The sequence below is a fragment of the Zingiber officinale genome, chromosome 4A (assembly GCF_018446385.1).
Source record: "Zingiber officinale cultivar Zhangliang chromosome 4A, Zo_v1.1, whole genome shotgun sequence".
NCBI lineage: Eukaryota > Viridiplantae > Streptophyta > Magnoliopsida > Zingiberales > Zingiberaceae > Zingiber > Zingiber officinale.
In genome coordinates this window covers 1,075,853-1,147,941 of record NC_055992.1, presented here as the reverse complement: position 1 = coordinate 1,147,941, position 72,089 = coordinate 1,075,853, and the positions used below count along the sequence as shown (strand labels likewise).

At 39.7% G+C, this 72,089-nt stretch overlaps 4 protein-coding genes across 6 annotated transcripts; 3 read left to right on the top strand and 1 right to left on the bottom strand.

Annotated features, from left to right (window-relative positions):
• The first annotated feature begins 8,550 nt into the window (after positions 1-8,550).
• On the top strand, positions 8,551-10,183 carry LOC121969184 (transcription factor TCP15-like). Its single transcript, XM_042519140.1, has one exon. It carries the CDS (start codon positions 8,876-8,878, stop codon positions 9,968-9,970), a length of 1,095 nt encoding a protein of 364 aa, XP_042375074.1. The 5' UTR covers positions 8,551-8,875; the 3' UTR covers positions 9,971-10,183.
• A 4,882-nt stretch (positions 10,184-15,065) lies between these two features.
• Positions 15,066-27,010, top strand: LOC121969183 (PH, RCC1 and FYVE domains-containing protein 1-like). Its single transcript, XM_042519139.1, has 9 exons — positions 15,066-15,974; positions 20,739-20,825; positions 20,924-21,013; positions 21,664-21,744; positions 22,283-22,471; positions 22,553-24,622; positions 24,922-25,068; positions 25,911-26,194; positions 26,538-27,010. The coding sequence occupies exons 1-9, from the start codon at positions 15,927-15,929 to the stop codon at positions 26,668-26,670; spliced, it is 3,129 nt and encodes a 1,042-aa protein (XP_042375073.1). The 5' UTR covers positions 15,066-15,926; the 3' UTR covers positions 26,671-27,010.
• A 1,287-nt stretch (positions 27,011-28,297) lies between these two features.
• LOC121969182 (homeobox-leucine zipper protein ATHB-13-like) lies at positions 28,298-29,900 on the top strand. Its single transcript, XM_042519138.1, has 2 exons — positions 28,298-29,035; positions 29,172-29,900. Exons 1-2 carry the CDS (start codon positions 28,556-28,558, stop codon positions 29,496-29,498), a joined length of 807 nt encoding a protein of 268 aa, XP_042375072.1. The 5' UTR covers positions 28,298-28,555; the 3' UTR covers positions 29,499-29,900.
• Positions 29,901-45,695: 15,795 nt separating this feature from the next.
• LOC121969181 (very-long-chain aldehyde decarbonylase GL1-9-like) lies at positions 45,696-52,774 on the bottom strand. 3 transcript variants are annotated; one of them, XM_042519137.1, is made up of 3 exons: positions 52,157-52,774; positions 46,498-47,067; positions 45,696-46,319 (listed from the first exon to the last, which is right to left on the bottom strand). In XM_042519137.1, the coding sequence occupies exons 1-2, from the start codon at positions 52,385-52,387 to the stop codon at positions 46,522-46,524; spliced, it is 777 nt and encodes a 258-aa protein (XP_042375071.1). In that variant the 5' UTR covers positions 52,388-52,774; the 3' UTR covers positions 45,696-46,319; positions 46,498-46,521. The 3 variants fall into 3 exon arrangements, with proteins under 3 accessions (XP_042375071.1, XP_042375070.1, XP_042375069.1); XM_042519136.1 differs by having other exon boundaries at positions 45,696-47,067; positions 52,157-52,480; positions 52,594-52,774; XM_042519135.1 differs by having other exon boundaries at positions 45,696-47,067.
• Positions 52,775-72,089: the final 19,315 nt, after the last annotated feature.

Below are 72,089 nucleotides of genomic sequence, written 5' to 3'. Positions count from 1 at the left end.
GTCTTCACTTCTATTTGAGATGACATATTATCATCTCAATTGAGTGTATCTAGTTTTTTCACAGGATAAGACATAACATTTGAGACAAAAAAATAACTATTGATACGACATATAAGTAAGGGCCCCGCATAGACATGGCAGTCAGAAGTCAACAGAACATGATAGTCAGAAGTCAAAGGACGTGATAGCCAGCAGTTAAAAGGGGAAAGAATGAGTTAGACCGCCTGACGTCATCAGCCGCATAATTTCTGGTCGGGTACAGATAAATTAGGATCCCAGATCTGAGACATAAGGTGTAGCCTGGGATAATGTCTGACCTGCCCTGACTGGTCGGGTTTTCTCAACTCGGTCATGTTAGAATGTATACTAAAAGTCTCGCTTTTTGTATGAACATTTATTTTGAAATGAGAATCACATTGATCAAATGTCTGCATTTAGTAAAATGCTGTTGCCCATTTAATTTATATTATAGATAACATGGTGTGCGGTGTCATACAGAAGATCATGTTAGCAGTTCCTTATAAATTATAAATAGTAGCTCACTACCAAGATGGATTGGGACAAACCATTGAAATGGTTGTAGTGTAGTTTGGTACTAGTTTATCTTGACTATACACTAGTACACTATGTGTGTATTGAGCAAGACCATTTGATGTTGTTTCTTTTTATATTAACTGTATAAAAGAACAGAACCTCTATTATTATGGATGTGCGTGCTCTTAATCCCGATATAATAACAAGCACATATACTTAGTATTTATTTCTTTAATTTATCAATAGGTGAGATTTATTCGTTAAATCAATAGGTTCGATAAGTTGGGAAATAATATTATTTATATGGTGTGTTGTTGATTATAGAAGGAAACCGTGTCCTAGTTATCTAGGTTGATGATGTCCCCTTGAGGAGCTCATAAGAATTATCATGTAAACCCTGTAGGTGGACTTAGTCCGGCATGATAATGAAGTTGAGTGGTACTACTCTTAAAGCTAGATATTAATTAAGTGGATTGTCAGTAACTCATTTAATTAATGAACATTCGATATCTTAAACACAGAGAGACTAATGCACTCATGATAAGAAGGAGCCCATAATGTAATATGAGATTGGTATGGTAGTTCAATAATGACTCTTTAGTGGTATGAATTATTATTGATGAACTTGAGTTGGGTATTCGGGTTGAACACAGGAAGCTTAAGTCCATCAGGAGACTAAAACTAATTCCTCCTCTAGGTCCCTATTATTGTAGCCTCTTATTAAAAGCCTTTTTATCCACCGAAAGCCCAACTTCTTACCCAAGCTAGGAGCCTGCCACATCCTTACTTGGTGCCCAAGCAAGGGGCTGGCCAAGCTCATCTTGGTGTCTAAGATGTGGTCGGCCAAGCCTTGCTTGGTGACCAAGCAAGGGGCTGACCACTAAAGAAATAAAAAGAGAGATTTTAATTTTTTAAAAATCTTTCCTTTTATAGCAATCTACAAATGATTAAAAGAGATATTTTAATTTTTAAATCTTTCTTTTTTTGAAGTCATCCACATAGTTTAAAAAGAGAATTTTAAATTTTAAAATTTTTTCTTTTTTGTTGTCATCTATAATGGTTTAAAAAGAGATATTTTAATTTTGATAAAACTTTCCTTTTTTGTAACCATGATTTAGAAGAAAACTTTAATTTTAAAATCTTTCCTTTTTGTAGATATCTACGATGTTTAAAAGAAAAATATTTTAATTTTTCAAACTTTCCTTTTGTAGCCATCACAATAGGAATTTTAAAAAAGAGATTTTAATTATTATTAAAATTTCCTTTTATGCCATGACCAAGGATTATAAAAGAGAGGTAGAGAGTGTCTTATGGGAATAACATATCTCTATATTTCTCTTGTTACCTTAGGACCGAAACCTAAGCTTTCCCTCTTCTCTTTTCCTTGGTGGCCAACCCTTCTCTCTTTCTCTTCTCCCTTTGTTTTCTTCTCTTAAGGTCGGCGGCACATCATGCTCCATCTTCTTGTGGTCGGTTTGCTTGGAAGGGAAGAAGAAGAGAAGGAAGTTTCTAATTTTTGCATTACTTGGGTGGCCGAAACTTGTAGGCAAAGAAGAAGGTTTGGGTGGATTTCATCTTGGTAGATTGTTACCCACACGACGCCCAAGAGGAGGAGAGGAATACAACAGAAGATCAAGCGACCTTTGTTTAAAGAGAAAAGTATAACTAATTTTTAATTCCGCAGCGAAACTAGTTTTTCTTTGTATGAATCCTGAAATACCAACACAAGAGGCTAGCGATTTCGTGTTTTATTTTTTGTGTTTCGATTTAGTATTTTGATCTTGTGCTTTTATTGAGGTCTCTGTAGTTAAACCTAGGGTTGTTGTAAGAAGTTTAAATATCTAATTTTTTTGAAAGACTTTGTCTAGGAAGTGGTGGATTATCTCATATCCAAGAAGGCCGAGTGTCTCGCCATGTTTAACCTGGAAGTCAATCCTTGAAATAGATATTTAATCAACTTCTGTAACATGGGATGAACTTGGATTAATAATGTTAAGTATCGTTTGCAATCCAAGTTTTAACTACTGAAGAACACATGAGTTGAACTTGAAGTAAAAATGTTAAGTTCTGATTCCAATTCAAGTTTAACTCATGAGAAACACATAGGTTGTTAGGAAAGTTCTTTACTTGTACAAATTTTTATACAAGGGAAGCAGAACGGAATTCCGAGTAGCACCCAACAGGTCCACATAGTCAAGTTTGGTACTTTCAATAAGACAACTCCCGATTGGCCCTTTAGGGATCCAAACGGGAAAGATGGGGTCCTCACCACAGCTCATCCTTCTCATCAAGGCTCGAGCCAGGTGACACACTCGAACGACCATCCCGAGCTGCACGTAGTCAAACATGGGCGAGACAGAAAACACTAGGTGACAATGATGTCAGAGAATCATAACCTCCTGTCAGGGAATAACTGTCATACGTCAGGGAATATTCTAATAGTCTGTTATCATCTGCGAATAAAACCTTCTTTCAACCAATGAGAGGGCACCACGTGTCCTCCATCACCCGACAGGTTTTGACACCCTACATTCTATGACAGTGATTAGGCTCCAGAGCTACACATTGTCATATAAAAAAGGGAGGTCCTCTCTCTTAGCAGGTACGCGCACATTCACACTCCTCTTCTATATTTCTTTTTCCTTCGTACACTATTCTTCTAGGGAAAAAGGACCTGACTTGAGCGTCGAAGGGTCTGCGCCGGGGATTTTTTTTTGTTTCTGATTTCTGGTCTCTAACGTTCCGTGTGCTTGTTTGAGTGTGCGCAGAGCCTAAGTACCCCCGATTTCATCACCGCTGTCCTTCAGTCCCACGTGGGGTCCACTTTCCTGGGCACATACGCCAGGTGTGTCCCCGTCGCCTCTCCATCAGCACCAACGATATCTCAATCGATTTTCGTCTAATTCAAATTCTGGACAAGATCAATATCTTAAATACTTTTGAGACAACTGAATAACCATCTTATCACCGTCTTAAATAACATTTGAAACAGTACAATTATCTCAATATTTTTTTGAGACGCTCGTATTAGGGATGGTAGCATTACCATCTCATCACGCCTCAACAATATTTTGAGACAATTTATAATTTAAGATATTATTTTTTTGTCTCAAAAAGTATTTTTTCTAATAGTGTATTATTATTATTATTATTAGCTAAAATAGAAATATAACACTCGGTTAAGCAAACTGTCCAAATCAGATGCTTGAGGTTAATTCTGAAAATTTCATTCACATTGATTATCAATCTCGTTAGTCATTATGCCCACATCATTGACAAGAACTTACAAAGTCGATACCACCTTAACTACTTAGCATCTTTGGAGGCGATCCAATTATATGGCAAGCTAGCTAGCGACGGTATTATTTAGCTAGGGAGATGATGATAAATGCTTGCAATGAATAATGTGCAGACACAAATGTGCAGGATGTGCCAGCACAATCAAGAGAGGAATCAGGCAGCTGCTGCAGCCAGCAGGAGAACATGTGAGGTTTGCACTGTAGAGCGAAGCCAAGTCCCACACTCCACTGCTGTGCATGCATGCCTCCATGCATCAGTGGCTGCCTCTCTTCCTCATACCTTTGCCTTTGGATGCCAAGCAACAATTTTTAACAGAAAAATGAACAGTGACTCTTTTGTGCCAATAAAGACAGTTTGGATCTTTCGTTTTCCCCTCTCTCTCTACCTCTCTACCTCTTTTGAAGCAAACAATTACTAAGACCAGACGAAGATTATTAGACAACTTAATTTGGAGAGAAGCTTAACAGCCATGTTGTTAAGTTTTTACCGCAGCACAATGACCAGTAAAAGGGAAGAGAAAACATGTGAGGGGGGAAGCAGGACAATCCTCTGTCAGGTCCTGCATTATCTTGCTTGTCCTTTGATCTTAAGCATTTCTGCTGCTGGAAGTGAAACTTCAACTATTAGTAGCAAACAGTACGAATTCGCTGATTCAAAAATACCAAACAATGAAATATCAGTAACACTGTTCGTGGTACTACTGTTCCCTCAGCGTATTCAAAATGTCTGTAACGCAGCTAGACTAGCTAGGTTCCCTAGCTATGCCTTCGTCAATATATAGTGAAGATGCAGATTTGTTTGATCGAGATGTGTTTTGGGGTCCCATCACCATTTTATCATAGAATTGTAGTTGGCGCAGTGTTATGCCAATGTGTGAGTACCTTTATGTTGAGGTCCATGTTATAGTGTCTCTATATATATAGTTTATTTGAATAGGGTTTGCTGTGTAGGAATCAAAAGTTCATCTCGTCAAAGAGTGAGTGATCGCTCAGTGCAATCATGCTACAAAAGTAAACTTACAGGGTGCCTTTTGCCAAGTCCAAGGTACCCTAAACTTTTGTTGGCACTACAACTGTCAAAACTGATGTTTAGATAAGAGTTTTTTAGATAAGAGACTGGTGATCAGAGAAACCACTCAATATATTATTGCTTAGCCATTTATCTGTAAAGGTAGATACTGCAAACATTCTGATTACATCTAACAACTCTTGCTGTCTTTATTGGGATTGAGGTGATTCCTCACCTACACTTCACTTCAACATCATCAACTTCAACTCAACAACACAGTTTATAAAGGTCATTATGATCAATGAACACTTCAGCTTGGATTAATCATTGTTTCTTAATTAGTTTGCTGATCATGTTCAGGAAACATTTTTATCATCTTTGCTTAAATGTTGGACAGAATCCTTGAGAGATTTCAAATCATGTCATCTTTTATATATAATTAGACAGAATTAGGTGAAAGTTCACTTTATTTCAAACTAGTGAAAATCCTTAAATATTTGTTAGTAGAAGGTGAAAATTATATATCTAAATAAAGATATAAAATAGCAAGTTGAATTAAATAATGATGTCCACTAGTACTAGAAGAGGCATGGTAAATAATGGCATCTAATTAAAGTTTTTTTAAAAAGGACATCTATTAAAACTAAAACTAAATGATGATACGTATAGAAAAAATGACACTTACACTAAAGTACTTTAAAATAGGTGCAACCCTAACATGTCTTTTGTAATTCAATTCATACTCAGCCTTGTGCATTAGTTTTAGAGTAGATTTTTGGGGCATATTTTCTTGCTTTGCTTTCATGTCCATGTTCATGTCACAGTTTGTGCCATGCATTTCTCAAATCTGAAAGAGGACTAATTGCAGTGATTTTATGATCTTTTATTTATTTTTAATTTGCCTCTGTTCTTCAAATTATATACCTTGGTAATGATAGCAACTCAAACCTTTAATGACCAGCTGTGACATGCATGCGCTTTAATAAAAAGAAGAAAAAAAAAGAAGGAAAAAAAAAAAGGAGATCCAACAGGGGGAACATACTGAGTACTAGGGCCATTAATTGTTTCTGAAAGATCACATTGTTACTTGCACCAAATGCCTCATTTCTCCATTTTTGCACCTCTGAGTAGCACTTCAGGCGCACCAGGCCCCTTGCCGCTGTGCATCGTCTTCTCTTTCGAGCTCGACCGGACCAGTTGGCCGGTAGTGGCTAGCTCGGATGCCGGTCGGACGGACCCACAGACCTGAAGGGCAAGAGCTTTACAGCCAAAAGAGGCTAGGGTGACTGACATAGGCTTTAATTGTTGTTCATGTAGCAACATTGGATGGTTGGCAGGTAGCCATACATGCTGCTGAGGAAGCCATCTAGCTAGCTGGTTCATGTCCATCCATTTGGAGTGGCCAGCAATTATGTCGCTGTAACATGCGCTTGTCTCCTCCATTTTGGTGCAGCAAATGGCTAAGATGCAAGCAACAGCACGAGGCCATGATCATTTCTTTGCATTTGCCAGCCAACTGATCACAGAGACACACAAGACATGGTGGTAATAACTACTTCTTAAGAACAAATAAATATACGTGAATTTGCTTCCATTACAGATTAACTGACTTCATTATCCAGTTTAGTAGCCAAATTAATTCCACTCCATTCCATGATTATCATTGCTCGGAATATACTATTGTCTGTGCTATTTAATTAACAATCTTGTACTCACATTCTTGCAATCCAGCAATATTCTTAATGTCAAATAGAAGTAAAGTTGCTTGTCCTGTAAAATTATAATGCTACGTGGTTTAATTAACAATGAAGGAACTGTAATGCTCCTTTAGTTTGCAACAAAAGGCGAGATGAAACAGGAAACAATATTACTGATAACTGCACAAAGGTTTGGCCACTGGTTAAAAGTCAACAAGCCACTGCACTTTGCAGGGCGCGGGTAACCTATTCGTACAAATACATCTGTGCGTTGACTCAGTCTCCGAGCTATCCGATGCTGAAAGCGTTCTGTATTTAGTAATTAGCAGTCGAACAAGGACCACATTTCAGGAAACGTGGCCCGTAGTTATTGGCGCTGCACGAGGTGCATGCAACGGGAGGATTGAATTGTAGGATCCCGAGCAAAGTTTGGCAATTGCGAGGGTAGGGGGCAAGGAAAAAAGAAGGAATGTCCACTGGAGTGATCGGGACCCACATTATACCCTTTATCTTTGTGGTTTTTTTTTAAAATTTTAAAATTGAATATTTTAAATTTATGGTTATAATTATTTTTAAATACGAATGATTAGGTTCACGAGCTGGACCGGCGCATGTGGCACTGGAGTCGAGCGAGTATCGTCTAAATTGTTCTTTCGAAGGAATAGTTGATTGACTCAGCTAGAGAGAGGGAGGATGGAGGCACAATTAGAGTAAAAATTCAAGATAGACGTGTAGGGCCGATTGAGTTGAGCAAACAAAGATTCCATGGGGCAATCCGAAAATTGAAATTTGAAATCAAGCTGAAGGCCACAGCACAAAAGTCTATCGAAAGTTAAATCTCAGAATTCAAAACCAGCTGCTGGAAGATGAAACCCAAAAAGACATCATGTTATATGTTTTGAATTCACACTCATCCTGTTCGAAGATGACAAGCTATGAATTTGGCTTGAAAGTTACCAAGAGGAAGACTCCACATGATCCTACAATATGAAAGATGTTAATGTCGTGTCGGGAAAGGATTTCTAACGTTGGTCCTCCGACGCTCAAGTCACTGATCCCACAAACGTAGAAGAAGAACAGTAAGCATTCGGTAGCAAAAGCGTGTTCAATAGTGAAACATTACGTACCTCCGCTTGTGGATGAGAATCTCTTTTATAATATCACTGTAACATTTGTGCACACATCTCAAAACGTACGTACATTTTCCAAAGCGCCTTAGAAAAAAGATAAGTTAAAAAATGTCCTTGACACCTTTCCTTAAACAAGCATGTAAATTTCTAATGTGATAGGTTGAAAGCTTCTAAAATACGATTTATCTGCTGAGCATGTTCTGTTGTAAGTGGCACAAACTCTAAAAGGGTACGACGAGACATGTAGAGGGCCCCGCTATAGGCCGCTCGACCCTGATGCCCAGTCGGCCAGGTCAGTGGCTCGGGGATTTTGTTGTTGCATTTATCATTCCGTCGTTGGCTTTCATAGATTGGCCGTTTGGACAGTTTCCTCCGTTCGAAGCTATGCTCATCCGCTTGGATTAGGCATACCGTTCATCTATTCTTGCTGCCAGTGGCGGATCCAAACAAAAAAAGAAGAAGGTGCTCAAAGAAAGGAGTTGGAGCTTGTCTTCCTTCTCACTATCCCTTGAACTACAGTATAATGATGAAATTTTCTGGAAATAAAAGGATGCTCAAATACACTACCGCTCCCCCTAAATCCGTCACTACTTGCTGCCCCATTCAACCGACATCACCTAATCTATAGATTTTTTATTTTTTTTTATTTTGACCTGCACCTCAACCATTTTTCGCCCTTTCACACACCTTCACTAAATCTTTTTTATAAATCCTTAAAATCTTGTGCATTATTTCCGAAGTTTGTTAAGTTTGAATTTGCTATATTAATTTTAAAAAAATGGCCATCTCGACCTTGAAGAATTTGTAGGCCCTACCAACCAAATGCATAAAATTAGATGCGGCACTCAGATCTCTCTCTCTCTCTCTCTCTCTCACTCACATTCCCCATGACCTAAAATCCCTATCTATCTCCTTATATGCTCCGAGCTTTCAGTTTCGAGAAGCCCTACCGATTGCAACAGTTCCCTACCAAAAACTAGTTAGCTCCTTCCTCTTAAATCTTCTCTTCATGCATGATCATTTGTGTTTTGTTCCAGATTCTTCTTGACTTGATACCGGCCGGAGTTGGTTGGCTAACTACCAGCTAGTTATACATCGAGTCTCAAGTTTTTTGCTGCTCGATCGCATCAATTCATGTGCTATATCTGTGCATGATCTTGTCTTCGTTAATTAAGTATAGTTGCTGATCGATCGAGCTAGAGCTTGATGGAAGGCGAGGCTGGAGGCGGATCGTCGCGGCGCCCCAATTTTCCTCTCCAGTTGCTGGAGAAGAAGGAAGAAGACTCCTGCTCCACATCCGCCTACCCATCTCTGGCCATCTCCTCCTCCGCCACGTCCACCGCGGCGGAGCAGCAGCTGGCGGAGGCGGGGGCGCGGAAGCCACCGCCCAGGCGGAGCTCCAACAAGGACCGGCACACCAAGGTGGAGGGCCGCGGGCGCCGGATCCGCATGCCGGCCCTCTGCGCCGCTCGCGTCTTCCAGCTCACCCGCGAGCTCGGCCACAAGACCGACGGGGAGACCATCGAGTGGCTGCTCCAGCAGGCGGAGCCGGCCGTAATCGCCGCCACCGGCACCGGCACCATCCCTGCCAACTTCACCTCGCTCAACATCTCCCTCCGCAGCTCCGGAACGTCGCTCTCGGCCCCCTACCACCTCCGCGCAGCCAACTACTTCAACTCCATGGCCGCCGCCTCCCTCCCTGGCCCCTCCCTCCGTATCCATAACGACTGGCCGGAACACGGCGGCGGCTCCTCCTTCCCCTCCGAACGACCCTCCTCTTCCTCCTCCGTGCTACTAAACTTCAACTCATGCAGCATCGGCCTCGTCGACGCCTCGCCGGAGTCAGACACCGGAAGCCTGAGGAAACGCCGGTGGGAGCCCGATCAGATCCAGTTCCAGCAGCAGCAGCAACAGCAACAGCAAATAGCAGGCTACGGCCAGCAATTCTCAAGCCATAGCCAAATCCCACCTGGAACACTTTGGATGGTCACAAACCCTAACACTCAACAAGATCACATCAACCAGCCGCCGCCGCCGCCGCAGTCGCAGCAGCAGCAGTCCATTTGGGCATTCCCTCAAATGGGCAGCAGCAGCTCCATGTTCAGAGGATCCACCGGCCTCCACTTCCTCAACTTCCCGCCCGCCGCCACTTCCATGTCTCTTTTCCCGAACCAACAACTCGGCGTCGGATCCGCCGTCTACCGCTCGCCTTCGACGGCCTCCGAGGCGATGGCCCCGTCCTCCACGTCCGGCCACTACCGGGAAAGCGACGACCGCCACGACGCCATGAGCGATTCCTGATTAATGAATGCGCAGGCGCCATCGATCGTATCATCATATGCACGCATTGATTATCTGAATTCCCCTTCTCTTTCGGATTATTTTCTCTTTCTAATTCTTCAATTAATTTGGTTCTTTTCTTTCGTGTAATCAAAGAAACGAGAGTTCCATCTGCCTAGATATAATTAATCTCCTCGTTCCCTGCTTGTTAATTAATTCGGATCATTTTCCATTTGATGCTTAGCTTCTTCATTTTAGTCGATCTACCGAATGAGATGCGATTTGAGACGAGGGCAATAAAGAAAGAGAGAGAGGAGGACAGAGGAGACCCTGCGTCGAACAGTAGAAAGACAGCATGTGAAAATTCAGAGATGAGGTTGCTGTTCGTTGGAGGATATGGAGCATAAGATCATGGACGTAGCTCATGAGCTCAACAGCATGTCAACTGCAACATCCAACTCAGAGACTGACTCCCTCAATGATTGCAGGAATTAATTACCAATGCCACTGTTACACTTAGCGTGGATATATATATATATATATATATATATATATATATATAGTTACTAATCTTCACAATTGTCTCAGTGTGTGTCAATGCTGCATGACAAGGCTCCAAATGACATAATTCCACGAAATGATCATGCTGTCAAATTTGAAGCTGATGCTGAGTGAGTCTTAATTATCTACTACGTCGAGTTACAGTCGATCGCCATTGCCATCCTTTTCAAAGACAGTGATGACAAGATTTAGTGGAGGGAATGAAACATTGGGAAAATACAGCCGGGAAGTAAGGTCTACAGACTACAGCACACACAAATGATGATATGAGATGTGAGGGCTGAAGGTTGGGGTCGTTTCCTTTTATGAGCTCTTTATATGTGCTAAATTATGATGTCTGACACAGTTGTAGCTGCTTTAGGTTGAAGGTGATGTCCTTAATTGCTACCGCATGCTTGAAAAATTATATTCCTTAGTCACTATCTTTTTTATTGGGAAAAGCCCCGTTCCAGGCTTTCATCATCTGACGCTTTATATTCTCTCCTATATATCATCGCTGCATGCTTACCGCATGTATTAATTATTTTCTTTTGATAGCATTATCATCACCGTGTCCAATCCCATGTATATAAGGGTTTTTTGTTTTGGTGTGTTTAGAACTCAAAATATTAAATAGGTCATTTTCTCAAAGGGTTTCAGAATTTTACAAGGGCATACTGCAATTTTATAATTTTCATGGTGTTCTTGTCAAATATTGTAGATGCGGTTAAATCAGAGATGGAACTCAACAGGTCACTTTGATGCTTGAATTAGGATTTACTTGAGGTGGTATGTTAAGGACGATGATGGAGAAACCAAATAAAATTTGGTGGAGTTGGGAAGAAATCAGACCCTTTGTCACTACTTTTGTAAGTGCTTACATGGATGTCAGCATATCCACATTAGTAGAAATATTATCATTGTAGAGGTCAATGAGGGGACAAGATTAGATGGTTATTAGTTGTCTCTCCATTTATCCCACGCCACATATTAGTGGAGGGGCGTCTAGGGAACTGGACTTGTCTAACCTCATAATTGAGTTTGTTTGATTTAAGTTATCACGTATAATTTTGGTTATATGATGACCTAATAATTATATAATCAGGGTTCAATTTAATTAGATATATAACCTAGCTAGTGTGATATTTTAAGGTATTATCATTAGTTTATTATTATTATTATTATTATTAGTGATATATATACTTAAATAAAATTGGATAACTTTTTTAAAATTATTTTAGAATTTATTAGATAATTTTATTGGACTTTAGATTATATCTATTTAATTTATTCCAACTATAGATAGGAGTTGATTGATTTAATTAATTAAAGTTTTAATCAAATATCTAAGTTCAAAAAAAAAATACCGTCGTCATCTTCCTCCTCCTCCGAGTGTCGCCGCTTGCCGCCCGTCGGCCACCGCAGCCTTGGAGCGGGCTATTGCCTGCCTGTGCTGCCTACAACCATCCATTGTAGCTGCTACCACCTCTGTCGCCCACTGCGTTGTTGCCACCTTTGCCCCCCACGAAACTTCGCAGCGATCTACATTCGCGAAGGAATGCAACGGCACTGCTTGTCGTCACCTCCGCACAACCCAATTGCCGATCCAACACCGCCCGCCACCCACTGTCGCCACCCACTGCTGTCACCCGCCACTGCCATCTCCGGCCACCGCTCCACCACATGCCACATGAAGCTTCGCACCACCCTGTTGTGCTCTGATTCTTTCGAGAGTAATTTAGGAAAAAATTACTTAACATCTGGAATTGAGAAAACCTTGGGTGACCGATGGTTTTCTAATTTTGGGGTCGATGCCGAGATTGATAACATTTGCTAACGTTTCGGAATCGAGAAAAACTTCAAAATCTAAAAAAATCTCAAACCAAACACGATTATTCGGGATTACTGTAGGTGGATAACCTTGGTTATTTGTGTTATCCCTAAACGAAACACACCCGTAGTATTTTCAACGAGCCCATGTAAGACGTAGGCCAGTCTTGAGGATGAAAAAAGATAACATTGATGAAGAGTGGCCCTGGGAATTGACTAACCTCGGATCTAAGATCGAGACTGAGAGATGTAGTTGAGACCTAGGGCTGAGACTGAGAGATAAGACCAAGACTTGAAGTTGAGGTAGGGATGGTATTGGGAGCTGAGATTGAGAGATGTCCTTGAGACTTGGGGTTGAGCTAGGGATGATGTTAAGAGCCAATACTGAGAGATGTCATTGAGACCTAGAATTGAGCTAGAGAGATAATACTAAGACCTGGAGCTGAGCCAAGGATGGTGTCAGGAGCATAGATTGAGAGATGTAACTAAGACTTGAGGTTGAGCCAGAGAGATAATACCAAGATCTATATTTGAGCTAGGGATATAATGCCGAGACTCGGAGCTGAGCTAGGGATGGTATCGATATTCGAGTTGGTATGGTCAAACCTGGATCTCATCGAAACTATATTTGATCATGTTAGATCCTTAGACAAGTTTTTTTTTTGGGGTTGAATGAGATCGCTGCATCACATCGGATTCATATGCACTTGTTTCCTAAAATATTTTTTTATTAAAAATATTATAAAATAAATCTCATGTGACCCATCAGAAGGCACACTATCGAACCACTTGATCACTCGACTTGGCTGCTCGATCAAACAACCAAGGGGCTTGGTTGCTCGACCAAGTCGCCAGGAGGCCGTGCGTGAGACCAGGCCCTATGACCACTAGACCAGGCCCTGCGATTAGGGTTGTAAACAAGCTAAGCCGAGCTGAGCTTCGGGATGTTTAACCTTGTTTGGTAAGGTAATCGAATCAAACTGAGTAGAGCTTAAAATGAACCAAGCTTTTGAAATGATTATTTAAGTTTGACTTGGTTTATTTTTTATGAGCTTGAACTTGTTTGAAGCTTAACTTGAGTTTGGTTCGTTTAGATGTTATCGAGCTCTTAATTCAAGCTTGGCTTGAGCTTAGTTTGAGCTTAGTTTGTTTAGATATTAACGGGCTCTAAATTCAAACTTGCTTTATTGTTTAAAATTTTTAATTGTTTGTTTGGTTATTGAGTTTGATAATTTAAATTTTTTTATTTATTTTATTATTTATTTAGTATATTAAAAATAGTTTTATTAATAAATATGGTTGGTGAACATTGTTCATGAACGTTATTCACGAACATTGTTCATGAACGTTGTTCACAAACGTTAACGAGCTAAACACATATGTGTTCAATCTTGCTTGTTTAAATTAACGAGCTGTTCAAGCTTGTTTATTTAATTAATTTTGTGTATATTGAATGAACATAAACAAACTCTTACCAAACTGAACACCAAGCTTACTTACAAATGCTTGGTTCATTTACAGTCCTACTTGCGATCGTGAGGCCAAGTAGCCACAAGGTAGGCCCCCGCGATTGCGAGGCTAGGCGGCTAGGTCAAGGGGCCAAGGGAAGTTGTGCGACCAAGGTGATTGCGTGGCTAGCTAGGCCGCAAGGCCAGACACCCCAGCCTGAGTAGTCGTGGTAGTGCGCGGGCCACCAAGCAACCGTGTTGCTAGGTCAAGCGGTCACACATCCAGATGGCCAAGCTAAGTGATCACGATCGAGCGAACGATGGAAATAATTTTTTTTTACATTTTATTTTTTTTCAAGGAAAAAATATTTTTTAAAAAATATAAAGTATGGTAAACATTTTAAAAATTTTGCTCTTTTTGGAAAAATACCATACTAAATATTTCAAGTGTTATGAGATGTGGTCTCTGAATCATCAATCTAATTAAAACCCTTTAATAGAAAAGCAAATTGTTATTGTGTTGGTGATAGAAAATAATTAACTCTTATTTATTTTTATTTGATTTTGTTTTTAAAAAATATTTTATATAGTAAATAGGTATTTATAAATTTAATTTATAGAAAACTAAACTAGAAATACCCCCAGAAAACGATTTTGAGCATCTTCTATTTTGAAAGATTAAAATTCTTTTAATAGTATTATTATATAAATTTAAGTATTCATAATCAATAATAAGTTATATGAATTACTTAGAACAACAATAATGATAGAATTAAACAACATACATTTTTTTTCAAGAATAATATATAAATTTAAACATTCATATGGTCATATAAATTTTCAGAAATATCATTACGCTAAGATAATTATTAATTTTAAAAAAATTAATTTTGCATTAAAGTTGTCAAAAGATATTGAATAATGTGTATTTTTCCTCTTATTTTTCAACTTTCACACTCCATTTTCCAAAAATGAAAAGGGGATAATTTTTCACAGTGTATACCCGAAATGTTACCTAGTTTTCGTTCCTTAATTTAATCTTACTATTTTATACACTCGCGCAGCGTTTATTCCATCTTTAATAATGAAATGGCAGGTGTGGCCCACCACAAATGAGTAAGAACAACTGCTTCGTCTCACATCCCCAAACTTTTCTCCTCGTACCGATTCGGTCACTGTACAAGCGCACGGGGTGGACCCCTTTGGGAATCAAAGAGGAGACAAATTCGGGTAACGGAATTCGGTGCGCGTACATCGACTGTTATATAATGCGCATTGATGTCAGCTCTAACGGGGTTTAGCTGCCAGACGTGTTTTTAATTTCCGGAAAGAGGGGAAGAGATTTGCAGAGGCGCACGTTAGCAAATCGCAGGTGAAGCCCCTGCATTTGAATTCTTCGTCGCGTTTCTCTCTCTCGCTCGCTTCCATTCTTTCCTCGTCGGGCGGCGGAGCTCTCGATCCAAGCTTCTTCCTTCCCGTGCGGGCGTAGATCCTGGAGTATATCGCGGTTCGTCCCCGCGGACGTCCCCTGTAAGCGGCGCCGATCAATTGCTCTCGTTTCTCCCTGCCTGGTGACCCAGTTTCGAGCACTGTCGTCGTACGTTAGGGCATTCCCGACTGCTCCTCCCATTGTCTTGGAATCGAGGCCTTGTTCATCTCGCGCTGCCTTTGGGAATTTGGGATTTCATTTTGGGAAATACCAACTTTCTAGGGTTTCCGTCAAGATCTCTGAGTTATTTCTGTTGTGGTTTGTTCCACTAAGATCGCTTGGCTTCTGGGAACTAGGAATTCCTCTCAGGATTGTTCGGCACTTTGCTTTCATTTGCATCGTGGGACGGAAGAGTGCGGCATTGCAATACATTGAAGTTGGAAGACCTTAGCTCGAGCTGACACAAAAGTTCGTGCTGCTACTGATTTGGTCTGCAGCAGAGTGTGTGTTTGGTTTGGATCAATGGACGTGCCATGTTTCTCTGTCATTACTCACGGCCAAATATTGTGAATTATAATGTGTGTGTTTTTTCTCCATAAACGAAAGATCTTGTGAGTTCGTTTATGGGGCCGTGGAAGGTTCTATGCAGATGCAAAATATCTTCTTGCCGCTATGCAGACAAGGCTTGTTCTTTGTGCATATGTTGTTTACCGCTGGTAGTGGTAGGTGAATGGCAGATCCTTTAAGAAATGGTCCCATTGAGAGGGATGTAGAACAGGTAGCATTCTAGTAGTTAATTTTTTTTATTTTTTAAATTCCTGTATTTCTTTGCCTGAACTGTGATTAATTTATTTGTATTGGCTTCTTAGAAAAACAATGCATTGTAATCTATTTTGCTAGAATACCCAATTAAAATTTACATGGAAAGAGTTGATTTCAATGTTGGATTTAAGTAATGTGGATTTCATTGTTAAGAATCCAAGAGATGTAATCAGCATTAGTTTATGATTTGAGGAACTTGAGATCTTTTAGCCTAGGATCTATCTTGATTCTACAAGCTACTAAGGTTTTGAATGGATCTGTGGATCAATGTCCTTGAATATTTGAACTGCAGGATTTCTTTAATGAACTTATCTTGGTGAACATGGTTAATTAGCAGAGACTGGATTTACCTTGTAAGACTTTAACTAATGCTAAGCAAGATAAAGTTTCAAGAAGACGCTTCAATATAAGCAGCAGAAGGGTGATTTTGAATGTCTTAAAAGATTTTTTCTAGTTAGAATAGGAGTAGTATGCCATCATGGATATGCTTTATATATTTCAGTTGCTCTTTTAGTTTGCCTTTAAGGTTATTCAAATATTCTTGAGGTCTCATGGCATGTCCAGAATATCTTGCAAGCTATTTTACTAGTGTTGTAGATCATAAAATGCTTAAAAAACATATTTCTGGTAATACATCATTTCTTCAAAACCTTTGTTAACTATGTTATTGTAGGAATCTCTTTTTTCTCTCTTATTTTTATCCAGATGACTGTCTCCTTGAATGCCAAAAGGACCCTCAATATTATACCTCCCAATTGCCATAACACCATCATCCCGACATATGTAACGAACTTCTGTTTCATTTGAAGAAAATTTCTATGATCTACAATTTTCACATCATCTTCAGTATAGATGGCCGCACTTTGACCAGACAATTTCCATTTCATCTCCAATATTGATGACTATTGCACTCCAACCCTGTAATAGATCTTACTTGGTTTAGAAGTTGTCTTGGACATTGATTGATCTGAGAGTTCTTGTTGGGATCTCCAATTTTAGCAACTTCAACATTAGTTAGTGTTGATGTTCTAGCAGTTTTATATTTGCAAGTAATAATTAAATGGAAAATCATATTTAGGGTTGTGACATTTTCACATTTGATAAATAATTAGCGCATAATTTGTCTCAATTATAGTCTAGTGTATTTCTTGATTTAGATTATTTATTTCTTCATTTGCCTTTCAGAGTACTTGTAATTGTCTTCTAGCAATCAATAATAATTTTTACTTTCCAATATTGGTGCTTGAGTTTTCCTCATAGTGAGGTAATTATCTTCTTTGCCTCATCAATCTGGTCCAAGCTCATGTACGGTTTGACGCTTCAATTTTGATGTTGTGTCAATTGGCTTCAAAGTTGAAGCCTCTTGGTTGGAGCTCAGTGTTAGTTATTCCTCAAACCTCAAGCTACCTTACCATTCTCACCCATGACTTTTCCCATGACAATTCTCCTTTGATCATATTCTAATTGAGCTCCCGTGTCCTCTCCTTGTCTTTGTGCGCCCCCGACCTCCTTGCTATCCAACAAAGTGATTTAAATCACACATGTAGTCATCAATGGTTGTCTGATTGACACCACAAACCATTCTCATCTATGTGTTTAGATCGCAAAAGTTCCCCATGACATTGGCTATTATTCCCCATGACCTCTTTTATTTTAGCATAAATTTCATCTTACGTTTAGTGTACACCAAGTTGAACTATGGTAATATTTTAGTAGTGGTAGACTTATTTTAGAAAATGACACATTTTATTATATGCAAGAAGACCAACGATGTATCTTAGATAGCTAAGTTATTTTTTAAGGGAATTATTCAATTGCAAGACCCCTTTGATTTGAATTATTTATTTTCTTATTTGCTTTAAAGTCGTGTTTATGAAAAATGTCTAAAGTCCGTGTAATCATTGTTGTTTTGCAATCAATAATAATTATGATTTTTTAATCTTTGTGTGAGAGTGTTTCTCGGTGTTAGATAATTGTCTTCTTCCCTCCATCGATTTTGTCTTCATCAATTTCATCCAAGTTTTTGGTGTTCAATGGGTTGATTTTGGTGTTGCTTCACTCTTCCACCCATTTGAGTGGAATGAAATGGAGAGCAAAAATGACACTATGCTCTAGTCCTGTTTTCCACTCAATGTAAATAACCTATTTATGCTTTACCTCCCCTAGCTAAGATCTTATCTGACTAATACAAGAACAACAACAAAGTCTTATCCTACTAGGTGGAGTCGGCTATATGGATCCTTCTATGTCATTGTATTCTATCCCTTATTATATCATCATTTATATTTAATTTTTTTTAATATATTTAATTGTTGCTAACCTAAGTCTTCTTAGGTCTTCCTTGTTTAATCTGTGTATTTATTATAGTTTCACATAGCCTAATTGGAGTATTTATTGGTCATCCAAGTAGATGTTAGTACCTCTTAAACGTGTCTTTCGAAGTTTTCCCTTAATAGACGCAATCTGTACTTTCTCTTCAATGTATACATTTCATATTTGTCTATCTTCATATGTCTGTACATCTACCTTAACATCCTCATCTTTACGTCTTTCATCATTTGCTCGTGTGCCCGAGTCATCGCTCAACATTCAGCTCCGTATAACATAATAGGTCTAACCGCCGTTTTGTTGAACTTCCCTTTAAGGTTTAAATGTATTTTATAATTACAAAGAACATCCCTCATTCTTCTCCATTTCAACCAACCTGCTTGTATCCTATCTGGCTAATATTTAGAGAAAAAATATTTTTTAATTGAATAATCATGACCTAGATCTATGCAAGTAACCCAACTTTTGAAATATTAAAACATGTGAATACTGTTTATCCATATATGTCATATATGCATGCTAGATATACAACATATTAGTAAAAAGACTAGGTGTATGGTAGGTTGAAAGGGAAGAGAAAAATAATTAAATACACACAGAGATACTATCTATTAGAAATTCATTTTTGTAACTAATTGATCAAATGAGGATATGGATAACTAGTTTGTGAGTAGACCGCCGTAAATCAGTTTGTCGGGTGAATGAGAAATTAATATCCAAAACTGTTTGAGTTATGGAGAAAATCGTGATATTATTTGGCTTGATTAGAGGAACACATAAGCTCATACACAAACATGGTCCATGTACGTGGACACATGAATACTAATTTGAGTATGTGTGAACATTAGTTTGTGTGAGATTAAAATCAAGGGAATCCTAAGATGTGCATTAATTGTGCATGAAAGAATGACCGTACCAATTGACACTCACTTGCGAGCCAAATGACATGTGGGATCGAATGAGTACCCTTGGTTGAGAAGAGAGAATAGAAGAGAGATTTATCTTCTTTCCCATTAATGGAAATATTCCATTCATATTGCTCTTCACACTTGTTGACACTACCTCTCCATCACTATATAAAGGTCACAAGACTCCACTCTCAAATTGCCGAATACTCAAGTTGTGAGTTCTCCTATTGAATTCTTCTCCCTCTCCTCTCTAAAGAGTTTCAAGGCTTTGAAAGTTTGCCAAGACTCGAAATTTGGGGTGCTCTTACTTTGAGTCATAGATTGTTGTATCTTGAGATGCGATTGCCGATCAACCATTAGTACTAAGCAGGGCAATGTCGTCTTAAGGAGAGAAGGCTTGCCTTCGCCTTGATGTTAAAACTCTTATCCAAAAGCATAAGCTTACTTGAAGGGCGTGTCGACATCCAAAGAGGCGATTCGATGACGGATGATATAAGGTCAACGATCAACAAAACTAAGTCAGTGATGATGTTACCACGAAAGGTATGCCTATCACCCAAAGGGGTATCTCAATATCAAAAGGGTGTGTCGAGAACCTTCTGGGGCTAGATCCTTGTTTCCATACTAATGCCTCAGTGGTTTGTGCCATCAATTGCTCAACGAGGTGACTGACCAGCCCCTATGTCGTTGTATCAAGATCAACAACTATCCAACAACATCATCAATCCTAAAGAAATTACATATTTCCTATATTAACTCCTCACCTAATTGATTTCTGGATAAAGAACTAACAAATAGATGATCAATATTTTTTTTGACTTTCAATAATATTAAGCAGTGAAATTTGGAGTATTTTTTCTTGCTATAGTCTTAGTTGAAGACATTTTGATCATTAGCATATTCCGTTCATGGTGATATCTGTTTGAATCTTATAAAAATCTACTACTATTTTTAATTGTAGGGATAGTAAGAGAAAAAAATGTCTATTTGAATCATATAAGAATTTAATATTATTTTTAATTGTAGGGATAGTAAGAGAAAAAAAAATAGAATAAGAAACATCAATTATGAACAACAGTGACAACTTGAAATCATGTCAATCACAGCTAGGTAAATTGTTGGTACTCATACAATTCTAATTGTTACAACTTGGGACCTTCTACAGAAAATATTGATGCTTATAAAAATACATGTTTAATTTAGTTCAATTAGTAATCTGTGCCACATAATTCTCAATTTTGCTGTGCAGATCCATATTGATGACATCATGTAAGAAAGCACAATTTAATCTGATTTTTCGCAAATTAAATTTCTTGGTGCAAATTGTTAAACATTGATCTTTTGCTCAATTTATTGTCATTGTAAACCCAGTTTCTTTCATTTCATTTTACGTGCAAAGCACAAGTGCAATTTCATATAATAGGACCCACCCCTTTCTGATTGCTATTATTATATTATTGATGCTAATTCTTCACACTGCCCAGGCAATCACAGCCTTGAAGAAAGGAGCATATCTATTGAAGTATGGTCGAAGAGGGAAGCCAAAATTCTGTCCTTTTCATCTTTCTAATGTAAGTTGTTTCAGTATGATTCATGGGTTGAACAAGTAATTATAGGATACTCTGGTGTAATTCACTTATCTGATTATTTTGTCTTGTTCATTTTTCAGGATGAAGCAACACTTATTTGGTATTCTGGAAGCGATGAGAAGCAAATTAGACTTAGCCAAGTTTCAAAAATTATACCTGGGCAACGTACTGTGAGTTTATTTCATATAGCTTTATGCAATTTGTATGACTATCATGTTTTTCCTATATCATCGATCAAGAGACTGCATCGTACATTATTCGTACTGTTAGTTTTTATATGATAGATAAATATACATCAGCTTCCCTTTTTCTTGTTTCTTCCTCCCATGGAATTGTAGACACATAATTGTAGTCACCAGTCATACTTGACGATTCATTGACTGTTGAGCAACAAAAGACAGCACATGAAAAGTTATAGTGAAGTTATGCGTATGTTTTTTCATTCAGGAGTAAGTTGTACTCTTGATAGACAATAATATGTGAGAACAAAAGCTAAGAAGATATAAATATGGTCATAGATGACTGGCATTTCGTGTTTAGACAAGTTGAATAAGTTAAGAGTTAAATGTATGAGAATAGGGTAATAATAGACTGAAGAATATTAGCATAAATAAAAGCGACTTAAAACACTTGGATATTACTTATTTTGAAACGATTGCAGCAGAAAATCCATTTAGTCAGTTCCAAATAGTTGGACATGACATGTTAGGTTTTTGAGCAATGAATGACTTTATAAGGTTCTTTTTTATTTGATTAAACAACGACGCTATTGAATTTCTGTGATATCATGAGAACAATTGTAGATTTCAACTTTTTTCAGGCAATATTTCAGCGGTATCCACAACCTGATAAAGAATACCAGTCATTTTCACTCATATACAATGACAGATCACTTGATTTGGTATGCATTTCTTTATTATTTCTCACTTTTACCTCCTGGTTGGACTAATTTGTTGTTATTATATTCTAGAAGTAACAGTCTGTACTTTCCCCTCTGGCAGCTAGTATGTATTTAAACCTGTGTTTGTTTTGAAAAAGAAATACCACTTTTTTCCCATTCCCATTCTTGTTGAAGAGAAAAACCATTTATGAAATATGCTTCATAGCAATTTTACTACAAAATAGGTATGACTAAAAGAAAAGCTGTATCGTTTATTAAGTTCTACAGGAGATCAATTGTCCTATGCATAAAAATATTTCATTTCAATTATACTTATTCTTGTCGAAGTGCTATTGTGCTTATTTTTTCTTTTCTTTGGAAAGGAAAATGAAAATTGAAAAATAATTTCCAAAATATAAGCACACCTTAAGATACCTAAAGAAACTACAAGTACATGCTTTGAGCACACAACAATATGCTGCGCAACATGTAATTAAGATTATGCACTTTCTGAAGTGTGTTCTCATAATAAACTCTCCACATTTATTTGCGCTTTCAGATCTGCAAAGATAAGGATGAAGCAGAAGTCTGGTTTGTTGGTTTGAGGGCTTTGATCTCAAATGGAAATTACCGAAAGTTGAGATTTGAATCAAAAGGTGATAGGAGTTCCTCTGATAGTCCTCATGCTTATATTTGGAAATTTTCTCCATTTATATCACCCATCAGTGATACCAATATTTTCCATAAGGTTTGACAAGTTTATTCTTGGTAAACTTTTGGAATTTCATAAATTTGCTGCTTACTGAATATCTCTTTTTTACTTTCTGAGGATTCCATTGATGACCAACAAGTTAATATTCAATATGAGAGCCAGCCAACCAATGGTTTAGGAAAGGTGTTGTCCAATGTGATATTATGTACTGCACCAGCTGAGGATTTGTTTCATTCAGATTCTCTAAGTAAACCTACTTACTCATGCTCATCAGGGGCTACTGATGTTTCATATGGCCACGGTTCTGCGACTGATACTGTTCGAGTGAGTTTATCTAGCGCTGTTAGCTCTTCTAGCCATGGAAGTTTTGATGCATTAGGTGATGTTTTCATTTGGGGTGAAGGCATTGGTGATGGGTTGCTTGGGGGTGGATTGCAGAAGATTGGAAGTTCATCTACCACTAATATGGATGCACTTTTGCCTAGAGCCTTGGAATCAAATGTAGTTCTCAATGTCCATAATATAGCCTGTGGAAGGGGCCATGCAGTTTTAATAACCAGACAAGGAGAGGTTTTTAGTTGGGGAGAGGAATCTGGAGGAAGGCTTGGGCATGGAAACAATGCTGATGTTTCCCAGCCAAAGCTTATTGATGCTTTAGGTGGACTGAATGTTGAACTTGTGGCTTGCGGAGAATATCATACATGTGCTGTGACTTTGTCTGGGGATTTATACTCGTGGGGTGATGGTACTCACAGTTCAGGATTCCTGGGGCATGGGAGTGATGCAAGTCACTGGATTCCCAAAAGAGTGGGTGGTGCAGTGGAATGTCTGCATGTGTCATCAGTGTCCTGTGGGGCATGGCATACAGCTATTGTGACATCTTCTGGCCAGCTATTTACATTTGGTGATGGAATGTTTGGCGCTCTAGGTCATGGAGATCGTAGTAGCACAAACATACCAAGAGAAGTTGAAGCTTTGAGAGGAATGCGAACTGTTTGTACAGCATGTGGTGTTTGGCACACAGCTGCAATTGTTGAAATTTTAGACGCATCATCTGATTCTGGTTGCTCTTCAGTAGGGAAATTATTCACTTGGGGAGATGGTGATAAAGGCCGACTCGGACATGGTGATAGAGAACCTCAATTTGTTCCAGCATGTGTACTTTCTCTTTCTGATAGCTTGTGTAAGGTGGCTTGTGGGAACGACATAACTATTGCTTTAACAACTTCTGGATGTGTTTATGCAATGGGAAGTAATGTCTATGGGCAACTTGGTAATCCTGAATCAGATGGTAAACTTCCTTGCCGTGTTGGGGGTAAGATTTCCAATAGTTTTGTCGATGAGATATCATGTGGCTCTTATCATGTTGCCGTATTAACTTCGAAAACTGAGGTTTACACCTGGGGAAAGGGAGCAAATGGTCGTTTAGGCCATGGCGACAATATTGACTGCAGTACTCCAACTCTTGTTGAAGCTTTGAAGGATAAACAAGTGAAGAGTGTTGTGTGTGGTGTAAGTTTTACTGCTGTCATATGTCTTCATAAGTGGGTATGCAGTGTGGATCAGTCCACTTGTGCCGGTTGTCATCTCCCTTTTGGTTTCAGAAGAAAGCGTCATAATTGTTATAATTGTGGGCTGGTTTTTTGCAAAGCATGTAGCAGTAGAAAATCTACCAGAGCTTCTTTGGCACCAAATATTAACAAGCCGTACCGAGTATGTGATGAATGCTATGCAAAGCATAAGAAAATGATAGGGGATGGCGTGATACCAAGAGGACCAAGATATCAAATTGGAAACCTGATTCCTGATGAACTGGTTGACAAAGATTCAAATGGTTCTAAAGTGCAAGGGCAGTCTAGGTTCTCCTCAGTTGAATCTTTTAAAGGTGAAAGTGGAGATTTCAAAGAATCAACTAATGTCCGCCGTCCAATCCTGCATCAATTGGGAAATCTATACTCATCAACCTCTTCAAAATTCCTTCAACCATCTTCAAGGAAGATATTTTCTGCTTCTGTTCCTGGTTCGAGAGTTTCTTCTCGTTCATCATCTCCTACATCATGCAAGCCTAGTCCGCCCCACTTGGTACATAAAATGACTGCAACTGATCATAAATGCTTGGAGATATTTGCTGACCCGAAGCCAATGACTGAGGATCTAGAACGAGAAGTAGCTAAGTTGCAGGCACAGGTATTTACATATTATAAGCTCAAATTATGTATGCATCAAGTTGGATCACCAAAATAGCCTGCAGATTATCTTTTGAAACATTGAAATATGGATGCCAGTGTTACTTGCCTCATTAACAATTAATTTCTTCTAGTATTTGCATTTCTTCTTCTTGATTATGAAAGGATCAATTGCAAACATTTTCCATCCTTGATTATATTTATATTTATGAAGATTTTCTATTTGAAGTCTATATCATTGTGCAATGTATGGATGATTGATGTGTTATATACCACCAACTGTTGCTTTTTCTTCTGTAGGTAGATGAGCTAATGTCTAAATCACAAATTCTAGAAGTAGAACTGCAGAAAGCAACAAAAGAGTTGATAGATGCAAAGGTAATAGCAAATGAAGAAACTGCAAAATGCAAAGCTGCAAAGGAAGTTATCAAGTCTCTTACCTCACAGGTACAGCTTGCTTTTCATAATACTCTTCTTATTTGGACCTCAGGGCTCCCAATGGTGAAGAGCAGCTAGTGTTATTCATTTAATAAATTATTGCAGACTAAAAATTCCTTGTATGCTTCAGGGCTTCTTGGTTTGATATGCTTGCTTAATCCCCACCTTGATCTCATCCATATTGGTTATCATTTCCAATCATATTCCTATATAAGAAAAAGAAATGGTTGAAGCATCTAATTCATGGACCACTTTCACGAGAAGCCATGCACTATATTTCTCAAAAGAACTCCTTTCTTACATCTAGAAGACACGACTGCCAGTAGAATTAGCATGGTGATATCAAATCAGTATATATTTCTGCTCTTGTCATTTTCTCTCCTATTCATCCACCCAAATAAGTTAGATGGACTTTATTATAGGACAAAGTTCTTGTTATTGGGAGAAAATTTACAAGGTGATCAACCTATGGAACTGACGGCATGTGTTGTTACTAACTAGTAGCTGATGGATCTTTTTTTGTGTTTATCAAGGATGTTTTTTGAACTTAATAGATTTATTCTTCTCATATATGCATTGTGCGCCTTGATGATGATTTTCATACCCTTAAAGTAAGACAATAAGAAGTGGCATCTGTATAGTCATCATTGATCACTGATAATACACAGTTCCAATAAGTCATGCATGTTAAGTTCCCAACACAACTCATTTACCAGCTTTTAGGTTCTTTAGGTACTGCTATTTTGCTCATTGTCTCATGAACTCTGATGGCAAATTCAGCAAAGGCCTGTTTTAGCTGCATTATTCAACAGACTGGATTTTGGACTAAAATTTGTTTTGGTCCTTGGCAGCTGAAAGCCATTGCTGAGAGAGCATCGGAGGGATTTCTGGTATCCAATGATGAATATGCCTGTCCAGATTCATCTAAACTTTCTTCCCGTGACAACATGTCAACTAACTTGCTTGCTGCCCATGTGTTCGAGTCAAATGGTTGCACTAGTAATCCAGTGTTGTACAATGGTAATGACAAAATGCCTGAGGCTGCAGAATGGGTTGAACAAGCTGAACCAGGCATTTACTTAACCATAACTTCTCTGGATGGAGGCCGTAAATCACTCAAGCGTGTGCGCTTTAGGTATGCAAAATGTTCCAACCATTTCATATTTCATACGACTTCTGTTGTCATTTTGAGAATGCACATATTTGGTTTGTTCTCTCCCCTATCTCCTTGCACTTTATATTCTTCATAGGTATACTCTGTTTCATTTACCTGCATCTCCTGGATCTCCTGGATGTTTTTTTTATATTAGTTGGACTGAACCAGTTTTGCTTCTGGTTCCTGAACTGTTCGGTCTGGTTAGATTTTCAAATTCACTTGGTCCAGCTGCATGTGCTCTTTCCCGTACCCTTCAGATTGCAATGTTTGAAATATTTTCTTATGCATTGTAAACAAAACTCAGCCCATTTTTCATATGCAGCCGGACAAAATTCAGTGAACAACAAGCAGAGAAGTGGTGGGCAGAAAATCAGTCTAGGCTTCAGGAGACGTACACTATTCTTGCAGGTGAAAATTATGCCTCCGCTTCAGCATCTAGAGAAAGAACAGGTTGACTGACATAGAACCGATATCCATGGATTCTCCCTCACCCTTTCCCCCCGGTAAATGTAAATAACCCTACAGCCGGTGGGTGTTGCACATAACTCGTTGGTGGTTGCTTCAGAATACTACAGCCTGAACAAGAACAATCACATGCTAATCATCTCTACGGCCTCGAATAAGCTTGTGCAGTTGGTTTTTCTATTTTGCTTCTCTTTTGTTTACTCCATCGACAAAATAACATGCCAACTTTTTCCTCTTTCTCTGAGTCTGGCATGCGTGTTTATCTTCCATCCACTCGCTCGAAGACAACAACATTTTTTTTTTCTAATTTAAGGTTTTATCTTTTTCTCATTTTTTTTTATTGTTACTGGATTGCCGGTAGATGAACTATGGAACATTTAGAAGGTAAGTTGTCTCCACAGGCAACCATGTTTCATCATTCTCGTCGATACTGAATATTTTAGGCAACACGTGGTCAACATTTAAAACAATGGAATGTTATTTGCCTATTTCTCTATAATCATTTCACGTTTGACTGTGCCCAGATTGTAATTTGTATCGCAGGTTAAAAAAACCCTGTCATTTTTACCCTACAAAATTTCGTTATGCTAGTTGAGTTTGAGGTGCCATAACTGGTTCTAAAACTACTACCATGCCCATCATAGAGGGGCAAGAGATGAGTTGTGGGTTGATTGTTGCCTTCGGTCCGTGAGAGCCTTTCCTTTCTCTTGATTGTGAGTCCTATTTAAAAAATTAATTTATATATTATAAATATATTACGTTATAAATATATTACGTTATAAATATAAATATAAATATATCGTAATTAGGAATCGTAATTAGGAATCAAACTGTCTAGATGATAACCGGACATTTTACTACTTCACTGTGTCCAAGGGACAAAGAGGTACTTATACAAAGGGACATGGAGGAGCAAAAGTGTCATCAAAATGGCCCTTGTTATCTAGGACATCGTAACGACTTATTAGTTTATGCTTACATTTAGTATTGCTACATGCTCTGTATATCGGTGGGCCAGGCCAGCGTTATAATGAAAAATGCCAATCACTAAATAAATTCAAATTTTGACGTGAGACGCAAACTTTCAAGATGACCATTATTTCGGGGCATATAACGATTTGTTTGCTTGTGATTCACACTAGTATTGCCGCTTTTTGTGTAGAGGTGGTCCAAGAAGTCGAAATAAAAGGAAAGATATTTTTTTTTAGTAATTCATATATTTAATTGATTTAATCTATTAATTCTAGAGATAATTGAACAGTCTCAAGTCATTATGTGGCATTCAAAATTTTGATTCATTCTTCCTTTTTTTTTTTTTTTTTTTCTCTTCTTCTAAAATCCGATATGGCATTGTTGCCTGGAATAATGGGCTGTGTTGCTATTATAAGCCATATTAATGGATCGGTAACCCAGAGGACACATCGCCAATACCAAAAAACGAAGAATACTGAAAAGCTCAGTGTCTTTTTCTTCACAAGTAAACACAAGTACAAGCCCAATCCAAGTGGAGGCTCAACTGCAGTGCACCCAAACAGTCCTTGCCGAATCCCCACTGTTCTCCCATGATACACAGCCATGCTTATATGACTGCGAGATCCGAGCGAGACGACCATGACAGACAGGACTTCAACTCCATGAAGATGGCTAGCTGATGACGACGTCGCCCCGTACTACAAATACACCAATCCGTTGCACTCTGCATCGCCTTAGCTGTAACTTAGACTCCACATCTTGTCCTTTTTAGCAGCTAGCTAGCACTGCACACATTGTTATCTCCCACCACTTCCTCCACAAATCCATGCGAGTGTTTCTCCTTCAATCGAGCCTAATCGATCGATCAGTGACCACCGACCACCCCAATTGGCCGGCTTCTCGATGACTTACAATGGAATTCCTGCGACGTTCTTCCCCGCAAACCTGCTGCTGCAGAATGTTCCTGACGAGGAGAGGCGGCAGCACTCCGTCATCGGCTCGCAGCACATCGGACTGAGGCTCTTGCCCAATGACTGCGCGGGCGCGCGAGCCGAGAAGAGAAGCTGCAGAAACATGGAGGAGGAAGAGGTCTCGGACGGCGACGGCTCGAGGGAGAAGAAGCGGAGGCTGAGCCTGGAGCAGGTGAGGACGCTGGAGAGGAGCTTCGAGTTGGGGAAGAAGCTGGAGCCGGAGAGGAAGATGGAGCTGGCGGCTGCTCTGGGGCTGCAGCCCAGGCAGGTGGCCATCTGGTTCCAGAACAGGAGGGCCAGGTGGAAGACCAAGAAGCTGGAGAAGGACCACGAGGAGCTCCAGAGGCAGCTCGATGCCATTAAAGCAGAGAACGAGTCCCTCAAAGCCCACAACAAGAAGCTTCTCTGCGAGGTAATGTTTCACACTGTAGCATTTCTCGAGAATAATGTTGTTGTTCGTTACACACATCATGAATTCATGATTGATGATGAGAAGGTACTTCACTTTCCGTTGCGTTAATTGGTTAATAATTGATGATGAGTTGCAGTTGTTGGCACTCAAAGGGAAGGAGACCTATGAGCCAATCAATCTGAACAAGGAAACAGAGGGATCATGCAGCATGAAGAGCGAGAACAGCTCCGACATCAACTTGGTGATCTCCAGAGCACCGATCAGCGAGAGCCCTTCGGATCTCAACCAGGGAAGGAATTTCTTTCCTTCCTACAGGCCGCCGAGTGCTAATTCCTTCAAGCCAGAGGCGGCCAAGATTGGCGGCGGCGGCGGCGGCAGCATCCAGGAAGAGAACCTGTGCCACATGTTCTGCAGCACAGACGATCAGTCGCCCTTCTGGCCGTGGTCAGATCAACATAACTAATCCTTGACGATCACAGTCGATCGTCCGGAGTCCGGACAAGGGAGGGAGGGAGAGAGAAAAAAAAAATTCAACAAGTGTCCCATTTTTCTTTTGATCTTATCCTCAGGCAGGCAGCCTAGCACATGCAAAAGGACACTGACGCTTGAAAAGGAAAGCTGCTGCTCTTTTGAATCCAAAAACAGGAGGGAGGGAGTGAGGGAGGGAGAAGAAGTTAAGAAAATGAACAATTCTTGACGGTGAAGTATCACGTCCCGGTCAATCATGAATGCTGTCAATTCTCTCACTCACAAGGCTTGGTGTGCGCATTGCTTGTATAAAACAGAGTTGGATTGATCATAGGTTTTTGTAGTGTGTTTAATCATTGTTTTTGTTATGACTATCTTATCGTAAATTTATTTACCAGTTCCCTTTGGCTACTTCGATGATCAAACGAACTCGCTTTAACTGTGCCAAAAAATTATTGCACAGCCTTTACTGTTTGGGAAATCTCAATATGGAATTGGTGGTAAAGGTTGTTCTGACAAGGAAGAGGAAAACTCGACTTGGCGTCACAGCCTTGCATTCAAGGTACAAACTGGGAGCATATGACACACTGTAATCCACTATCTAAGAAATATTGGCACACATGGGACCAGCCAAGGTTATGGAGTCCCATCTTTGCAGGGCATGCCTACTTATCTGATGAACATGGACCCAGGACTTTGACGGCTTGTGTAATAGAAATTTAGGGTTAGAAGGAACCTCAAAAATACATTATCAGCCAACAAATTAACATAAAATTGTTGCAAATAGTTGATAGAATTAGATCATCAAGTTGAAGAACTTGGAGTTAACTTTAGGATCTATTGTCAAAACTAAACCAAGCTTGAGGTATTTGATTCGGTTGGACCACTACTCGACCTTGGGTCATAGCTGGTCGGAGAGAGACCGAAAGCCTTTTTTACCTAGTTATTTGGGGTCGATGGGAATAATGGTAGTGAGTAGAATAGAAGAGAGCGTGCCCTCTTGAGAGAAGTTGTTTTTAAGGTGTAGAATTATAGAATAGAATTAAATGATAATTAGAGTGATTCAGCCTAATATATTAATAAAATAGTTGTTAGAGTGTATACTAAAAAGTTTAACTTTTGTAAATATTTATTTTTAAAATAAAAGAATCACATCGGTCAATATCTACATTTATTTGTTAAATGTAATTATTCAATTAATTTGTATAATAGACAACATGGTGTGTGGTGTCACACACAGAAGATCATGTTGTCAGTTCTTTATAAATTATAAACAGTTGCTCACGACTAAGATGGAAAGGAACAAATCATCGGAATAGTCGTAGTGTAATTAAATATTATTTTATCTTCATTAATAAATTACACTGGTACACTCTAAGTGTATTGAGTAGGACCATTTTAGGTAAGTTCTTTTTGTACTGACTTAATAAAAGAACTAAACCTGAGTTATTATGGAAGTGAGTGTTCTTAATCTTAATATAATAACAAGCACATATATTTAATATTTATTTCTTTGACTTACCAAAGGGTGAGGTTTAGCTTGATAAATCAATATGCCCGATAAGTTGAGAAATGATATTACTTATAGTGTGTGTTGTTGATTATAGAAGGAATCTGTGCCCTAGTTATCTAGGTTGAGAATGTCCCCAAGAGGAGCTCATAAGGATTGTCATGTTAAACCCTGCAGATGAACTTAGCCCGACAAGACAATGAAGTTGAGTGGTACTACTCTTGGAGCTAGATATTAATTAAGTGAGTTGTCAGTAACTTAGTTAATTAGTGGGGATTCATTATCTTAAACACAGGGAGACTAGCATACCCATGATAAGAAGGAGGTCATAATGTAATTTGAAATTGGTGCGGTAGTGCGATAATAACTCTCTAGTGGAATGAGTTATTATCGATGAACTTGAGTTGTGTGTTCGGGGCGAACACGGGATACTTAAGCTCATCGGAAGGCCAAAACCAATTTCTCCTCTAGGTTTCTGTCGTAGCCTCATTAAAGCCTCAAGTCCATCCAAATATAAGCTCATCTTGGTGTCCAAGAAGGGGGTCGGTCCAATGCTTGGTGACCAAGCAAGGGTCGACCACATCCTCTTCTATGGGGGCCGACCCTATTGTTTGGTGACCAAACAAGGAGGGGCCGGCCACATTAATCAAACAAGGAGGGTTGTTTTGAATTTTTAAAATCTTCTCTTTGTAGAAAAACTATAAGTTTTAAAAGAGAGATTTTAATTTTAAACACTTTCCTTATTTGAATTAGGCCACATGGTTTAATAGAGAGTTTTAAAAGTTTTAAAACTTTTCTTTTTTAACCATCCTCTTGGTTTTAGAAAAAAGAAAGAGAAGTTTTAAAAATGTTAATTTTTTTATTCATGTTAAAAAAGGAAACTTTTGAAGAGAAGTTTTAAATTTTAAAACATGGTTTTAAATTTTTAAACTTTCCTTTTTTAACATCCACTTTAGGAAAGAGAGTTTGTAAAATTTTATAAGAGGATTTATTCTTGTAAAATTTTATAAAAAAATTTTTTATTTCTTCCTATAAGTGGCCGGCTACCTTTGCTTGGTGCCCAAGCAAGTGGCTGGCCAAGATTAAGTCAATCCAACCATTGATTTGGTGATTGATTCAATCAAGAGGAAAGAAAAGGAAAAATAAAAGGGAAAAGGAAAAACTAGAGGAAGATTTTAATTTTTGTAAAAATTCTTCCCTTATTTGCCTTGGGCAAGTAATATAAAAGAAGGGGTGAGGAGGCTTCATGAGACACAACTCTTATTCTCTCGCTTGGAGATTTTCTTGGTGTGGCCGACCCTCTCTCTTCTTTCTTTCCTTTTGCTCTCTTCTCCTTGGTGGTGGTGGTGGTGGCCGGATTTTAGAGGAAGAGGAAGAAAGCTTTTGGGTGGTGTTCATCTTGGAGGATCGTCGCCTACACGACGTTCAAGATGAGACGAGGAATACGGCAGAAGATCTCGAAGTCATTAGCATACAAAGAGAAGGTATAATTAGCAATTGTTTTCCGCATCATGCTAGTTATTTCTCTTTGTAAGAATTCCAAACACAAGAGGCATTAGATCTAGTTTTTCGAATTAGTTTTTTGAGTTTGTGTTTTCTTTGTTTTCGAATTTGTGATTCGATTGTTATTTTTGGTTAACCTAGAGTTATTTAAGGAAATTAAATATTAGCTTTCCTTAAAAGGCTTTGTCTAGGCGGTGGTGGTTGCTCCCATATCCAAGAAGGTCATGTGCCTCGCCATGCAGTCCTGGAAGCTAATTTTGGAAATTAATATTTAATGGAATTAATAACATAGGTGGATTTGAATCAATAGTGTTAGGTTCCGCTTGCGATTCAAATCTAAACCATTAAGAACAGATAAGTTAAATTTGGAATCAATGATGTTAAGTTCCGTTTGCGATTCCTAATTTAACTTCTAAAGAACACAATAGGTTATTTAAGGAAAGATTCGACACTTGTATAAAATTTTTGTACAGTGGAACCGGTACGATTTTCCTAGGACTAACCAATAATAGTATGACAATTAGAATGATTTATAATCGCCTTTGTAATGCATAGTAATTATATGGGAGAGTGTTGGTGCAATCAACCTAAGTTTAATCGCTACGATCATGATTTTGATGTATGTGTCGAAGAGTTTAAGTTAGGCTATCATATTGGTTTGATATGTGTGTTTGAGTCATGCCGGATTTGGTGAAACACACATGAGGAGCTTGGTGCGGCTAAGCTTGGAAAACTTATCCTAGGGCTCGGGTCCTTGAGACGGTGAAGGATGATGTGGAAGGTATCTGAGGGACCGTCGGATGAGGAGCAATGGAGTGAAGCCGAAGGAAGCGGACTTGAAGACAATGTGAAGGATGTCACGGAGAGGAGCCGTGGGCTCAAGTGCATCTGAGGGACGAAGGCCGAGGAAGAGGGCTTCAAGGGACAACTCCGGAAAGGATGAGTGTGAGTATGTAACCGGGACCAGTCAACTAATGAAAGTTGCAGTCAACTGGGAGCAAACAAAAGCATTTTGTTCGCTTAGCCAGCAGTGACCAATCGACTGGTACTTTCACCAGTCGACTAGTAAGTGACAGTTGGCGACCGTCGGCAGAAACTTTGATTCTACCAAGTAGCCGTTGGCTGTGTCCAACGGTTGCACCAGTCGACTGATGGAAGTGTCAGTCGACTGGTATGCAGGGAATGAGTTGTCCGGTGATCAACTCTTTTATCTCTATATATTGGAAGCTTGGGACATTGAAGGAGGTTACTTTCACCAGTCGACTGGTAAGTGACCTGATCCGGCAGTAAGAATGGGGGACCCACTTCCTGAAGGGTCTTAGATTGAGAACCGATGAAGGGCTGACTAAGCGGTTAATGGCCGAGCCGATCAGCCGGGTTGGTCTGAGCGGAGTTAGAGATAACCCATCCATGGGGTTGGGTGTCCGACGCCAAGGCAGGAGGATCGAAGGGCCGACCGGGAGCCCGAACGGCAGGGGCCAAAGAGCCGAGCGGGCAACCCGCCCGGACAAAATAAGGGCGAGGGGACAAAAAGGTGGCCGAGCGGCCTATGCGCTCGGCTCGGGATATGGGATATCGGTAGAAGCATGTCTGATGATTAGGCCGTACACAAGATCGCACGATGGAGGATCTTGCCGTCACATCATGGAAAGGTTGATACAGTAGCAGTATGGCCTCAGGGACGCCTTTTCTGACGGATCCATATCTGGGCATGGCCCTTCGGACATGCCCGGGCATGGTCAAATGCAGGTGATTGCTTTGATTGGCGCGCCCAGGCTTCTTCGAGGGGTCTATATAAGGCCTCAATTTCTTCACCGGAGGTATGCACGTCTTCATCTTGAGGCCACCTTGTTGTCATTCCTCGCCTGACTTGAGCGTCGGAGGACCGTCGCCGGGATACCCCTCCCGGCTCGGTTTTGTTGCAGGTTCGCCGGAGCACTCGAGGATCCAGCAGAGAGCGCCACGTGCCTAGCGTCCACTGACTCTTGGTTCGGACAGGATCAAATTGGCGCCGTCTGTGGGAACGCTCCTGCATCCGATCGGAGACAATGGACGAGGCTGGACGACAACACACGGTGACACTTTCAACAGAAGAACTCGAGGCTCTGGTCGAGATGAGGGCCACCAAACTCATGGAGCAAAAACAAAAAGAATCCTGAGCAACAAGCAACATCTGCGTCTGGTGGCCGGGCGGAAGCACCTCAAGCCACCGTCGCATTCCATCGGGCCTTATTTCACACCCCGGAAGCCGTACCAGCCCGAAGAGATAGAGGATCTTCTTCAGACGAAATGCCAAGGCGGGATGACAGGAAGGGGAAAGCTCCCCGAGCGGACTCCTCCCCCGAGCGGATCAATCGCCAATTTTTGGAGGCTATCCTACGAGACCCTCTGCCCAAGCACTACGTGCCTCCGACGATCGGCGAGTACAATGGAACAACGGACCCGGATGATCATCTGGGTAAGTTTGATAACACAGCTACGCTCCATCAGTATACAGATGGAGTAAAGTGTCGAGTCTTTCTTACCACCCTCTCGGGATCGGCTCAACGGTGGTTTCGGAGGTTGCCGGACGGATCCATCACCAGCTTCAAGGACTTCCGAACGGCCTTCCTCCACCACTTCGCCAGCAGTCGGCGTTATCAGAAGACAAGTGTCAGCTTGTTCGCCATCAAGCAAGAGCCAAGAGAAGCGCTTCGAGCTTACATCCAGCGATTCAACCAAGTGGCGATGGATATCCCAACGGCCACCTCGGAGACGATGATGAATGCCTTCACGCAAGGCCTTGTGGATGGGGACTTCTTCCGGTCGCTCATCCGAAAGCCGCCCCGAGATTATGATCACATGCTGCATCGGGCCAACGAATACATAAACGTGGAAGAAGCGCAAGCCGCTCGGAAAAAGGAAACTCGGTAGAAGCTGCTCATGCCGAGGCGACACCGCTCGGCCCACCCGAGGACCGAGGGTCAAGCAATTCGATCCTCACGTCGGATCGCATGTACAAGAAGTGGCTGCCCAAGCCAAAGAAGAGGTGGACCCTATGTTCCGCAAATTCCACCAGACGGATACTCACAACACGAGGGATTGCGAAGCCTTCCCTTTGTGTCCAATCTGTTCCGGAAAGCCGAACGGTCGCCTCCCATCGACGGAGACGTAGGACTCATGAAGTTGACCGGACCCGCACCGAGGGCGACACCACCAGACACCCGATCGGCACCGATCCCGGGAGAATCGCCGGGCGTCCAGAGAACGGTCACGACCGTCCGCTCGGGAGGAGGAAAATAGGAGCAATACTTTGGGGCGAGATCAGCGTTATTGCTAGTGGGCCGACCGGAGGAGATTCCAACCGAGCCAGAAAGGCGGAGATCCATGCAGTCGGGTGCAGCCAAGAGCGGGCAAGTGGGTGGAAATCACTTTCGGACCGGGGACTTAGAAGGAGTTGAAGTGCCCCACGACGCTGCTCATTAAAGCGGTAATAGCAAATTACACCATTCACCGCATATTTGTTGACACAGGGGGCTCGGTCAACATCATATTCAAGAAGGCGTTCGATCAGCTGCAAATTGATCGAGCCGAGCTGTTGCCCATTACGGGTTTACGGGCAACGAAGTTCAGCCGGTCGGACAAATCCGGCTGGCCACCTCGCTTGGAGAAGAGCCGCTCAGGAGGACCAGGACAATAAACTTCGTGGTGGTCGACTCTCCCTCATCCTACAACGTTATTTTGGGACGACCGGCGCTCGGCGAATTCCGAGCGGTTGTCTCAACCTTCCACCAGAAGATAAAGTTCCCCGTGGAGGACAAAGTAGGAGAAGTGCGGGGAGATCAGCTAGCAGCTCGGCGGTGCTATATAGAGATGATCCGAGCAGAAGCTTGTTCCGCTCGGAAGGCGCCCCGAATTGAGGTACACGACATAACCGAGAAACCTCCTGCTTTAATTTATGATGAAAAGGAGGAAGTCCAGATCCATCCGACCCGACCGGAGGCCACGACTTTTATCGCCTCTGATCTGGGGAAAGAACAGAAGGAGAAGCTGATTCAATGCCTCCAACGAAATCATGATGTCTTCGTTTGGTCGACACATGAGTTACCTGGAATTTCGCCGCCTAGCGCAGCATGAATTGCATGTCCGGCCGGACGCTAGACCGATGAAGCGGAGAAAAAGGGACTTGGTAGGCGAATGCCATTATCCGGCGGTGGAAAAACTTCAAGGCCGGCCACATCGCGAGTGCGATGCAGGCGTAGTCTTGGTCTCGGTAGGCCGGCAAGTGGAGGTGCATCGACTTTCGAGATTTAAACAAGGCATGCCCCAAGGATTTTTATCCTCTGCCCCGGATAGATCAGTTGGTGGACTCCACGGCCGGCTGTGAACTAATTTGCATGCTTGATGCTTACCAAGGATATCATCAAGTACCGCTCGCCCGAGAAGACCAAGAAAAAGTAAGCTTCGTAACGGCTGACGGCACATATTGTTACAATGTGATGCCGTTCGGATTGAAGAATGCCGGAGCCACCTATCAACGCTTTATGAACAAGGTTTTCAAGGAGTAGATCGGGCGGAATCTGGAAGTTTATGTGGATGACATTCTTATCAAATCCGTTCGAGCGGCCGATCTTTTCAAGGATATGGAAGAAACCTTCCGAACGCTGCGCAAATATGGAGTCAAACTAAACCTCCAAAAGTGTCTGTTCGGAGCCAAAGGAGGGCGTTTTCTGGGGTATATAGTGACCGAGCGGGGAATTGAAGCAAATCCCAGCAAGATTAAAGCACTGCAAGACATGCCGCCCCCAAGAAATACAAGAGAAGTGCAAAGGTTGACCGGTCGGATAACCGCTCTATCGAGATTCATCTCTAGAACCGCCGACCGGAGCCTGCCATTCTTCAAGATCCTGCGCAAGGCTACTAAATTCCAGTGGGATGAAGAATGTGACCGAGCATTTGAAGAGTTGAAGACATATCTTAATTCTCTACCAGTGTTAGCCAAGCCGGTCGGGGGTGAGTCACTTTATATGTATCTGTCGTCAACTGAACATGCTGTAGGCTCAGCACTTGTGAGGGCGAACGGCGAAGAACAGCCGGTGTACTTTCTAAGCCACATTTTAAAAGATGCTGAATCTCGTTACTCGAGAAGTTGGCCTTTGCTTTAGTTCTAGCCGCTCGGCGCCTGCGACCGTATTTCTTGGCTCATACCATTATTGTCCGGACGAACAGTCCACTTGGAAGAGTGCTGTTGAATCCAGAAGCGTCTGGACGGCTTATCAAGTGGACGACAGAATTAAGTGAATTTGACATCCAATATCAGCCCCGCTCGGCGATTAAAGCCCAATCCTTGGCTGATTTTGTGACCGAAGTGCAAAGGCCAGAGCCGGAAGCTATGTGGAGAATATATGTGGATGGATCCTCCACTCGGCTTGGAAGTGGGATCGGAATATTACTACTCTCACCTCATGAAGAAAAGATGCACCTATCCGTCCGGCTAGATTACAAAGCTACTAACAATGAAGCAGAGTATGAGGCCCTCATAGCCGGATTGCAGGCAGCACGGCATGTGGGAGCAGCTCGGGTGACACTCTATTCTGATTCACAGTTGGCCGCTCAGCAACTTTCCGGCACCTTTGAAATCAACTGTGTTCGGCTCAAACTCTACGCTGAGGCCTTTGAAAAACTCAAAGCTACTTTCCGAGAGGTGCTTATTCAGAAGATCCCCCGAACGGAGAACCAGGCTGCCGATGAGTTAGCCAAACTAGCGAGCTCAATAACGCCGGTCGCCGTTCAGCAACGCTGCTGGTGGCGCATGTCGACCGGATGCAAGGCCTCGCATTTCCAAGTGACTGGAGGACACCTATTATAGAATTCCTCCGTTCGGGCACCACACCATCCGATGAATATGCAGCCCGGCTCCTCAGAAGAAGAGCCGGTCGGTTTACACTCATCGGAGATCAGCTTTACAAGAAAGCTTTCTCGCGCCCTTTGCTAAAATGTGTAAGCTCGGAGGACTCGGCCTACATCCTCCAGGAAGTGCATCAAGGATCATGCGGGGGTCATCCGGGCGGACGCTCATTGGCCAAGAAGATCCTCTTGGCCGGATACTTTTGGCCAACTTTACAAACAGATGTCGCTCGGACAGTGCCTTTCATGCCAGAAGTATCACAACTTCTCCCACCGACCGGCAGAGGAGATGAAGGCATCAACCATCTCATGTCCGTTCGATCAATGGGGAATGGATATTGTGGGTCCATTTCCGATGGCGACCGGGCAGAGGAAATTTTTACTAGTGGCGGTAGACTATTTCTCCAAGTGGGTAGAGGCCGAGCCGCTGGCAAAGATCACTGAACAGATGGTTAAAAAATTCATCTGGCAACACATCATTTGTCGGTTCGGCATCCCTCGCCGACTAGTGTCCGACAACGGGCGGCAGTTCACAGGGAAGATGTTAGAGGATTGGTGCAAAAGCTACGGCATTGAGCAACATTTCACGTCCGTGGCCTATCCTCAGAGCAACGGTCAAGCCGAAGTCGCCAACCGGGAAATTCTTCGTATTCTGCGCTCTCGGCTCGACCATTTGGGAGGGAGTTGGGCTATCCGAACGACGCCAAAAGAAGGGACGGGAGTCACACCGTTCCATTTGGTATATGGCGGTGAGGCTGTCATACCGGTCGAAGTCGGCGTTGAGTCAGCCAGGATCCAGAGCTATGATGATGACAACGCCGAACGAAGAAACATGGAGCTGGACTTGGTAGAAGAGGAGAGGGCAAAGGCGTCCGTTCGGCTGATGGCATACCGTCAGCGGATGAAGCAAAACTACAACCGGCGCGTAATTCCCAGATCGTTCCAAGTCAGCGATCTTATCTGGAAGAAAGTCAAGCCGGTCGGCGACGTCAGCAAGCTTGAAGCTCCATGGGCAGGCCCTTTCAAAATCATCGAAAAGCTCCGCTCGGGCGCGTATTATCTGGAGGATGAGGACGGACGGCAGCTAGATAGGCCGTGGAGCGTGAACCACCTCCAGCCTTACCGGGCGGGGTGAAAGGTGTATCACTGTAAATCACCCTGTGTATTTCATTTTTCGACTAAATACTTGAAATGCAGAGATGAAAAAAGATCGAATATAAGGCATTATCATCGTAACCCGAAGACCCCAGGCCGTTCGGCCGGGCTGCGTATAGAATAAAAGCAGCATTCGAAATCGAAGACCCCGAGCAGTTCGGCCGGGCTGCATACTAGTGTGGCAGGAAGGAAACCAAAGCCCTGCGCTGCTCAGGATGATAGAGGGAGGTTAGTGCTTGGAGCGAAGGCCGGAGCCGGTCGGCCAGGAGTACGTTCTTGGGTAAAAGGGGCATAGGGATTATCCGAGCCAAGCACCCGAATAGTGAAAGCCTCCCTGCCGATCAGGTTCGCAAGCGAATGACCCGTGCTGTTCGGCCGGGCATAAATATTGTTCAAGCGCGGGATATGAAGGCCAAGGTCGCTTGACCTGGTAAGGAGTCAACCTCGAAGGCCGTCTAGCCCAGACGTTAAACCGTAGAGACGAGCCGGCGTCTATAAACCCTCCGAGCGGAAGACCGACGAGCACCGTCGTTAAAAATCGAGAGCCGCGCCGATCGGCTATAAACATCCGTGCCGACGAGCACCGTCGTTAAAAATCGAGAGCCGCGCCGATCGGCTATAAACATCCGTGCCGACGAGCACCGTCGTTAAAAATCGAGAGCCGCGCCGATCGGCTATAAACATCCGCGCCGACGAGCACCGTCGTTAAAAATCGAGAGCCGCGCCGATCGGCTATAAACATCCGCGCCGACGAGCACCGTCGTTAAAAATCGAGAGCCGCGCCGATCGGCTATAAACATCCGCGCCGACGAGCACCGTCGTTAAAAATCGAGAGCCGCGCCGAACGGCTATAAAAATTCAGGCCCGATTGGGAGTTGGTCCTTCGATACTCGGCTTTGTGGACTTCACGCAGGCAGGATACGTGCAAAGTGAGTAGGCTACCTCGCTCGGACCCTATGCAATGTGCCAAGCCGATCGGACGCGTGAAGGAGAACCCTTAAGAGCGGGACTGACTCTAAGTATCAACGTTAAGCAAACAGAAGAATATTATGGACAATGAGTAGGAAAACAAACAAAGGAGCAGCGTTTCTTTAGAAGAAGAATTATGCCGAACGGCACGTACAAAAATTTTACATCCACCGAGCGGATGAAATACAGAAGGTACTCGAAATAACCCGCCTCACTCAGGGTCTTCAAAGCTGAAGAAGGCGTCAGGAATATCATCAATCATGGCCGCCAGGTCGGAAGCGGGAATATGCATTCCCTCGGGAAGGTGGCCCCCTTTCTTCAAGTATGTCACGGTGACCTTGACCGCTTCGGCGAAAGTGGAAGAGACGTTGCCACCGAATTTTAGGCCGAACCTCTCCGAGTGGAGGTATTCCTGGCGCGCGGCTGCTAGGCGACTCGGCTCACCCTCTTTATATTTTCTGAGTGCCGCTCGGGAAGCGGTTAAGGTGTCTTGAACAGCCTTCAAGTCCACCTCGGCCTTTGTGCGCTCTGCCGAACGGATCTCTCGCTCGGCATTCAGCTCGGCCTCTAGCTTCTTAGACTGCTGATCTAGGGCCGGGACTTCGACTTTCATTTTATCCAGATCAGCAATCGCTCGCCTCTTCCGGCCACTGGCTCGCTTCACGTCCCCGCCCCGCTTCTTCACCAAGTCTTCGAGTCGGGCCACCTCCGCAGCCAGATCGGCAGCCTTCTTCTGTTCGGCCTCAAGGGTTTGTTTCTCCCGCTCGGCCGACGGACCCCCCGACAATTGAAGTTTTTCGGCTAGCCGGCTAGTGGCGATTGCTCGACCAGTAAAAAATAATGAAATCAGGAATCAAATAGTGGCATGGAACAGGAAGAAAAATGAATACCTGAGTGGCCTGCTGCATGTTGTTGTCGCCAAGCTGCTTGGGCGTCATGAGGGCCGCTTGAATCTGCGCGTCCTCAAAAAGCTTGGCAAGCGGGCCCGTCAAGGTTATTTCGTGAACAGGGCTTGAGGGCCGATCGGCGGACAGTAAATATTCCTCCGATGGGAATCGGAGGGTGGTCTTGATGGTTGGGTGGCCGGTCGGCGCTTCTTCAGCTGCAGTCGCCCTATGGTGGAAGTTTCGCCCAACCGACGCAAGCGGCGACGAGTCCGGGAGGAGAGTCGGTGGGGCTGCGAGGAGGCGATGTCACGAGTCCCGTCTGCGGCGCGTGCGATCGGGCGGTTACGCCGATCGGCTCATGTGGTTCCCCTCTTGGGGTGGCGGAGGACGAGTCTCTTGACGTTTCGCAAGTTCTAGCGGTGGATCCCGGACGGAGATTCCAGCTCGGCGGGAGCCAGGAAGCGAGATCCGCCTCAACCTCCGTTGAGCGGATGGGGCAACATCTGTTTCAGGGGCGGCCCCTCTCCGTCTATTTGGGCGGTGGGATGAGACCCGCTCGGCGAGCTCCTTTTGGTGGCCGCCTCGATTTCCACGGCCTTGAGTTAGATTAGCTTGTAACTAGTTCAGAATAATAGAAGAAATTAAAATCAGTTAGATAAAAAGGTGAAGGGAGTAAAGAGTCTCTTACCCATACGGTAGGGAAGATTGGCCAACGGGAGATAACCCAAAAATATATAACACCCTTGAGCAAGAATCGATCTTGTATCGTGACCGGACAACCGTTATTGCATGAAGATAGGATTGCTTACGAACTTGAGCTCCTGAGTTGTACAATGATGCCACCTAGTTGAATGCTGGCCGCTCAGGAAGTCGGATATAAAAGAAAAACTCCTTCCAGTGTTTGTTGGAGGTCGGCATGTTATCAAAAAATTTAAAGCCTATTCTACTTTGGAAAATGAAAGTGCCCGGCTCGGATTGTTTGGGGTAGAAGAAGAAGTGGAATATTTTGGGGTCAAGAGGGATACTGTGCAGCTTGAAGAGGACGACCACCCCGCTCAGCAGCCTAAAGGAATTCGGCACAAGTTGGCCGAGCGGGATGCGAAAATAGTTACAAACCTCTACAATAAAGGGATGGGTAGGAAATCTAAGGCCACCTTGGAATTGGTCTAAAAAGAAACAGATTGTGCCGATCGGCGGATCATGCGGTCGGTCAGTCGGGTCGGCTATAATTATTTCATAGTTGTTGGGAATCCCATACGTCCGAACAAGGCGCCGAGCACCCTCCTCATCAAGCCGACTCTCCATGGTCATATACCAGGGACCGTGAACGTTGGTGGCGGGTTCAGAGGAACTTGCCATCTCGGAGGGGCAAGAGGATAGCAAGAAATCGAAAGAAGGGGAGCGAAAGAGGCGAAATGGGCAGGGAAAACCTAGTAAGTGAAGGAAGAAGACTCACTGAGAAGGAAACGGGCGGAAAAGATCACCGGGGAAAAGGTAGCAGCCGGAAACTGGGACTGGATCGTCGGAGGCTACAGCGGCAGGGGAGGCAGACGGAGGAAGCACGAGCAAGCATGCGGCGAAGGGAGAAGACGGAAGCTTTATATTGCCGAGGTTGGTTGGCCTCCGCCGTCGGATGCAGGTCACGAAAGACGAGGCCCCCATCCGACCATCTATTTCAAAGCAATCGCGTCCCATCGTACTAAGCATCGCCGCCACGTGAGAAGAGCCACGTGGCGCCTTGCCACTAGGCGCAATTAATGCGCGTCATACCGCGCATGCTGTGACTTAATGGGAAGGATTTACGCGATTTTCGAGAAGATTTAAGCAAGCAAACGTCCACGTTGAACAAGGCATCCGAAACGAAGAGCCGAGCGGCTGAATCCGGCATAAGGGCCGAACGGCTAAAAGGAAGAATATAAGCTACGGAAAGGCGGCGACCGCCCGCTCGGACACATATAGTCCAGTCAGTCGGACTCACTGCCTCCTTCGACTAGACTTGAAGGGAAGGCAAGTGATCCGGCAGTAAGAATGGGGGACCCACTTCCTGAAGGGTCTTAGCTTGAGAACCGATGAAGGGCTGACTAAGCGGTTAATGGCCGAGCCGATCAGCCGGGTTGGTCCGAGCGGAGTTAGAGATAACCCATCCATGGGGTTGGGTGTCCGACGCCAAGGCAGGAGGATCGAAGGGCCGACCGGGAGCCCGAACGGCAGGGGCCAAAGAGCCGAGCGGGCAACCCGCCCGGACAAAATAAGGGCGAGGGGACAAAAAGGTGGCCGAGCGGCCTATGCGCTCGGCTCGGGATATGGGATATCGGTAGAAGCATGTCTGATGATTAGGCCGTACACAAGATCGCACGATGGAGGATCTTGCCGTCACATCATGGAAAGGTTGATACAGTAGCAGTATGGCCTCAGGGACGCCTTTTCTGACGGATCCATATCTGGGCATGGCCCTTCTGACAGACCCATGCCTGGGCATGGTCAAATGCAGGTGATTGCTTTGATTGGCGCGCCCAGGCTTCTTCGAGGGGTCTATATAAGGCCTCAATTTCTTCACCGGAGGTATGCACGTCTTCATCTTGAGGCCACCTTGTTGTCATTCCTCGCCTGACTTGAGCGTCGGAGGACCGTCGCCGGGATACCCCTCCCGGCTCGGTTTTGTTGCAGGTTCGCCGGAGCACTCGAGGATCCAGCAGAGAGCGCCACGTGCCTAGCGTCCACTGACTCTTGGTTCGGACAGGATCATGACCGTTGACGACTGTTGACAGAAACCTTGATTCTGCCAAGTAGTCGTTGGTTGTGTCCAACGGTTGCACCAGTCGACTGGCGTGTAGGGAATGAGTTGTCTTGTGAACAACTCTTCCCTCTCTATATATTGGAAGCTTGGGACATTGAAGGAGGTTACTTTTACCAGTCGACTGTTAAGTGACCGTTGGCGACTGTTGGCAGAAACCTTGATTCTGCCAAGTAGACATTGGCTTTGTCCAACGGTTGCACCAGTCAACTGATGGAAGTGTAGTCGACTGGTGTGCAGGGAATGAGTTGTCTTGTAATCAACTCTTTCCACTCTATATATTGGAAGCTTAGGGCATTGAAGGAGGTTACTGATCTTGTTGATACACTCCTAGTCTTGGCCTCCAAGCTTTCAAAGCCTAACACTCTTCTTCTAATTCTTATTCTCAATCTTGTAAAGAAGAAGAGTGTCTTATGAGAGGTTTGCTCCACCGAGAAGGAGAAAGGTTTAGACGGAGATTGACAGGGACTAATCCACCGACGGATTGAGGGATTGTCCACCTCAAGGACAAGTCGTGGAGTAGGAGGAAGCAATCTTCGAACCACGTTACATCGGTCGTGTTAGAGTTTGTGTTCTATTCTTATTGTTTTCTTTAGTTAGTAGTAATTCCGCTTGCGCACTAACCTTATAGAGAAGAAATCAAGTTGGCGGCCGGGTTACCTAGTCTATTCAATCCCCATTCTAGCCAGTCACGAGATCCCAACAAAGAGAACGTCAAAAAATAAGAAAAACTCATCGGATTTACTAGAAAAAAAAACTTTGTTAATAAAAAAAGGATTAATTCTCATATAGTTATACATATGTCTTTAGACTTTATAATCAAGAAAGGAAAGAAATTCTAATATATGGACTTCAATTCTAATATTGTAGAAAAAATAAAAAAGATCTTTTTAGAAAAAGAAATCTTGAATAGGATACTAATATAGATAAACTATGACCCATAAATATCAGAAATATCGAAATTATCCTAATTCCATAAAAATAGAAATTACTAAAAATAATAATAAAATTTTCAGAGGCTCGATTGAGGATCTAAACTGTGGAATTTGGGTTCAATATTTAGCGATTACGGGTACCCGATAACAAATGTAAATTTTAAAATTCCTTACGTGTGACCGCTAACATTCTAATTCCTAGTTCCAAGTTAAAAGTTATAACATTTATAATTTAGATTAATCCTTTATCACTTTGTGTAGTCACCCTTGCACATTTGATCTTTCATTATTTCTCTCATGTTACTTAATTACTCACTCAGTTTGGCACTTTGGCTAGTCGATTCAGCTTGGCTAGCTCGGTTTGCCTAATTCATTAGACACATTTGACTCCCTTTCCTCATCTAGTTTACTTAAATCATCTACTAGGCAGTCCCTTCTTTCTCTATTGGTAGACCATTTTCCTTCCATTTCATCTTACCAAACCCAGTGTAACCATAAGAAATGTTGGAATCTAATTGCCATCATCAATGGCAAATGCTATCACAATCTCTTACAAAGGAAAAGTTTTTTCTCATTACATTTTGTTACACACGATTCCATGGTTCCTGAATTACATTTCTCTGCCTTTAACTAGTTCATAAAACGAGGAACAAGCCATGCGGGGACCAAATTAAAGTTAATTCACAGACATAGATATAAAGAACAGGGAGGAAGATGGTGGCGCTGTTGCATTGCTTCCTGACATAACCATGGAGGTACAGATCCATGTGGAGGAACAGTGATCCAGGTGTTATTTTACAGACATGTCTCTTTCAGACAACGATATGGCTTTGTGAGATTCATGCAACTGGTGGTGCCTCTGCCAAATCTAGCAACTTTAGATCGATAAACCATCCATGTATCGTACACTTCATCATGGTGAAGTAGGTGCTGTGAGGGCCGGAGAAGTCTGTGGCCTTCGGTTGCTGGAATCATTAGTTAGGATGTCATCCTCACACCAAGATACAAGTTGTAAGGTTTAAAAGGAAAGGGGAAAAAAAATATACAATCTTACACTTTAGGTTGCCTCTTCTCTACATCAATTTCCCACAAATTACATAAGAAAACTCTGATCCACAAGTTTCGGGATATTCAAGTAAATTTCGAAACATTAATGAAGTTGGGAATCTCAGAATTCCTAGATGAACATGTAGTGTGTGAGCCAGTGGCAATGACTGAACAATTGAGCTGAATAAAGAGACTGAAACAAGCAGAAATGAAGAATCAAACGTCCTACTGTTTTATTATTATTTTTTTTTTGAGAGAGAGAATTGAACTGCATAGATTCTCAACAACTGGTATATTTTTATGCATACCACTGAAATCTGTCTTTGAACATGTCAAGTAATCTTTTTTAGTATCCTTGCCTCGAATCCACCTTCTTGGCGGTGCATCAAGCTGAAAGGCATGTAGGTGCCCAGCATTCTGTCCCATACCGAGAAGAACGGCTGGGAGTAGTTGTACTTTGTGCCCTGGAGTTGATGATGGATGTCATGGTAGGCAGTGTTGTTCTGAAAGAGGATATGGAAAATGTTTCCAGGTAGCCAAAGGCCACAATGATCATCCACCGTCTTCATTACAGCAAAGCAGAAGAAGAAGACCGATGTTCGTGCAGTCATCCCTGAGATCAGGAATGAGATGGCCCCACCAAAGGTATCGAGAAGAAGTCCCTCCAGTGGGTGATTGTAAAGGGCACCAATAGCATAAGGAACAATAAGTCTATGATGCTGTGAATGGACATGCTGGTACAGGAACTTGTTCTGGTGCATGTATCGATGAATGAAGTATTGCCATGTGTCCATTATGAACATTGCTACCGCGATTTGGATCAATTGGACGAGTAACGGTGGCTGAGCTAAGCTACTTGAACTTGGCTTGGCAGTCACCTGCAAAATCAAGAATCAGACCATAGTTTTCTGTTTTTTATATATGTTACGACGAAGGAACCTAGTCTTATCATTTTCATCCACAATACCACAACATGTGTGTGTACAACCACAGTCACAGAGTATGAACATATATAATACGACTACATTAATTGATTTGTTTATTGAAGGAGTAGATTCGTGAGTTTCCTAAATCTTCTCAATGGTGGTGTCATAAGAATGAACAGTAGCATATGGCCTAGAATTAAGTGATTACTTTTATTAGACAGGCAAACAAATGGGTGTCCAGCTCATGATATGGAAGTGTCATACCAGGAAAAAGAGAGACATGAAAAGACATTGAATGAAATAAAAAAAAAATAGATTTCTCTTATTTACTTGGAAAGAAAAAGAGAAGAGAAAGGAGTGCAATATCATCAACTTGCACATCACATGAATACAAATAATTGAGAATGTCATCTCTTTTCTAATATTGATTCACTTAAAATGAAATTTGAACTATTCCATTTCCTTCCCTCCAAATGACTGGAAAAAGTAAAGCAGCCATGATTACTTAATCACCATATACCCCTAGTCTTCAACTGTAAACTACAAAGTTGAGATAATGAATTACAAACTAGATACCACCTTTTCAGTATGAACGATAGATAGACTACCCAAGTTTGGAAGATCTATATGCATCTTGTGCGTACTAATGCACAATATGTATGCCTGAATTTGGGATATCTACAATTCTACATACATCTTGCGTGTACTAATACACAATGCATACACCTGAGTTTGGCATATCTAAACACATATTGAGTGTACTAATACACAACCTAGTACAAAAAAAGCAAACTTCAGAAATTGGGATTCATCTCCAACTTATAATCATTTTAACTATTACGAGCAGGTTTGGGCTTTTTACAAGGACCCCACATCATCATCCAATCATCAGCCTCACTTTATCAAATTTAATCTCTTTCACGGTCTATTTAAATTTTCTGCAAATTTAACCATCACACCATTGGTTGTGAAATCCAGTGAATATTTCAATGGGAAAATATGCTAGCTCTTTATATGCATAGCTCATTAGTGCCCTTTTATTCTGACACATTTTGATAGTCATTGCCGCACAACTCAATTCTTGTTAAGATACTCTAACTAACAAGTAAATTTATTGTGACTTTATTTCATCATCTTTGCCTAGCAGGATGATTCAGAACGACGGTGCAGGTTCAAAATGTCCAAACATGTTAATGGATAAAGAAGCAATATGGGTCTTGTCTCACTTTACCCAAATTTTATCTGTACTTAAACACATATCAATTGTTTGATATATTGGCCTTCAAATTATAAACATGAACAGCAATACCTCCAAACTTCCATATTGCATGTGTTTAACAAAGGTTCTCATATAACCAAATTGAGGATCCTGAATGTCAAAAAATTCCTATTGAACCCTGAATGTGATCTAACTCCTTCCTCACAAATAAATGAGATCAGGCTTTGGCCGTGACCAAAATTATAAGAAAGCAGGAAATGGTTCAAAAGAGTAGGTATTAGAGATGGCAAGCATAATCACACAGCAGGAGAATTAAAAAATAACACAGAGAAATAGAAGAATATAGAGAGAGGTTGAAGTCATGATTTATGCTCTAATACCATGTTAGTCAATTGTTTATAATACTCCCAAAAGCTAAATCTAAGTAAATATTCTTATCTATAATGTTTTATTTGAAAATCCATGATCTGTGATCTAAAACCTTCAATTAAAATCACAGTAATATGCACGGTTAGTGGAAGAGACAGCAAAAGGATTGGGAGAAAGAGGGGATCGAGAGAGAAATTAGAAGAGGGGAAGAGGGCAGGTGTGTGAAAGACAGTGATAGCTATGCGGGATTGGTAAGACTAGGCAGCAAGATGAGGATTCTTTAGCGTTAAAATATTGAGATTTCTTTAAAATCACATAAGATATTCGTACTAGGGAATTAGAGGTTTGAATTGGCTCCAAAAAGTTTGTACATATTCAGCTGCTTCACATTGCTATTCAAAAATCCGTTGGGGTAATTTGTTCCAAATTTTAGGCACATTTAATATATTAAAATGATCAAGCCAAGGGTCCAGATCCAAGCTTTTGGTACTGATTTCATAATTACGCTTCAGAGTTCAACTGTAACAGAAAGAAATGTTCTAGCCAATCCTAACCAAGATCTGATCACGTATAATAAAACATCCTAGCTAGTCGTTGCCCAAATCCATCTTATCCCAAGGCATACACAGGGTTGTATCAGATTGGTGTCTGGTCATTTGCAACAACTTAGAACTGACTTAACAATGAGGACAAAATAAAGTTATCACTTGACTTGCTAGGAACTAAAATATCAAAGATCATTACTAGCATATACATAGTGGGAAAGAACAGTCACCCACACTTCTTCCAACTGTCAATATTCTCCCTAAAGTCTGTGATCTATTAACTCTGTAGTTAAATAACAACACTGTAATAGACTTTTGCTGAATGCCAATATAAGATGCAAGTAAAATGATTGCCTAAAAAGCAACCAATGCACATTCACTGCAGTGATAGTGATGACATTGTAATGCTAGCATCAACTTATATTGTAAGGAACTAAAGATAAGAAGTCCTACAAGTTAAGCATGCAGTTATGGGTATCAAGAAGGAAAAATAGTGTCAACAGGCTTCATTGATTCAGGACTTAGACAAGTTTTCTGAATGGTTAGTACGCAGTTTTCAAAGATAGGAAATATAATCCAGAAAATCTCCAATATTCTACTACTCTGCTAAGGATTCAACAATAGAAATATACCTAAATCTCAGTTTAAAGTGGATAAATTTAGTACGAGAAGAAATCCAACTATGAACAGGCCTCATATTTCCCTCATCATTTAAGATGGCCTCATATTTCCCTTTCAAAATTAACCATGAAATTATTTTCCTTGTCTATTATTACCTCTTAGCAACTTAACCTTAGAAATATGATTTTTTTTTTTTTAACTATAATCCTTACAAAATTGAACATTCCTAGAATGCTAAAGACACAATTGCATGACTTTATTATTTCTTTTTTACTGATCGTCCAAATTAACAAGGAACCATACTGAAGTAACATTTTTAAATACTCTTCAATCCCTGATACAAAAAGATATAAACCTAAGGCTAACCTGATAACCTCAGCAAGCAAAACAGATCTTATTAAAGTTTATGCACTGAGATGATTGGATGTTTTTTAACAATCAAACATATTTCTACTCAAATCTTCCAAGATCAGATCACACATGGAAACGATAAAACAACTGCCTTGCTTAATGAACCATGCCAAATTAGCAACACAAACATCAACAAGATGTATTCACACTAATGACGATATAGCCAAAACATGTATCTAGTTATTGAGCTATATTTGGGGAAGATCATTAGTCAGAACTGTTTTAGTGTTTCTAGTAATGTTTCTCAAATCCATGTACCAGTAAATCTACTTGTAGTCAACTCATTTCAGTTAACAAGATCATATGATTTAGAAAGTTTACATGAACCCTTGATTGGTACTCAGTTTATCCTTGAACTCATATCTAGATTCTCATTAACTGCAATAGCCTGCATAACATATAAATGGCTAGTGCAGAGACAGCTTTATATATGAAAATTTCCACAAATTCTAGTGTGCAAATAACAAGCGTCCAATGTCATTTATAGACTACCAAACCCTAAAAGGGATAATCTTGCACAGCATGGTATTTTTCATTTTTGTGTGTAATGTGAAAAGCTAATTTAAAAATATTTCTCTAAAAAAAGAGAAAATGAGATGATTAGAATATCTCTCTATGACAAATAAAACAAGAATGCACGAAAAGTAGACTCATAAAATTAGAGCAGAGGTGACAACAAAGAAACCGAAAAACCCCAGAACTACATTTAGTGATCCAAACATTAATGTTATTTTAACTACCTTCCTAAATTCAATATCAATGAAGAACTAGAGAGAACAAATATTGATCCTAAGGAATATAGACTTGCCATTGACACCTTAAGTATATTAATGAACTATTGGATCCCATATTACCAATTATTCTATTCAATAGTGTACAAATATTTTAAGTAAACAAGAGCTGGAAAAAATGTAGAGTTCTCTATTCTTTAATAGTTTGTATACTTTTCTATACCTTGAGTTAGGATCAAGGACAATAATTACAAAAGAGATTTAAAAAAAATAATTCATTCACATCATATTTCCTATTAGCGTACAAGTAAGATTGTACTTGTATGTAGATCATGGAATATGTGGGATTCATACACAATGTGGAGGTTTGAAATTCATGTTCCCAGGTAAGCTTGCTGATTGTGCAAGAGCAGCACACCATTACTAGGATTCAATGGGATCACCAACCAGACTTCATACTAGAACCCTACCAAGTGTTAAGCTGACCCAAATCGATTGATAGCCAATTGTGTATCAAATGATCAATAGACTTGATACCATGCCAAATGTACTAGGTGTTCTACTAATCTGACCTGGTGTTCCCTAATTAGTCTTCAGAAGTTGTAACCCCCCTTATATATGGCATGGGATAATTACAGGATGCAGTATGTTTGTTAATCCTAGACTCCTTGTCGGATAAAAGAATGAGTAAAACCGTCAGTGGGATTATATTGTAGCAGCAGTGTTAGTGATTTATGACAGTGGCATAATAGTCATGGACGTAGGCAAAGGCAAGCTTGCTGAGCCATGTAAAATTTGTTGATTTATTTATTTATTTTTGTTTTTCTACACCCATGCTCCTTCGATGTTCTTGCTTCCATGGTGTGTAGGTGGACATTGTGTTTCTAACTCATGACAAAGAAGTATTAGATCACTAGCAACCAATACCTGAGAAGTGGCAGGATCATATCAAACCCAATTCTGGAGTATATTTGCCAGATCTACTAAAATCTAATAAGAAAGCCTATTAACTTTAAGTTTCAACATAATTATGATTTCATCAAATATCAAATTCTAATACTAGTTAGACTCATTAGTGAGACATTGACCATAAAAAAGAACACACAAAAAGAAGTAAACACATCGGAAGGAATTCAACTACTCACCAAGAACATGAGCCCTGCAACCGTGGCCTGAACCAGCTGCTGAAGCAAAACTCCCTTAATCACAGAGGGTAAAGGCACCACATTCTTCTGCTCCTGTTCTTTTCTAGTATGCAATCGGTACTGGTCCAGGGAAGGCAGGAGCTGATACAGTCCAGCGTACAGCCAATACACTACGACGGGGGCAAAGGTGCCCATCAACTCATCACTGATGTACCCTTCCCAGAAGACCATCTTTGACTCAATGGAGATCCGGAGAAAAAAAAAAGAACTCCTATTTCACCGAGGAATTCAGAAATCGGTATGAAGCGCGACAGATTGTGGTCACTGGAAGGGGAAAAGATGGATCTTTACAACGGCATCCGTTCCGGATCCAGCAATTTCTCACAGTGGTGCGAGAAAGATCAAACTTGGCGATGGCTACGAAAAATTGCAGTTACCTCGAAATGGCAGATCCGACGCCCGAAGGGATTCGAAGAGTTGGAGTTCCGATCAGGAGGAGAAAATGCAAACGGCGCTTTCCCCCTCGGCCCTCTCTATCGGAATTTCAGGAATCAGAAAAGCGTCGTCGGTGGAACCATTTTCGTTTCGTGTTTTCTCCCGCTGCATTTCTCCCAAGAAAACAAGTGGCAAATTGGTTGGATCGTGCGGTCATCGTGAGATCATAGTTTACCGTTCCGCAACTTCTGGAAAATAGTTTAATTGAACTTTTAAAATTTTATCAATTTTATTTTTTAATATGTTCATCAAATTTATACTAAAATTTGATAGGGGAAGGATTTAAGGAGAAGACGGGAATTGAAATTTAAAAAAATAATAAAAAGAGAAAGAGAAATTTAAAAAATAAATAAAAAGAAATTCATAAGTTTTACTAAATTTTATTAAGAATGATATGTAGTTGTTTCTACATGGTAAACCAAATCGATAATATATGAATATGCATAGCTTTTTCGTCACCACTCTAGTCTAATTTTAGACATTAATTTTTGTTATCTATATGGTAAAAGAGGATTCGTTTAGCCTAATACTTATATCAATTCATCAGTAGATTAATACAGAAAAATAAATTATATATGACTACTAGCAATTAGTATAGATGACCAATGATCTTATTCGAAAGTCGATGGGATAGATGCTAGGGATGTGACGCTCCCACTGACTTCCTGTGCACTTTGCACTAACCTCCAATACAAGTGGCGTCAGTGCCAAACAAGGGAGAGTCCCCGGTGATAGTCCTCCGACGTTTAAGTTAGTGTTCGACGAAGAAGAAGAAGCAAATAGCGAAGCAACAAGAAGACTGTAGCGCAACAGTAAATATCGCATACCTCCACTGATACTCGGATCCTCTTTTATATAGGGTTTCAGTAGTGCACGTGCACGTTTTCCAAGGTGAGCATGCATCTCAAAGTTTTTCCTGAAAAGACGTGTTCCGGACATAGTACCTTAACAGGCTGAAGTGACAGTGAAAGTTTCCGCCGTACGATCCTCTATCTGACCATGCCGTCTGTCAGCGATACTAACTCTCAAAAGGATATCAAAAGATAGCCTACTGTGTCTATTACTTGGCCGAGTGGAATAGCCGATCGGTCGAAATTCTACTATCCACGTGCTGTCTGCAGTCGGATCAAGCGGGATAGTCGCTCGACTGGAAGTCCACTGTCCAAGTGTTATCTGTTGTCGGGCCGAGCGAGATAGCCGCTCGGCCGGAAGTTCGCTGTCTGCGTGCTCGGCTGATGTCAAGTTTGCTGCTAGGCCGAGCGGCTCTTTGTCGTCCTTTTAGTTGAGCGTCGGGTGCTCGGCTTATGGTTGAGTCAAAGGTGATCTCGGATTGAGACTTTTCTCTTCCCGATCGGGATATACTTGTCTGATCGATAAATGACTTCTAAGCGTTGATGATCTTAATTTTAACCTCCTTTAATTTTTATTGTAAAAGTAAGATAGGGTCTTTCATCATTACCGTATCAGCCAAGATATAGAAAAATATGTGTTGAGATGTGTTGAATTTTGACGTATAAAATTTATAGGATAATATTTCATGTTCCAATCACCATACCCATGCTGCACCGCCCCGTCAGAGGAGACTTAGGGGGTGTTTGGTTCGTTCCTAGGAATAGGAATCGGAATGGGAATCATAGTATTGTGGAATGGGAATGGGTATGGGTATGGATATCACTTTTAAAAGTAATGTTTGGTTAGTTGAATATTTTCTATCGGAATCAATCAAAATTTCCTTTTTTACCCTTAAAGAAAAATAACAGAAAAAATTAGATGTGAGAGAAAGTTGAATGTGAGAGAAAAATATGTTAAGAGAGAATGATGAGAGAGAAAGTATACTAGGAAAGAATGAAGAGAGAGAAAGTTCGATGTGAGAAAATGAGGAAAGAGAGTATGATGAGAGAGTGTGATAATAGAAGATGAGAGAGAAAATATGATGAGAGTGGATGAAGAGAGAGAAAGTGTAATGAGAAAAATTGAGGAGAGAGTATGTGATGAGAGAGATTGAGGAGAGAGAAAGTATGATGAGAGAGAAAGTGTGATGAGAGAAAAATAGGAAATCGAATGTGACGAGAGATATTGAGGAGAGAGAAAGCATGATGAGAGAGAAAGTGTATTGAGAAAAAAGGGAAAGAACGTGATGGGAGAGATTGAGGAGAGAGAAAGTGTGATGAGATAGAAAATATGATGAGAGAGAAAGTATGATGGGAGAGAAAGTATGATGAGAAAAAAGAAAAAAAAGAGTGTGATGTGAGAGATTGAGGAGGGAGAAAGTATGATGAGAGAGAAAGTATGATGAGAGAGAAAGTGTGATGAGAAAAAAGAGAGAAGAGAGTGTGATGAAAGAGATTAAGGAGAGAGAAAGTGTGATGAGAGAGAAAGTGTGATGAGAAAAAAAAGAGAAAGGAAAGTGTGACGAGAGAGATTAAGGAGAGAGAAAGTGGATGATAAAATGAGGAGAGAGAAAATATGATGAGAGAGAATAAGGAGAGAGAAAGTGACATGAAAGAAAAATTAAATAAATATATTTTGATATTTGATATTAAGGGGAAAAACTTTAGTTTTTGGTCAAGGGTATTTTTGGAATAAGGGAATATTTTGATTGTTGAAAATAGGGTAATGACTCATTGAAGGGGGGAGACATGGGAATGAGCCATTACCCAATTATAAGGATTCATTCCCTTATTTGCATTCCCATTCCTATAATCCAAACATCAACAATGACAATCAATGATTGCTATTCCCATTCCCCACTCTGATTCCCCTAAACCAAACGCCCCCTTAATTTTTATTGTCTGTGATCTGTATTATTGATTCATTGATCTATATTTGAACTTTATTATCTTATCCAGTTTGTTGTACGTGCTACAGTGAGCAGTTTCCTTAGCTGTGATAGATTCCACTAACTAACCTCTACTCTCAGGTTGCAGTTCAGTTCAAGTGGAGAAAAAGTCTTTATGTACAATTTATACTTTTGAAATTTATATAAATTTTAGTATAAATTTGGTAAATTTATTATCTATGTTAAAATAAAATTGAAAAAATTTTAAAAGTTAAATTAAACTATTTTCTGAAGTTACGGAACGGCAAACTATTATCTCGCGACGACGGCACGATCCAACGCATTTACCACTTGTTGTACGTGCCTATTATTTTATTGATTTATCCTTGGGATTAGGATATCGCGGTAAGATATTTAAGTTATCATCTAAGTACTCACGATTCGAATTCCAGCTATAACGTATTTATAAAAAATTTTCCTCCAAATAAGAGGCATAATCAAAAGATACTGAACTTCTAGGCTAACCGTCGCGTCGCTACGTGCGCTTCCCGATTTATCTTGATGATCGATGGAAAATTTTCATGGAATCAGACCGGCCACGTAGAGATAATCAATAAGATTAATTGAGATTATTAATTTTTTCTATTATTTTATTGATTCCCATTGTCTAATTTATTGTATGTTGGCTTAGGTTTTAGTCAATTTTGTTTTGCTTAATCAAGTTACTTTAATTTCGACGGCATACTCCTGTTTTGGTTTACATGTTTTTATTATTTATCCATCGTAATTTATAGCTGAGATTAAATCCTACAATATGGCATTTCAAATTTCATTAAGTGATCATCTCGTTCGATTTTGAGATGAATTTAATTGATGATTGCATATACCATAAGTGGAGCAAGAATACTTTCCTAGTCTTATATGTCCATGGTATTTGCTTGCCAACAACAATATAAGCTTATTACATGAAATTAAGCTATTTCTAACTTAGGAATTTTGAGATGAAATATTTTGAGGACACCTCATCTTTTTGTTAGATATACAAATACATTGAGATTGTCCATAGGATACTTTGTTATTATCACAAAAGAGCTCTATCAAAAAGGTCCTCAAAAAAATATGACATGTAAAATTGTAAATCAAGTGATAACATATGTCTAAGGGAGACAAATTTAGTCTCAAATAGTGCCCAAAAAATGACATTGAGGGACAAGAAATGCAAGAGATTCCTTATGCGTCAGTAGTAGAGAGTTTAATATATGCTTAGGTTTGTACATGTCTAGATGTTGCTTACATTACAAGGATATTAGGTAGATATTTGAGAAATTCACAGTTAAACGGGTCTTATGATATCTATTGAGAATATAAGATTACATGCTCACTTATTAGATGTTAGATTTGTTGACACAGGTAGACCAGCAAAAGGGGGTGAATTACCTATAACAAATAAGACTAACTCTATCTCGATCTTTCAACTCAGATTAGTAGCACAATTAAAACAACAATAATAAAAGAAATAGCAACTTAAAAATAGTAGGTAAAAGGTCAAAGTTTTACTTGGTTATAACCTAAGTGGTTGTTAATCCAAGGCGTTGAAGAAACACTAGAAGATCTCATTCGTTGAAGGCAGAGAAACCTTTTACACATGCCGACAACTCAAAAATGACTAAGAAAGTTAATACAAAAGTTGTTGAATATTTCTTAGGTCTATGGATCTTTTTATAGCCTCTGGAAAATGTTATATGCAGCTTGAAAGTGTCTCCAAAGAGATCCAAGGTGCCTTCTATCTGATAGAGTCTATCCGCCGAGTATACTCCACTAACGGCTAGCAAATGTGCCTTTCTCAAAGGCTGGTAGGCGCATTCACACTGTTCATTGAAGGTGCCTTCCAAGTCATGGAAGACGCCTTCCATAAGGCACAAGGCTGATCAACTCCCATAAGCTGATCTCTTCTTGTGTGGATGATAGTCTGGCTATCCGGACCTTCTCCTTGAGCAGGCTTCTTCCCCGACTTCTCGTTCCTCGGACATCGCACATATTCAAACGTCCACCGGTGTACTCTTTTGTAATACCTCGTCCCTCAGATGCACCGAGTCCGTCAGCTCCTTTCCCGTGTCATCTTTCTCGCTAGCTGCGTTTTTCGCTCGACTTCTTATGTTCCTAAGCTCCTGCACACTTAGACACAAGGATCAAACACACATATGACCTAACTGAACTTGGTTAACCACATCAAAACTACTTCGGAATATTTACAATATCTCTCTTTTAATGTTCATCAACTCAAGTTCAAGTTAGAGTTAAAAATGTAATAACATAACTAAAGTAGATAAAAAAATTTGCTTGCAAAATAATAAAAATTTTAAATTAAAAAAAAAATCCTAACTCTCCCTTAACTTGTACTTATTTCTTTCCCTCCAAACACATAAAAAAATAGGAAAAATATAATAAATAGTTAAACAAATTTGAAAAAATTTCTAGGGGTACTTTACAAACATTACTAGAAGACTAATATGTTTCAAAAATAATTTTCAAATATATGCTATTTTTAATAATTAAGTTTCTATTTTGATAAAAATAATTTAAAAATTACTTTTAAATTTCAAAAAATCTTGAAAATTTTTATTAAATTTAAGCCGAATAAGACAGACTAGTAAAAAACCTTTTCCAGAAAAATATTGTTTAATCTAACAAAAATAAATTATTTTACACAGCTAATTTTCAACAATAAATCTTTAAAAAAAATCAACTCTAAAAATTCTGTTAATTTTCTTGGATACGTAAAACATATTACTTAATTGCAGAAAAATAAAAGTTTCTAAATTTCTATTTTCTTAAATTTTTAATATTAAAAATTTGTTTTTCACAAAATAATTTATAATAATTTAGATAATATTAAAAAATAAATAAATATTTATTAAGATAGAGAATATCATGTTTTATCAAAAAAAATTTATCAGAAATAAGCCTAAAAATTATTTTTAATGTTTAAAATGCTATTTTCATTAATAAATACATAGTAAATAATTTATCAGTCAGAAAATTACAAAAATATTTCCTTTGACAAAAAATATTATAGTTAATAATAGAAAAATAAAATTTCAAAAAATTTCAAAAAAAATTCTGTTTGTATATCATATTTCCATTTTGCAAAAAAAAAAAGTTTTTAGCAAAAAACTAAGATCGAAAGATTAACGAAATAATTGATTTTAATTAAATGACTAAATTATGTAAATTAATGCATAGATAAGATTTTAAGAAAAGAAAAAAATATTCTTATTTTTTTAGCATAATTTTTTTATTCCAAAAAAATTATCTGAACAAATTTTAGAAGCCAATATAGGTTTCTGCCTATTGAATTTACTAAAAATTTAGGAGGTACATTATTTTTAGGAATTTTTCTAAATTACCCTTAGTGATTTCTAATGTATTCTACGATAATTTCTAAATTTTAGTTTTTTAAAATCATTTGAACATGCATAGTCATTTTTCAATTTTTTTGATTTGTACTTTTAATTTTTTTATTTTGTATCTTTAAATTATCAAATATATCTAAGGGCATGAATTTGCTAAGTTTAATTTTAACCTAGAATTATATCTTTCTAATTGTACTATATTCTTAGATAACATTTGGATAAATTCAAAAGATTACTTGAGAGATAGTGCATGTACCTCACTTAACTCGTGTTATGATGCTCCCCTTTCATTGCTGCTTTCTTCAAAGGATCCTTCCCCTTCGTCGATGCTCATTTATGAGGAACTTTCAACATCCCTCTGGTGGTCTAAAATTAGGGCTAGTCCGACGTAGGCGTCGATCTCAAACTCAGAGGACAACGATTCATCCTATGTTGCCTTCAGATTCTTATGCTTCGATCTTGTTGGTCTTTTGCCCTTGTCCTTCTCATTCTTCTTCAGTTCGGGGCAGTTATCCTTGATGTGACTTTTTCCTTGACAGTTGTAGCATCGTACCTTCCTTTTATTCTGAAAATACTTTTTCGCCTACGACTTATTAAATTTATTAAATTCAATAAACTTACTAAATGTTCTTACCAATAACGTTGTTTTATCTTCGTCGATTGATGCTTCAAAGTCTGGATCGTCTGTTCTTGCCTTTAGGAAAATTGTCTGACTTGGCTCCTTTGATTCTGCAAATCTAGATTTGTGAAGTTTTAAAGTGGAAAATAAACTTTCTAATGTGCTTACCTCTAGATCTTTTGAAATATAATAGGAGTTGACAATTGAGGACTATTCGGGTGTCCTTGGAAAAGTATTTAATGTGTACCTTAGAGAATCTTAGTTTGTTATATTTTCTTCGAGATTCGTGAGTTCGGTGATTAACTCTTTCAGTTTGACGTGTAGTTGCACTACTGATTCTCCTTTTAGATGAAGGTTTATCATTTGGTTCCGGAGAAGATCTCGTCTAGCGAGCTTTGTTTCATACGTTCCTTCGTGTAGCTCTAGAAATTTTTTCTAAAGTTTCTTTGTTGATGCGTAGGCACCGATCATGCTGATTTCTTGAGGTGGCAGTACACTTAGTAGGTAGAATTTGGCTCATCCATTCACCACAAAGGATACTTGCTCTTTCTTTGTCCAAAGGTACTCTTCTTTTTGTTAATCTTTTTGATTATTTGGAACTTCAAAATCATATTTAATTATTATAAAACTTCAAAGTCAGTTTTAAAAAATACCTCCATGCGTTTTTTCCATAATGCAAATTATTCCATTATTCCTCAAATTTCGACGGATAGATGCTCGATCCGGCTATCGTCTCGATGCTTCATTCGACGGTTAATCCTTCTGAGGTGTTCTGGATCTGACACCACTTGTTCGCGCAGGTAAGCAAGAGGGGGGGGGGGGGGGTGAATTGCCTTTAAAAAATAAGACTAAACCTATCTCGATCTTTTAACTCAGATTAGTAGCATAATTAAAACAACAATAATAAAAGAAATAACATCTTAAAAAGAATAGGTAAAAGGCCAAAGTTTTACTTGGTTACAACCTAAGTGATTATTAATCCAAGGCGTTGAAGAAGCACTAGAAGATCTCTTTCATTGAAGAAGGAGAAACTTTTTACACACGCTGATAGCTCAGAAATGACTAAGAAAGTTAATACAGAAGTCGTTGAATATTTGCTAGGTCTAAGGGTTTTTTTATAGCCCCTGGAAAATGTTATCCGCAGCTTGAAGGTGCATCCAAAGGGTCCAAGGTGCCTTCCATCTGATAGAGTTTATCCACCGAGGATAAAAATTTATCCTCAGCTAACGGCTAGCGAAGGCACCTTTAAAGGCCGGAAGGTGCCTTTGCACTGTTCATCAAAGGCACTTTCCAAGCTATTGAAGACACCTTCCATTAGGCAGAAGGCAGATCAACTCCCAAAAGCTGATCTCTTCTTGTGCGGGTGATGGTCCGGCTACTCGAAGTTGAGCTTATTCGAACCCAATTCTGATCTTCTCCTTGAGTAGACATCCTCCCTGACTTCTCATCCCTTGGACGCTGCGCACGTCCTTCTCGTCTATCGGTGTACTCTTCCGTAGCACCTTGTCCCTCGAATGCACCGGTCATGCCCCTCCGGATGCCCGAGCAACCGTGTTATAAGTGAGTCTAGCTAGCCACGTCAAGTGTCAGAGACTACTGAGCCTCTCGTCCAGGTTTAAAATACGCCCCGACTCACGTGCTGAGCAGCCGTGTTATAAGCGAACGTCACTTTCACAATAAGTGTCAAACGCACTCGACTCGTTCGAGCATATAGCTAATCGTATGAACAAAGCAAGAAGGCTAAGTTTGTGACGCCAATGAGAAGGCTAAAACATTACTAAGTTTTGAAACAAAATACTCGGGAGCTCCGAACAAGAGCACGTTGATTCATACTTAAGAAATTCTTACATTAGATAGAGAACATAAGCTGAAGAAGGTATAAACGATGAAACGAACTAAGCTAAACAAGGTAATCATGCACATCGTCGGGGAGTGAGTTGGCGATCTGCTCCCTCTTTATAACAGTGCTTGGCAGATCAGGAGGGATGTGACCGCCATCCTTCAGTTGTTGGAGCATCCCTTCAACGTCGTATTTGAGAAGACGTAGAGTCCGATCGGTAAGTAATTCATTGAAGGTCGAGGAGCGAAGATATTCCACCTTGATAGATTCCTATTGACCGGGCTCCTCTCCTTAAAATAGGGGTCACTTACACCCGTCACCTTCAGGGTATGGAAGTCCACGAGCTCACCAGGTGGGAGAGTCGTTGCTCGGACCCTAGCATCTACCCAAGTCAAGGCCAGAAAGCCTTGGATCATGATCATGTAGTGAGGGGACCGTGGCTCAGCGCAGTCAGGATCGCACCAGGCATCAGTTGGTAGACTGATTATCGCAATCATGTGCCGATGGCCGCTCAGGTCAGAGTGTTTTGAAGTGGTCCCCCTCTTCGACTTGGACGCAGGGGGCAAAATGGATTATGGATAGTTTGGACCTGTCCCGTCCCACCGTAAAATCCACCATCTGATTTATCTTGAACAACGAATAGAAATCTTTCGGGCATGCCTTATAGAAGTGTTCATCTATCACTCCGGATTTGTGCTACACGAAGATATATGCTCTTAAACGAGATTAGTTTAGTTGGCACTCCATCTGGCTTATTTACAGGATAAATTACTCTCCATGCAAGTAAAATAATAAGGCAACAAGTGATTATGAAAAATAACTAGAAGGAATCTACTTTACCATGTACTGGTTTACCGTGGGCTCAAAAAAAAAAAGGAAAGGCAAATGATTTACCGTGGGCTCAAAGTTCACTCTTTGGGAGAAAGAGATAGAGAAGAAAATTGATGAGCAAAAGCAATTTGTTTGGTTTAAATTTATTTAGATTTATCATCTTTGAATTTCAATCCAAATACTAATGCTTTAACTGATAACAAGAAGAAAATTATAATGAGAACGTACCATTAAGGGAAAAAAAAAATTAAGTGTCCAAAACATGATGAAGGATATGAATAAGGTAATGCAGATAGAAAGAAAATTAATTATGAAAACTAGGAATCAATGAATATGCTGATTTCTTTTTTGGTGTGACCTCAAGTCACCCATGTATAATTATAAGTTCCAGGTCATTACATCATTAAGGTTCTCTTTCTATCTCCAGCTTCATGTGGCATGGGAATTCACTGTCTATTCTTTGCTGAAACAACCACGGGTGGATTAGCATATTTTAATTGAAGGCAAACAAATTTCTTACACACTAATTATATTGGTTTACTTCTTTTCCCCTTCCACAAAAAGTTTGTATGATTTTTTTTTTTTATTCAAAGTTATGGAATAAAAGAATTGCATCTCAGATGTCTTCTAATAAGCAGCCATTGTGGCTTTTGCTCCTATTGCCTAAAAATATTTTGCTTGTATACAGAATTTTCAAATTCTGAACTCAGATGACCATACAAATTATTTGAAGAAGCAAAATCGCAACCCTGCTGATTATAAACCAGACATCGTTCACCGGATTAGTTGATTTGATTGCTAGATTTATTTTCCTGTTTTCAGATTTCTCGTTCATACTTTGCCATTAATATTCTTGTCTATCGTTTGACTGCTTTTCCCCACACGAATGTGCTTAAAACTATGTCAAATTATATTGGCGTTTTGTGGTTCATGAAATCTTTCAGAATTTGTGGACTCATCCAATCCTAAATAAAAAAACTCTAGCCATCTAGCAGTGAAGAAATAAATGCCTATTTTCCAATGTACCTGATAAATATGTGTCTATAATTTACATGCGAAGTTTTCCTTGAAGAGTTTTTGGTTGTACTTGAAAATTGACATGCAGACATACTCTTATTGAGGCCCTTCTTGCAATATTTGATAGTCCCTTACCTAAGGTCAGTAGGTTGCAAGTTGTCTATGTGAAAACAGAGAAAGGAGTTTTTTTTTAAAAAAAAAATTAAACCACATGTTGTTGCAAATCAAATAATTTGTAGCCAGAGATTTACAAAAAATTAACTGAATCTAAATATTCGAATTAAATTTAACTCATAGTTAAGATGACCTGAGCAAATAATCTCAGGCTGTCAGCAGGGGTTGGTTTTTTGACCTCAGAATCTGAGCAATAGACAGACAAAGCGGGAGACCGGTCGCACAGATCAGAAGGGCGAGTGGCCGACCCAGCAGATGAAGAGTCCAACCGAGCGGACAAACAGAGCAGCGGACCGAGGCCTGCGATCGACGCAGTTTCCTTGAAACAGATTCGTCCTACCAGCTGTGTTTTGAGGTTTTCTCGGATCGTCTGTTTCCCATAATACAACGGCAAAACCACGAACGCAACCAAGCACTGGTTGTTCGTGATGAACTGAGAATGCACCTGAGTGCTATCACAAGTAGTTTAGCCGAGCGGATGCACGACTGAGAGAAAAGAATCGGGGAACGAAGATGGAGAAATTCTCTTGCTTTTGCTTCGCTTTCGCTTTGCTCAAGATCCAGCCTCCTTATATAGGAGCTCTCATCTTGCCTACAATAAATGATCAAATTATGATCATTTAATGCTGAGTTTAATTTCGTCATTAATGAAGTTACGGAATCAGTATTAATGAGATTAATGTCTTCATTAATACTGAGACGTTATGAAATCACCATTAATGAATTTAATATCACCATTAATGTCGAGACGTTACGGAATCAGCATTAATTTCACATTAATACTTCCATTACACCTTTGAGCAAGATTCAAGTGGCAATATGTTGATTCATTCTTTTGGGTAAATTTTACCTCAACCGGTCCGGCATTCGACATGCGCAAGTCGTACTCGCGCACGAGTCAACCTTGGTTCAGTACAATCCGAGCCTTGGATTTGCACTCATCCCTGCACACTCACGCGTGAGAGAGTCTCTCCCCATGCATATGTTTACAATGCATGTGTCGTAATTTAAACCAACAATAAAGCCAAGAGACTTCTAATGTGGGACTAAATCCATGCACAATAGAGTCTCTTCGTCTCTACCTCTTTATTCCATTCACATTTCCAACACATGTTGAATTAAAGATGATCAATTAAGATTTTGGATATTTGTGATTTAATCTTTTATGTGTACGTAGAAACTTAAAGGGTAATGATTGTGTGAAGCAGTGGGAAAAGGATATCATTCTGGTAAAGATGAGCTCATTTATAATGATACAAGGTCATCTGAAACAAGCATCAACTATTTAGTCTACACTTAGGTTTCTCTTTGGCATCAATTGTTTAGTCTGTCCTTTGTTTTCATAATGCTTGTGAAAACAATGTTAGCTACTGTCGTTGTATGGTTGTTCTTGATAACGCTTTCTGAATTGTCCTTAAATAATCCCTCGTAGAGTATAAATCATATCTACATACTACAGTTATATAATATAAATTTGCTGAATTCAATCTAGCTTGGACAAATTAACAAACAATAACTATAACCTATATGGATTGCTTGGATAGCTAGGTTACCATATAAATATTGATGCATGCTACTTAATTAGCTTATGCTATCTCGCATTCATTTTACAAGAGGTTATTTCTGTTATTCGAAATCTTAAAGTCATAAGATAACAATTTTACTGTCACACCCAGACTCTCCTTCTATTAAACGAACCAAAATACTAAGCTAAATTACCTTATTACTATTAGGTTTGAACACCGAGAAGAGAACATGAAAGATTGCCTTATCAGTCTGCTAGCGTTGATAAAAGAGGCAGAGACAGCTTGATGTTTTAAAATTACAATTAATATTAGTAAATTATTCATGAATAATTTATATATAAAAAATTATTTATTAATTTAAAATAAAAATTAATTATAATTTTTTTAATTTATAATGTTTTATTTATTTATTTTTAAATTTTACTTAAAAGATTGATAAAAATAGATGCAAACTAATTACATTAATTTTTTGGGGAATAAAATTTCTAAAATATAAGAAAATCTTCTAAATTTTACTTTTGATCTTAAAATAAAAATATCAAAATTCAAATAGATTGTACACATTTATGTCATTTTTAAATTTAGAAGAGTAAGAGTATCCTAATAAGAAAAATAAATTTTAATTTTAAAAAATAGTTATAGAGTTGCTTTTAGTACTTATTAATAATATAGGTATTAATTAAGTTAAATTGTTTATTGTTATTCTTTTTATCTGAATCTTAGGGAATATTATTAGTGCAATCAATTGGCTATATATATGCATGACTTTGAAGATAAAATTTCACTTTTTTAAAGAAAAATAAAAACTTTTAAAATTGATAATCAAGTCACATGGATTAGCTAAAATTATTTTTCATCTGCATTTTCCAACTAGAATAACAGAATTAAGAAGCCCGAAAATTTAATAAGAAATAACAGTTTTTTCCTTCATAAAACAATTAAAATGGCTGTGGCATGTGCCAAAATGACATGGAATGTGTCGCACCTTGAGGGAGCAGCGGCTTCACAGTTGCATTCTTTTTATCAAACTTTTGTGGCATAGTCATGTAGTAAATGAGTTTATCATCATCTGGCATCTCTACATGCTCGCCGGCAATGTAAACAAGATTAGGCATACCGCTGAATAACTGCAGGAAGGAATAAGGAGGTGAAGATATCCCATAAAAAAGTACAGAATTCCGGAAATTGATCTCAACAAACTTTACTGGTGGTTCACCAAAATTGTGTCCTCGAAATAGTTTATACACATTAACCGACCTGGTTTTGTAGAATGGAAGCTTCCTATCCTTAAATGATATATATCCCTCACAATCACTTACTCTCTGAAAGAGCAAAGGGCGTGCAGTGGACGTACATGTTAACTTCCAATCAGCTTTGTTGAGCTCCATTGAAGGAGAAGTAATGGTCCACACCTTATTAAGGTTGATGCCTGAGAAAATATAAACTTCTCCCAAACAGTTGACAGCATAAAAATATTTGAGGAAGAAGACGACGTCCTCGTACTTGCTCTCGTTGTTCATCAAGAGCCACGAAGAACCATCCGCCCCCATGCGAAGCGATACCAATGCCTTGCTAACGGCTGAGATGACTACGATGATGCATTCAGTTGTGGACAATGGATCAGAGGACATCGCCATCTGATGGATTAAGTATTGAATCTCGACATAATTCATCGTAGCCTCGGGATGAAGGGGGTCAAAGGGGATGTTATACTGAATCCTTCTGGTGAACAATTGCTTAGGGGCCTCGGGGAGATGAACATGTGCACCGGTGAGGGGGTTGAGGAGGGAGATGGCATATGAGTTCTCTTGTCCTTCTAGAACCAACCAACCCTGGCACGAGACGATCCCTAATTCAACGCTCTTGTTTTCCTTAAGGGCCGGTACAACGATGGAGTGCAATTTGTCATCAGTAAAAGAGATGTAGAAGAGTCGCCCATCAACGCGATCACATCCGGTGATTAGCCATGGAAGCAGACGTCGACTCTCATCTCAGGGATGATGGAGATAGATCGCCATGTTTTGCAAACAGCGCGAAAGCGAATATAATCCATAACATCTAACCTCTTGGCAATGAGTTCTAATATATTGTCATCGAGAAGACGCCAATTGACCAATAAATTGTCGTCGCTAAAACACGAATCCGCCATTGAGTTCTCTATGTCATACATTACAATCAAATAAATTTATAAGAAAAAATTTACTAACAAAGATATCTAACAAGATATTATGTTGAATTTTGAATATGAATTAAAAGATAAGTATTAAAAAGGTAATATTTAGTAATAATTATTTGTTAATTTATTTATTGATTTCTACATTTAATAATTCCTTTGTCATTTAATACATGTTCAAAATATTCCGAACCAATCAATTATTTCAAATTAATTACCTATTTAATGGAATAAAATCAATTTTCATGTTTTTTTCCTTCTTTTAACTTATATTTTAATTTAAATTATGATCTGTTGTTATTAAAATTTGGAAATATATATTTTATTGTTTTTTGTTTGTACTGTTTTATATATTTTACTCAAATGATATACTTTTTAAATTTCTACATCTATTTATTTACTTTTAAACCATATTTAATATCTTCATTCCAATCTAATTTATTTCTATGCATTTTTTTTTGAAACAATTAGTTTCTAACTTTTCCATCATATTTGTCTCTCTCTTTTATATTAATATACTGAAATTTTTTATTCAAATATACAACTAACTAGTGTTTGAAAAACTTAAATGTTTGATTAAATAGTTATTTAATAACGTTAAGTTATTAAAAATCAAATTTAACTAATTAACCATTTTATTTAAAATCAAATTAATTTATTTTTTTTATCTTATAAAATCTTTCACTTGTTTATAATGTCCCATAAATTATTAATGTTTATAATTATCCCCAACCCCGGTCACTTGTACAAGGGAGAGTATTCTTAATGCAACGGCGACATCGGCGGCGGCGGCGGCGGCAGCCTCCGGTTCAGCCTCCGCATAATCAGTGACGGCGATGACTCCACCCCTCGCCGACGACATTGGAAACTTTCGTGGAAACTTTCGTGGCTAAACCTGCCATTACAGAAACCTGAGGATTAATAATCTTCCAAAACCTCCTCAAGAAATCAATCAAAAAACAAGAAATTACAGAGATCTCATCCAAAACCGCCTCCTTTTCTTGCTTGAAAGAAATCAAGAAACAGTGAAGAGGTAGCCATTACACAGAAACCTCAACCAAAACCTCTCGAAAGAAATCAAGAAAAGCATAGAAAGATTAAAAGAGAAGAAATAAATGAAGGAAATTGGCTCGGATTTACACTGAACCATATTGATTTATGTGTGGATATGATCTATGCACGCCGAATGTCGAATCGGTCGGGATAAAATTTACTCAAATGGAACAATTAACCTTTTATTGTTGTATAGCGGATGCATTAAATCGAATTGAACTAATTTTTTCTGAACAAATCGAATCAATCAATTTTTTTTTTAAATGAATAAACTAAATCGATAAAATATTGGTTAATTTGATTAAAATCGGATTAACTAATTTTTTAAAAAATTTATTTTTTTAAAATAAAATCAGTTTTTAAAAATAAAATTCGATTTTGATATTAAAATAAGGTTTAAAATTTTGGTTTAAACTAAAAATTTGGTTAATTTAGTCTATTACGTTTAACCAAATAAAAAATTTTAAAATCGAAATCGAATTAAATTAACTAAGTTTTTAAGAAAAAATTAATAAATTTCTAAATAAATAAAACCAAAATTTAAAACTAGATTGATTTGTCCAGTTTGTTCAATTTAACTGAATTGGTGAAAAAAATAGAAAATTTACATTACATTGTTATATACAATATATTATTCGGAAATGGATGTAATCTTAACTAATGCAGCTTCTAAATCTCCAAGCTCCCTGAAAATACCAACATAGCCGTAGTTAGGAGAAGGAGTCGTCCATGCATTCTCGCGCCCGAGAAGCCACAATATAAGCAGTGAAAAAAAAGAAATATAAAATTAATTATTTTACTTTTTTACTTAGTGACATTGTATAAATAGGTGTTAAAATTAATTTTGTCTAATTCAAATTATATTTAGTTTGTGAATTAAAAGTCTCATACTTTTTAATGATATTTTTTCCTACTGTCCATTCATAAGTTTACCATTATAATAAATAAATAAATAAATAATTGTCAAACATTTATCTCCCTTATTTTCCCTAAATTACTACGGAGAAATTTAAATTCTTCTTATCGCTAATAGTAGGTTATGAACATGTAGTTCTATGGTAATAAAATAGAACTTCTCGTAGCAAAATTCGATTGACAAGGTGTTATTTAGCATTATATTTTTTTTATAAATTAAAAAATACTTGGATTACTATAATGGGATAAGGGACAATTCCCATTGAGCGGAGAAAAACTTTTCTCACCCTTAATCATTTATCTCGTGAATTATTTTTCTTCACATAATCTGAGAATGTACTGTGAGGGGTGCAAGATGAATATAATCATCTTTTTTTACTCCAATTTAAACTCATCGATGTGTGATTCAATTTTTTTCACCAACACCTCTCATTGTATGATATGCAAAGAGAGTGTGGCCTACAAGAGGTCGAGTGCTACCAAAAGAATGAATGCTGACCGAATACATGCTTGGTTTGAATCACCCGATGAATGATGATGGTCCATCCGTAGTTGAGAGTTTGCAGGCCTAAGAGCTTGTGTATGTTCCCAAACAAGACACCTACTACACAAGGTATTAAATAGAAAAAGAGTTGTGACAAAAAAAAATCCTTTTTCATTATCTTTTCAGTTATGCATTCTGACATAAAATCCACTTCAGTTGAAAATTAAATCTTATAAGTCAATTCTGGACAAACAAAAAAAACACACACAGCAAGATTTAATACAGTTGTGGAAATTAAAAAAAATCCAAGAAACATTGATTGCAAAATCTATAACAATTGCACTGTACTGTGTACAACTAATTTCATATATAGTGTGCTAACAAATCTCAAATTTATGGAGTTTGATTAGATAACCATTTACTCAAGCAATAAGATAATTTTCAATTTGGGGTCTAGTACATGATAGTATTATCATTATGAGATCAAATCCTAACTAGTAGTCAGGTGTTTATTCTCCTCTATACGCTATGTCTAAGGCTAATATATAGCTACTCGTGATTTATCTCTTCTGTGTTGACGACGAGTTAACAGAGACACTGGGACGAATGAATCACTTTGTTGCCACCAAGATATTTTCCAATTTCAAAGTGAGAATAAAAAATATATATTTAAATATGTTGATTCACAAAAATCAACTTTCGTTTTCCATCCAAAGCGACCTAAAATAATCATCCCCGATTATCCGTACATTACAAAGATAAATAGACAGATATACAACATCAAAGTGAATCATAATACATCATATATTAATGCTCCGTGTTGGTCCTGAGATGGATTGAGGAGGACACTAAAATGAACGTATTCACTTTTTGTCACCATAATAATACATCATATATTGCCTTTATGTTATCGGGTGCATGGACGGCAAAGTATTGTTAGAACTGAAAACAATCAACCATTACTATTTACTAATGCTAACAGATGGCTGGCCTAAGAAGCTGCCGATCCTGTCCGCCAAGTGGTCAGACCTCGACTTTGATGCATTTGCCGCAGTCTAAACACATCCTTTGGTTCAGTTGTACTCTCATCATCCTCTCGCCTTAGAAGAAATAGCATGTCAATAATAGGTATCATAGACTAGTGGTAAATAAAACTTAAGCAGACTTTTGCTCAAAATACACAAGATTTGTTCGCCAAACAAAAGAGTTTGCAACAACCACATAAAGCTTAGTCCAAGTTGAGGCATTATTGAGGATGAATGAGAATTTACATTCAACGCTTAAATTCTCGGAATACGATTGTATTTGAAATGAAACACCATGAATTATTCCAAACCACAGACTATCTTTCATCAATTTGTCACAAATTGCAGTATTGATTTAGTTAGAATTACAGCAAAGATATGCCTTTATCAACAAGAAGCTAGTTTTGAAACTCTACGTGCAGCTTTCTCAGTGTACTTCCTGCACTAGAAAAATAGCTTTGGGAAGATGTGCAATGAAAAGGAATGATCCTGTCCGGAATATGAGTCAGACGAAGATCGGTTGAGATATTATCGGTGTTGACAGAGAGACGACTTGGATACACCTAGCGTATATGCCTAGGAAAACGGACTCTCACGTGGGATTGAAGGACGGCGGTGACGAAACAGGCAGTACTTAGGCTCTGCGCACACTCAGACAAGCACACGGAACATTAGAGACCAGAAACTAAGGAAAAAGTTCCCGACGCAAGCCCTCCGACATTCAAGTCAGATAATTTTTCCCCAGAAGAACAATGTACGAAGAAAAAAAGAACGGTAGGAGCTAAGATGAATGCGCATGCGCATGTACCTGCTCAAGGGAGAGGACCTCCCTTTTTGTATGACACTGCGTACCTTTAGAGCCTAATCGATATCAGAGAATGTCGGGTGTCAGGGCCTGTCTGGTGATAGAGGGTACGTGGTGCTCTCTTATTGGTTGAAAGAATGTTGTATTCCTTAAGAATAGCCGACCACTGGAATATTTCCTGGCTGATGACAGTTATTCTCTGACAGACAGTTACGATTCTCTGACACTGTTGTCCTTTAGCGCTATCTATTCCTGCTCAGGTTCAGTTACAGCTTGCCCGGGAGACTATTCAACTAAGTTATCGTGCTGGGGCATTAAGTAAGAAAGATGAGCTGAATCATGTGAATTGAACCATGTAAAACCTGAGCGAGTAAGAATTGATCGATCAGTGACAAGCCAAGAACTATTCGATCTTGTGTCTCAGTTTTGGATACCCGACCTATCATTGACCGACCAAGAGTTATGCAACAGGTGAGGTGGAGCGGTCTAACAATCTTCCTTCCTTGACTTCTGACTACCATATTCTCTTAACTTCTGACTGCCACGTCCATGTGGAACCCTTACTTATCCGCTGTATCAGGGAACAAAGTATACCACAAACTATCTTTCAAAAAAACACAAGTTGAATCTCAGAGCGTTCAGGCCTTAACGAACTCTGGGAAATCCCTCACATAATTTTTAAAATTTTATTTATTTAAGGATAAAAAACTAGAATAAAAATAGATTTGCATTGATAAATTTTTTACAGTGCATATAGAGCAATCTGTAAGGAAAAAAAAAAATC

What these genes read in the sequence shown, in the direction of transcription:
- LOC121969184 (XM_042519140.1), top strand. Translation starts at nt 8,876, where the DNA reads ATGGAAGGCGAGGCTGGAGGCGGATCGTCGCGGCGCCCCAATTTTCCT.
- LOC121969183 (XM_042519139.1), top strand. Translation starts at nt 15,927, where the DNA reads ATGGCAGATCCTTTAAGAAATGGTCCCATTGAGAGGGATGTAGAACAG. An exon ending in GTCCTTTTCATCTTTCTAAT is followed by an intron (nt 20,826 to 20,923) that starts GTAAGTTGTTTC and finishes TTCATTTTTCAG; the next exon opens with GATGAAGCAACACTTATTTG. An exon ending in ATACCAATATTTTCCATAAG is followed by an intron (nt 22,472 to 22,552) that starts GTTTGACAAGTT and finishes TTACTTTCTGAG; the next exon opens with GATTCCATTGATGACCAACA.
- LOC121969182 (XM_042519138.1), top strand. Translation starts at nt 28,556, where the DNA reads ATGACTTACAATGGAATTCCTGCGACGTTCTTCCCCGCAAACCTGCTG. An exon ending in ACAAGAAGCTTCTCTGCGAG is followed by an intron (nt 29,036 to 29,171) that starts GTAATGTTTCAC and finishes GATGAGTTGCAG; the next exon opens with TTGTTGGCACTCAAAGGGAA.
- LOC121969181 (XM_042519135.1), bottom strand. Translation starts at nt 52,387, where the DNA reads ATGGTCTTCTGGGAAGGGTACATCAGTGATGAGTTGATGGGCACCTTT. An exon ending in TTGCAGGGCTCATGTTCTTG is followed by an intron (nt 47,068 to 52,156) that starts GTGAGTAGTTGA and finishes TTGATTTTGCAG; the next exon opens with GTGACTGCCAAGCCAAGTTC.